At 45.0% G+C, this 70885-nt stretch overlaps 2 protein-coding genes and 2 long non-coding RNA genes across 5 annotated transcripts; 2 read left to right on the top strand and 2 right to left on the bottom strand.

Annotated features, from left to right (window-relative positions):
* Positions 1-11097: 11097 nt before the first annotated feature.
* Positions 11098-18170, bottom strand: LOC117084363. The gene is made up of 2 exons (XR_004437413.1): positions 17607-18170; positions 11098-11222 (listed from the first exon to the last, which is right to left on the bottom strand). It is a non-coding gene; the product is annotated as an uncharacterized LOC117084363 (long non-coding RNA).
* Positions 17983-41917, top strand: BCL6 (BCL6 transcription repressor). 2 transcript variants are annotated; one of them, XM_033213030.1, is made up of 10 exons: positions 17983-18295; positions 28790-28828; positions 29994-30164; positions 31753-31974; positions 33665-34636; positions 35161-35345; positions 36813-36980; positions 38073-38203; positions 38317-38454; positions 40696-41917. In XM_033213030.1, the coding sequence occupies exons 3-10, from the start codon at positions 30004-30006 to the stop codon at positions 40837-40839; spliced, it is 2121 nt and encodes a 706-aa protein (XP_033068921.1). In that variant the 5' UTR covers positions 17983-18295; positions 28790-28828; positions 29994-30003; the 3' UTR covers positions 40840-41917. The 2 variants fall into 2 exon arrangements, with proteins under 2 accessions (XP_033068921.1, XP_033068920.1); XM_033213029.1 differs by lacking the exon at positions 17983-18295 and adding an exon at positions 27192-27597.
* On the bottom strand, positions 31266-61026 carry LOC117084364. The gene is made up of 3 exons (XR_004437414.1): positions 60854-61026; positions 47393-47511; positions 31266-31310 (listed from the first exon to the last, which is right to left on the bottom strand). It is a non-coding gene; the product is annotated as an uncharacterized LOC117084364 (long non-coding RNA).
* RTP2 (receptor transporter protein 2) lies at positions 60836-65167 on the top strand. The gene is made up of 2 exons (XM_033213031.1): positions 60836-61429; positions 64412-65167. The coding sequence occupies exons 1-2, from the start codon at positions 61266-61268 to the stop codon at positions 64926-64928; spliced, it is 681 nt and encodes a 226-aa protein (XP_033068922.1). The 5' UTR covers positions 60836-61265; the 3' UTR covers positions 64929-65167.
* The last annotated feature ends 5718 nt before the right edge of the window (positions 65168-70885 follow it).

Genomic DNA, 70885 nt, shown 5'->3' with positions numbered 1-70885 from the left:
TATATACATGAATAAACCTAAATATATTATGTAACAGCTAATAACACTCTCTACATAATAACTACATTTTCAAGACCGAACAAAATTATAACCTTTTGCACTCTCCCTGACACATAGTATGTGCCAACTAAATGTATTTACTTGAACTTATGGGAAGATCAGTAAAGGTGCGTAAACTCCAATAAAAGTCTCAGTCTATTGGGTCCCCTTCCTTCAAAACATGTATGAGATGGGTAAGCTGCTTATCTTAGGCATGAGGCGAGGATTAAGATATCAAGGAGAAGAAACAAATAGCTACTGGCATCCAGGCACTCACATTCAAGAGGAGAGACAGTGCAAATACTAAATAGTCACAAGAGGTCATAGGTACTAAGCTAAGTAGGATGAAACAGCACAGGGATGTGTGTTCAGCAGCTCAGTCATCTCTCTAAGATTTGGACCTTCTCGACATTAAATTGCCCAGGTATGTTCATTTGGGATGATTGTACCTTCTTTTTCAATAAGTAAGGAACCAGGGAAAAATATTCCAAGTTGACTAAAGGCAGAGGAGAACAAGTCAGTTATAAGAGTGTGGTAGCTCACAATACAGCAGGTGAGAATATAAAATGAGGAGGTAAGACCATAAGCCACGTCTCTAGAACATATCTCATAGAAAGTGCTTCTCAGTCTCAATGATTTTGATGACAAGTGTGGAGAAAATATTGTGAAACAACAAAAACTATCCTGGCTTAGGAGAAGGGAGACCTAGCTTTTTACCAATCCCATTTCCACCAGTGACTTTCCTCCCTAAAGCCCCAATTTCACTATCAATCGAGAAATGAGTTTGAACTTGAGTATTTCTAAGGACCATTCCACTTTCACTGCTTTTTGGTTCTATTTTTTAACACCTGGCCTGATAGGAAAGCCAACTGTTTCTTCTGGCTTCAAATACTACCTCTATTTTGATGAATCGCAAATGCATATCTCAAAGCCAGACATCTCTTTTGAATCCGGGTCTTGAATATCACCTTGCCTATTTTGACATCTACCTCAGTTGTTTAAAACAGAGTTTCCAACAATTTCTCCACCTCCAAAAGATTTTCATTTTACAGTGTTTTTGTTTTTGTTTTTGTTTTTTTTAAAGTCAGTAAGTGGAAACACATTTGCCCAGATGCCCAATTCACAAACTTGGGATTCATTCTTGATATCTCTTTTTCTTTCACCACACACTCTGGCTCAATCTGACTGATTGTTAAATTTTGCCAATTCTAGCTTCAAAGTATCTCTCAAATATTTCTACACCTCATCACCTATATGTCAAAGGTGTGTAGTCCAAGCTACCTTCATCTTTCACTAGGACTCCTACAACAGTCACTTAGAAAATTGCCTTTTGTGGGAGGCTGAGGCAGGAGAATGGTGTGAACCCAGGAGGCAGAGCTTGCAGTAAGCTGAGATTGTATCACTGCACTCCAGCCCTCCAACCTGGGTCACAGAGCAAGACTCTATCTGAAAAGAAAGAAAGAAAGAAAGAAAGAAAGAAAGAAAGAAAGAAAGAAAGAGAAGAAAGAAAGAAAGAGAAAGAAAGAAGAGAGAGAAAGAAAGAATGAAAGAAAGAGAAAGAAAAAAAGAAAGAAAGAAAGAAAATTGCCTCTTGTCCATTTCTAATTCATGTTCTACACAATAGCTGGGATGGTTTTCTTTCTTTCTTTCTTTCTTTCTTTCTTCTTTCTTTCTTTCTTTCTTTTTTAGAGAGGGAGTTTCACTCTTGTTGCCTAGGCTGGAGTGCAATGGTGTGATCTCAGCTCACCACAACCTCTGCCTCCCGGGTTCAAGCAATTCTCCTGCCTCAGCCTCCCAAGTACCTGGGATTACAGGCATGCACCACCATGCCCAGCTAATTTTGTATTTTTAGTAGAGACAGGAGTTTCTCCATGTTGGTCAGGCTGGTCTCAAACTCCTGACCTCAGGTGATCTGCCTGCCATAGCCTCCCAAAGTGCTGGGATTACAGGCGTGAGTCACCTCACCCAGACTGATCCTTTTCTTAAAATGTAGAACAGATCATGTCAATCATGTCACCATCCTGTATAAAACCCTTAAATGACTTCTTGATGCACTTAAACTATAAACTCCTGCCCATGGTCTATGAAGGCCTAAATGATCCTGATTCTCCCTACAACTTCATCTTTCACCATGCTGGCCTCTTTCAGGTCTCTGAACATGTCACAGTTTTACCCACTTTAGTGTTGTCTGGTCTCTATTTCCTCCGCCTGGTACACTTTCCCCTCACTCTTGGCCTGACTAACCCATCTTCCTTTTTCAAATCCCAGTTTAAAGTTTACTAGAGAGGTCTGTACATGTAGGTAAATTATCTCCTTCCCCTGTCTTTTGTTTTGTTTTGTTTTTTGAGACACAATTTCGCTCTATCACCCAGGCTGGAGTGCAGTGGCGTGATCCCGGCTCACTGCAACCTCCGCCTCCCGGGTTCAAACAATGCTCCTGCCTCAGCCTCCCGAGTAGCCAAGATTTCAGGTGTGCACCACCAGACCCAACTAATTTTTGTATTTTTAGTAGAGACGAGCTTTCACCATGTTGGCCAGGATGGTCTCAATCTCCTGACCTCAGGTGATCCGCCTGCCTCAACCTCCCAAAGTGCTGGAATTTTGGGTGTGAGACACTATACCCAGCCCTTCCCCCATCTTATAGCACCCGATTTCTTGTATCTCAGTTACCATACTTCATAATAAAATACTCAACTGTGGATTTGCGTATGCAATGCTTGTCTACTCAACTAGAATCTGAGCTCCCCTAGGAATGGGTCTCCATTGTTCTTTGCATCTGCAAAGTCTAGCCCAGTGCTTAGCATAGAGTAGGTGCTCAATTCATGATCGGTGGTTAAGTTTATAACCTTTTTGCCTGCATATTAGTAAGATCTAATGATATGAATATATATTTATTCCGTGCTGAAAAAGTGCAACCAGGTGGGCGATGAATGAGGAAATATAGTTGACTATGTCCCATTTCTCTAACTTTTTCAGTTCTTAGCTTCTAGTATCTTGTAGCAGTCCTCCATTCTCTTACTGAACCTTCCCAGTTTTCAGGGTTGAGTAGGGAAATTTGGTATGATGTCCCTTGTGCTTTGCTCCCCTCAGCTATATTTAGCTTTGTGAAGGAATGTGGCTTCCACAGGTATGTTTGGGTGAGAGGTATTGGGAACAGAATGGGTGGAAAAAGGAAAAAAAAAAAGAAAGGAGGAAAGAAAGGAAGGAAGGAAGGAAGGAAGGAAGGAAGGAAGGAAGGAAGAAAGAAAGAAAGAAAGAAAGAAAGAAAGAAAGAAAGAAAGAAAGAAGCCATGTTGGGGAGGTACCTAGCCTCGCTCAGCATGAACGTTGCCCAGGATTCCTGATTTTGTCCCAGCTCATCCACTTCGGAATTTTTATGTTTATTTAAATATTTTTTCATTAATTTATTTTAATCTTTAAGATTGCAGTTTTTATGCCATATACATCAGCATTGGATTCCTACCTCTAGGAATCCAAAAATAAATAAGCACGGCCTTGGTGCTGGCAAAACTGGCAAGTATGAGCAGACAGTTCCTGATTCCAGGAGTTTTCCTGTGCTACTGCCACCCACCATGCCTGGTCTCTTTGGAAGTTGTCATGCACCTATTCCTGTTGAGTCTACTGGACTTCTTTTTTTTTTTTTTTTTTTTTTTTTTTTTGAGACGGAGTCTTGCTCTGTCGCCCGGGCTGGAGTGCAGTGGCAGGATCTCAGCTCACTGCAAGCTCCGCCTCCCAGGTTCACGCCATTCTCCTGCCTCAGCCTCCCGAGTAGCTGGGACTACAGGCTCCCGCCACCTCGCCCGGCTAGTTTTTTGCATTTTTAGTAGAGATGGGGTTTCACCGTGTTAGCCAGAATGGTCTCAATCTCCTGACCTCGTGATCCGCCCGTCTCGGCCTCCCAAAGTGCTGGGATTACAGGCTTGAGCCACCGCGCCCAGCCGAGTCTGCTGGACTTCTTATTCCACTTAGTTACCTACTGTTATAGACTACACGAAGTAGGAAATGGGTTTTTGAGTAGTTTTTCTTATTTTTTTTTTCTTAAAACACTAATAAATGTCTGTTGCTTCATCTGCCTGTTGGTTGCCTGATTCAGTTACTGGAATGAAAAGCCCTTACTACTTCTCTTCAGTCCCTATACTCATCATTTTGGGTTTCCTGTCATTGTTTGAAGACAGGGTTTCATTCTGTCATTCAGGCTGAAGTGCAGTGGCATGATCATAGCTCATGGCAGCCTTGAACTTCAGGTCTCAAGAGGCTTCCCATCTCAGTCTCCCGAGTCACTAGAACTACAGGCATGAGCCACCATTGTCCAGCTGGTGCTCATATTTTATTTCATTCCTATCAAAACCAGCTTGCTCCTAATCCCTTCTTATATTCACCTTGACATTTATGGGATCCACTCTGCATTTGTTGCAGAGGTTGGAAGGATTGATTTAGGAATTCTCTTAGCAGGACCAGGGCATTTCCTGTCATTTAGGCTTCTGATAAGAAATTATCTAACTCTTTGTTTTGATAGCTCACTCATCAACTCAATTGCTTAAACAATTTATAAATAACCACCTTGTTGATCTTAGAAAACAGCCCTAATAAATTTGACTTTTGCTTATACCTTTATCTAAGACTGAAGTTAGCTCATAACAACTGATTTTTTTCCATTTGGGTACAGGAGAGGGATGGGGAGGAACTAAGGTAAAAAGAGGGGGAAGAAAGAGGAAGAAGGTACCAAAAAGGAGGATCTAATACTGGATTTCAGTTCCCACTACTGGGAAATGGTTCATTTCCAATTCTGCATTTCAAGAACAAGAAGGCTTTCTGGTGGTTTTTTTTTTTTTTTTTAATTCTCTTTGGATCAGTATGAATCCTTAGTAGCAATATATGCCTTCCTATACTTAAAGGGTTAAAAGATTTGGGAAGTGAAATAATTGTATTTGAGGATGGTTACAAAGTCAAGACAGGACAGTTTAAATACATTGTTCTGCGGATACAATCCAAGCCTCAGAATCTGTTACTTAATAACCTGATGGCTTCACTTAACTACAATCGTTCACTCATTAGTCCAGTCATCAGTCACTTAGAACTGTGCATTATGATTTTCAAAGTACTTTCTCCTCCCTTGTGCTTGATTCCCATGAAAATCCTACAATGTACTCCCTTTAGAGAAATTGCCATTTTAGAGAACAAGAAACTGAGATCCATAGGAGTTAGTCAGTTGTGAAGATTAAACTGAAACCCAGATTTTCAGATCCCACATTGAATTCTATTTCAGTTTTACCTACTTTAATCGAATCAACATTTTCTAAGTGAGCACCATGTACTGAACACAATTCTATGAAAACAAAAACAAAGTACCTCTGTCCCTGAGGAGCTTATAGCTTCGCAAAGAAAGGCAGAGAGCAAGGCTTGGGTGTGGAGGGAGGAAAGTGCATGGATCCTTGGAAAAGGCTGAGGAATCTGGTGTAGAAAATTGTGGGGGTAGGAGATAAGACTGGAAAGAAGCCAGAAGACCTGAAGGGCTTGATTGATTGATTCATCACCAAATCATCAAGTCTTCTTCATATGCCTTCCCAAATTGTGGCCTTCATTAGCATCATTACTAATATTTTTTCTGTCCCATTTTCTACTGAGCAATTTGCTGGCATTTTAGTGCCAGTGCCCCCAAAGGGCAAGGTTGGTCTGAACAACTTGATGTTTAGACATTGAAAGCTGCTGGACTTCAGCTAAATTGTAACATTGCTAAAATCTTGTCTGGTGGCATTATGCATGTGCCATTATGTCGTCTTGCCCTTGCCTGGCCACAGAAAATAAGTGGTTACAACTTCTGGCCGACAGACCCAACCCTGAGGCAGGATGGGCCATGGAAACTAGGATGCTGTGGAAATTGGGCTGGGTGCAGAGCTGGCACCTGGAGATATCACCTGTTGTCACTCTATCACCCAAAGGTCTGGAATGCCCAGAGGGCTGAGGTGAACTTGGTCTTAGTTGAGTAGGCATCAGGTCAAGTCCCTGCTACGGATGGTGTTTGTTTCTGGAGTCCAGACTGTGGACATTAATTGAGGTTGGCTTTGGAATAGCATAATGCTGGGTGATCTGTCTGTTCATGGTAGAACGTGATGGGTACCAAACGCAAAAAGCTATCAAAATCAGGATCCAGGCTCTTCAACGAGAGGGCTGACAAAAGTTAAGCAGGAGTACAGGCCTGTAGTCCAATATAGGGCTCTAGTCTCAGTGGGGGAATGATCATTCTTGTAGTAAGGCTCTGGCCTGAAGGCTGAGACAACATGGTGATGATGGTGTAGAGAAAGCTAAGGTTCTGTTGTGTCCCAGGCTTTTGCAGATCTTCCTGCATTAGGTGCTGGTTGTCATTCAATGGTATGTTGACGTGGCTGGGTTATCCATCATTCCAATAAATACTAGATGAACCACTCCAAGTGGCTGAACCCGCACGGGGAAGGACTCAATGCCTCACCCTGACGGGGGATTGGGGTCAGGGAACAGCCTCTGAGAAGAGGCTATAGAGATTTACTGGGAGCAGAATCCGGACATTTGGAGGCCAGTCCTGGCTGAAGGACTATCTTTTGCATAACCTAAAGCAAGTTTCAGAACCTTTCTGGGCTGTTGTTTCATCAGTAGACTATGTGCCCTGTGGAGTCAGGGCCCCGTATTTTATTCATATTTGTTTCACTAGCATCTAGCACAGTGTCTACCTCACAAGGAACAGTCAGTGAAATGCATGTTGTTTGAAGGAATGAATGCGAGAGTGAAGAGAATGAACTGAGCATGGAGAATCCCATCAGCAGTTGAAGGGAGAAGGGCCTTATCAAGCCCATATGCTTCTTACTCTCGCCCTTAGATTCTTTTGCCCTCTCCTCTCCTCTCCTCTCCTCTCCTCTCTTCCCCTCTCCTCCCCTCTCCTCTCTTCCCCTCCCCTCTTCTTTTCTTTTCCTTTCTTTTCTTTCTTTTTCTTTTTTTTGCTCATGCTTTTCTTTTACCATAGCCTTTAGATTCTGATGCCTACCCTCATGCCCTTCTTTAAGACCAGAGACACAATGAATGGGTCTTCTTATCAGCTCTGTGATTCTCTGATGAACAAAACATTGAGATAGTTCACTTGAAATTTTTTCCTCAGCATTCACTGACCAAACATTACAAAAATGTTAAAAAGTCACCTATAGCCCCCCAAAAAGTCCTATCTATAAGGAGAGCTCATGAGTGGCCTCATATAATAACCTGGAAAACCTTTAACATTTGCAAATGCCATGAAACACCAACAAACAAGATAATCACAGTATGATCAAGGGTACGAGACCTACAGAGCCTACTGCATCTCATTATGGTCAATGTGTTCAGAAAGGGTGACATTTTGTTGGCATGGAGACAAATGTCTCCTAAAGTGAAAGGCCTTCTCCAAGAGTGTGTGGATACTTTTCACTTTTGCTGTGGTCCCTAAAGATGTAGGTGGTTTCAACTTTAAGTCAGATATTCAAACCTGTGAATAAGGGGACTAACTGTTTGCATTTAAAATACTTCAATTAGGACTTTTTATTTCTTGAGTGTGTGTTTGTGGGATGGATAGATAGATAGATAGATAGATAGATAGATAGATAGATAGATAATAGATGATAGATAATAGATGATAGATAGATAGATAGATAGACAGATAATAGATATTAAGCGTTGTGGAAGATAAAGAAAAGAGTAAAGATGAGAAAAGCGTTCATAATCCTGCTACTCTAAGAGAGCTACTGAAAATATTTTTGTCAATTGTGTACTATTATTTACATCCAGTCTATTTTCTACTAAGAGTATATTTTTAAAAATTGCTGTGAATACACTGTATACAAATATTATATAGATATATAATCTGCATATATCTCTATATACATATTCTACTTCTTTCCACTTTACATATTACTGTAAGTATTTTTCAATTCTAATTTTTTGAAATTAGTTGTATTGTAATTTACTTAATCATTCTTCACCCAACACTCTTTCTTCCAGCCTAGTCATGATATGACATGTAGGTTGTTCAAATGTTTTGCTTTTTGTTCAGATTTTTTGTTCTTAGATACAGCGCTAGGATGCATATACTCATTCATTGATTTTTCCTGTATGTTGAATTATGCATTAAAGATAGATTCCTAGAAGTGGAATCTCTGGGTCAAAGGGTCTGACTATATTTATGATTGGTATATGTAGCCAATGTATCTGAGAGTCATACTAATCAACACAGTAGGACCTAGTCTCACTGCACTTCACCAAGAGTTATTTAAATGTTGGCTTTCACAGTGAATATAAGTGTTAGTTCAAAGATCTTATAACTACTTGGCAGAGAGGCCAATAGATGTCAGAAAACATGAAGGGAAGAAGAGAAGAGACACTTAAAACTCAAGCGCAGCATTAGAAGTAAAAGCCATTGATAACTGACAATTGGTTAGAGATTTAAAAAGCATTTTCGAAGTCATAATGTACATTAATACAATAACAGGCTTCAGTTTACCAAAGTGGATACTGCAACAAAATAAATGATTCGGGGTGAACTGGTGATGGGAATCAACTCCACCACTTATTTGTTAAGTGGTCTTTGCAAATTGTTTTCCTCTCTGGACCTTTCTCAACTGTAGAACTGGTAAGCTGAAAGGTGAAGATAGATGCTTTCAGAATTTAGAGTATTGGGTTGTACTCAGATAATGCAGACAAACTCATAGGGTTAAGGGGTCTGATAGGTGCTTCTCCTCTGTAGACACCCAGACTCACAACTCTGATGAGATCCACAGTTCTATTGGAATTGTGCAATGAAATAGCAGACACTCTTGGGGTCTCCTGGGGCTCCCCCAACTTCATGAATGAATCTCTAAGTTCTATATGCCCCATATAAATTGATGACAAGATCTTTGAGAACACTGTTTCCTTAGCGGGTTTCCACAGAGAAATTTTGAATATGGGGGTCCCATATTCAAATATGAATATGAAGTAGCTTGAGCCATCTACCCAAACAACAACATTTGGCCTTTGGTGCCTCCCTAGTGTTCTCCTGATGGTTATCCAGATGGTGGCATACAGAAATTGAGTAAATTAGTAAACTAAAAGAATAAATGAGGTGCTCCATTTCTCTGACTCTATTCTAGGAAAATGAGTGAGAAGCAGGATCTCCCAGATTTCAGGAGAGATCTGGGTCACTTTTTGGAGGTTTCTGGTATTGAATATATATTTATATATATATACACACACACATATATCTCCTCCAGTGTGTATATATCTCTATATGATATATGTATCTATATATCTATATGATATCCAGATATGATATATAGATATAGATATCTCCTCATGATAATAGACTTAATTTTTAAGAACATGTTTCATTTAACAGAAAAATTGAGCAGATAGTGCAGAGAATAACCCTGTGCCCAGTTTCCCCTATGATTAACATAATACATTATATGGTACACGTGTAACAGTGAAACAATATTGGTACATTATTATTAACTAAAATTCATCATTGATTCAGATTTGTTTAGGTTTATCTTATGTCTTAACGTCTTTTTGTGGCCAATGATTCCATCTAAGACTTGACATTACATTAAGTTGTCATGTCTCCTTATGCTAATCCTTGTCTGTGACAATTTCTCAGACTTTCCTTGTTTCTGATGACCTTGATGGGTTTGAGGATTACTGGTTTTTTGTAGGCCACCCCTCTACTAGAATTTGTCTGATGTTTTTCTTATGATCAGACTAGTATTATGAGAGCAGGACCACCAAGAGAAAGAATCATTTTCATCACGACATATCAAGAGTATACACTATCAAGATGATTTACCATTGTTGATGTTAGTCTTGATCCCCTGGCTGAGTGTTTGTCAGGTTTCTCCTATTTTTTTCCTCTGACTACCTTTCCATATGGAATGTACTCCCCGGAAGGAAGTTACTATCTACAGCCTACAATTAAAGAGTAGGGGTTTATGCTTCTCCTTAAGGCCAGCACATGTCCATAAATTATTTGGAATCCCTGTGCACATCTATATAAATACATTTGGAATTAAGGGATGTTTGTCTTTTCTCTCTGGTTTATTAATTTACTTAATACTTTATTTATATTAGTATGGACTCATTACATTTTTTTCTTTTTTTTTTCTTTTTGTCTTTTTTTTTTGAGACAGAGCCTCACTCTGTTGCCCAGGTTGGCGGAGTGCAGTGGTGCAATCTCGGCTCACTGAACCTCCACTTCCTGGGTTCAAGGGATTCTCCTGTCTCAGCCTCCCGAGTAGCTGGGATTACAGGCACACAACACCATGCCTAGCTAATTTTTGTGTTTTTAGTAGAGACAGGGTTTCACCATGTTGGCCAGACTGGTCTCAGACTCCTGACATCAAGTGATCTGCCCACCTTGGCCTCCCAAAGTGCTGGGATTACAGGTGTGAGCCACTGCACCCAGCCCTGGACTCATTAATATTTATTTTAGACTTTGGGTTATAATGCAAAATACTATTCTATTTTGTTGCTCAAATTATTTCATCTTTGGCTACTGGGAGCTCTTCAAGTGGCTCCTGTGTCTTTTTGAAATATCTCTCACCAATATAGTTTTGTTTTTGAATAATTTCTTACTTTAAGGTGCTATAAGAACTTCCATTCTCATTTGTGTATTTCTTGCCGCAGTTTTAGACTCAACCATTTCTCCAAGAAGACTTGGTTCCAGCTGCTGAGAAATGGCATTAAAACTGAGACCAGCCTGGCCAACATGACAAAACCCCGTCTCTACTGAAAATATAAAAACTAGCCGGGTGTGGTGGCGCATGGCTGTAATCCCAGCTACTCAGGAGGCTGAGGCAGGAGAATCACTTGAACCTGGGAGGCGGAGGTTACAGTGGGTCGCGATTGTGCCACTGCACTCCAGCTTGGGCAACAGAGTGAGACTCTGTGTCAAAAACAAAAACAAACACAAAAATGAAGCAAAACTGAGATCTGAGCACCAGGTGTGCTTGTTGCTTGTCACTGCTTCTAGGACAAATATATTTTAAATCTTATATTTTTAACACCAGCACACACACAACTACAATACAATTGCACTATGCATAAAACAATCATATATTTATTAACAGCATTCAATCATGGTGTCATAGGAGCCTGTGGTCCTACACTGGAATCCACACACAAAACTTGCATATGATGGTCATCTTCTTTCAGTCCTGTTAGGATTGAAAGAGACAGGTATAGTCTCAGTGGAGATAATATCAAAAGTCTAATTTTATTTATTTATTTATTTAGAGACAGGATCTTACTCTGTGGCCCAGGCTAGAGTGGTGCCATCATAGCTCACTGCAGCCTCAAACTCCTGGGTTTAAGCAATCCTCCTGCCTCAGCCTCCCAAGTGGCTAGCACTACAAGTGTGTGCCATCATGCCTGGCTATTTTTTTTTCCCATTTTTTTAGAGACAGGGTCTCATATGTTGCCCAAGCTGGTCTTGAACCCCTGGTCTGGAGTGATCTTCCCACCTCAGCCTCACAAAGTATTGGGATTACAGTTGTGTCATTGTGTCTGGCCTAGAAGTCCAAATTTGAGGCCTTCTTTGAATGTGCAGCCACAACAAATTGCTTTTGCAAGGCTGCCAACCCCATACCCTCTTTCCATAACATGCCATAAGAAAAGCATACTGGATTTAGAACTAGGGCCTGAAAGTTCCGAATCCAGCTGTGTTAGTATTATAGCATATACAGCAAGTGGATTCTGTCTGGGCCTAAATTTCCAATGATATAAAATCAGGAACATCAGACTGGATAATGGCTAAAGACCCTCCCAGTTCTAGCACACTGTAATTTTCAATAGTCTTATGCTGGGGGAATACAATTGGCTCCCCTAGTCTTTGTATACAGGCCTAATATTCCAGCAAGTCTAAACCAGTGGAGGAATGGGGGTGGGGAGGTCGCTGCTGATAAATCAGAGTCATTTTATTATTTTTTGGGAATGCCAAAGCCTGTTAAAGGCTTTAGATTGTCTAGACAATTGGGCCTGAGAAAATTTAGACCTTTCTTTTTAAAGAATGAAGATCAAAAAAGGGTAAGAAATACTGATGGAAAGTATCTCATTGATTTCTGATATATCAAGACTTCTTCCTCTTTTTTTTTTTTTTTTTTCCTTTAGTAAGGGAAAACTCCTCATCTGTTATTTCCTCTGACTTCAAATAATTACCTTTAATGCAGTGATGGCTGAGCCACCTCTATGTTTCTTACCAGGAATCTCTCTCTAGGTTTTTTTCTTTCTTTTTCTCTTCCTTCCTTCTCTCCTCCCTCCTTCCCTCCCTCTCTTACTCTCTCTCTCCCTCTCTTCCTTCCTTCTCTCCTCCCTCCTTCCCTCCCTCTCTTACTCTCTCTCTCCCTCTCTTCCTTCCCTTGAATGTTATGATGTGTTTTTTACATCCACATACTACCCAGTGTACAAATGTCATCTCCTTCCTATCATTGATGGGGACAGTTTCCAAAAACAAATAGAAGGAAAATAAAAAAGGAAATATAGGGCAGAAAAGACACTTGGGAACTGTCACATTTCATTATGAATGCTGGAGGTCAAAGGTGCAAGTTCTTAGAACCTGCTTCCTCCACCTCTTAACGTTTAAAATCTTCAGTTGGCTTCTGAACCACTCAGCAAAATCCCAGACTTTGGTCTACAATTGGTTAAAAATTGATAGAGTGAGGATTCTGGGACTGCCTTCTTTACTTAGAAGTTTACATTTTAACTCCTTCCCTAGCCCCAGGTACACATATACACACAGCTCCTTTCCACTCCTCTTGCACAGTTCTGTAAATATGTATTGAAATGTAAAGGTAGAGAACTAAGCACAGCCATCCCGCAAATCATCAGGGCTATTCCTTCACACAGCTGAGGAAACGGAGTCCTCACAAGTGGCTTTGCTCAATGTCCCATAAAGAGTTTCAGGCAGAGCTGTAATTAGAAACCAAGGGTGTGTGTGTGTGTGTGTGTGTGTGTGTGCGTCTGTGTGTGTGTGTTTGCAACAAATACAGTGTTTTGTTTTGTTTTGTTTCCTTCTCCCTACACTGTGCCTCTGTGGAGTTACATTTGTGTGTGTGTGCCTCTGTATGTACATAAGTTACACAGACACTGACATGTAGGAAACGTGCACCAAAGTGTCTGTCGTCTGACCTCAGGTAACAGTATAATGACTCGAATTTAAGGCAGCTGAAAGATTTCTGCCGGTGGAGGTTGAAATAAACAAGAAAAGCCACTGTGGAGATGTGAATGGAAAAGTACCGAGCCCTCCCTCCCTCCGCACATTCTTCCGCTCTCCAGCGCTCCCTGCCATCGAGCTGGCTTCAGATAGGCTTCTGCATGGTCAGGTGTACAAGAGGGCGGTGTGGAGAAGAAAAAAAAATGCAGGCACAACACGCAAATCAAGTTTTTCCACTTCTTGCCTTAGGTAGTAGAGACAGCTAAGTACAGCAGCCAGCAGCCCGGCAACGGCAGCGGGTGGACCAGCCACCCTGAGTTTACAAACACTGAAGTGAAGTGCTTTCCTTCCCTCATCCCTCTCAGAGTCCAGCTGCTGCTTTCCTTCATGCTAAGGTTTCACAGGAAGTGAAAACTCTGCTATTCAAAACAGCGAATGCAATAAACAAATCATTACACACTCCTTAACCCCCATCACTTCTCTATTTTAAGCTCCTGATATTTATTTCCATTTTAAGTAAGTGAGAAAAGTGTGGAAAATTAGTGTTTGGGGGTAAACTCTGAGACAGGCTGAAAAGATTTCTAAAGGAGAAAAAAAAATCTCAGAACAATAAAGGCTAAAAGTGGGCAGCATATGGATGAAAATTAAACATTGATACTTCCTTTTCAGAAGGTAGTAGCTGGAAATTATATATATTTTTTAATGTCTCAAAACTTTCTGCTCCTCTTGCTATGTTAAAAACGCCTTTCTTTCTCCAAAGATACTACAAGGAGCTTGTTTACAACAGCTTTAAATGAAGGATCTGAAATAAAATGAACAGGTAAAATTTAACAAGTCTGATAGATAATATCTCCCAAATCTATCAAAAATAGTGCCAAGTACTTCAGTGTAGCTGAGAGGCATAAATAAACCCAAATGACCATCAAAACTCATCATGACTTGGAGTTAGCTCTGAGTTTTACAGTTTACAAAGAGACCATAGCAGCCTTGCTTTCCTCAGTTCTAAAAGGAAACAAGATACCCACCTACAGACTCAAGTTGTCAGGTTACCCTGATCCTCTAAAATGACAGAGGGCCAGCAAATCATGCAGACCCATTTTCAGTTGTGTTCCTCGGGTCACACATCCTCCTAGTGAAGACCCAGCCTGTAATCCTGAAAGAAGAAAGCCTAGAGGAGGTGATTGATTTGAAAACTTCTTTCCAGCTTTAAAATCTATAGTCCTGTGAAGTGATATCTTAAAGACCTACCAAGGTGCCAGAGGTTCTTGATAGGTGAAAACAACTTCCTCTTGTGACCCCCCTTAGAAAGAGGACAGAACCATGTTTGTTTCAAGGATAGGTTCTTTTTCGGCTATGACTGAATTGTGGGGAAGGTTTTGCAAGGGGCAATTGGATGTGAAGTCTGTTCTTTCCCTTAAATAGATGTAGTATTAGGACCAGGGTATTTTATTTTGTAATAAGGCTTATATTTACCCAGCGGCAATGATCAGGGACCTATTCTTATGCCCAGTCCATGAGGCAAAGAGGTTGGCCTGGTCCTCTATTCTGAGTATTAACAGCCAGTAACCATTAAATCATGGGACTAGGTGATTTGTAGTACCCCCAAGTCTGCAGGAATTATCCATACGACCCCAGACATGGAATCACTCTTTAGAGCTTCTTAAGGATGATTTAAAAGAATCAGAATACATTCAAGTCAGCCCTTTCTTTAATCCTGTAACACGGCACTGCAGGAGTGAGGAAGGCCCACATAGTGATGCCAACTGGTTACTGAGGAGAGGTCAAGAACGAAAGAAGAAATGACATTCTGGAAGAAATTCAACTGGTATAATATTTGACAAAGTTACTTTCCTAGGAATTGAAAAGAGATTGAGAGGCGGGTGCACAATTTTCCTCACCATGCATTCAGTTGAAAGTAAAAGAGACTCACCGAAAAGTAAGTGTCTATCTTTAGAACAATTTCAATAATCATTTTCTCTTTCTTTCTAACTGGTCTTCTGTTCTGGTCAATTTCTTTCAGTGTAAACACATTGATTTGGCAAAAAGCAGTAGGAAAATGTGGCACTCTGGCACTTGGTCCCAGAAATAATGTGCTGGGAAGATCTGAGGTCCCTGGTGATGAGGTTAATTATATATAAACCAGGCCTGGTGGGTTCTCCCTCTAGGGGCTCACTGCAGAGAATTAAAGAGGGCTGAGGTATGAGAAGGGTGAATTCCTTCCCAGCCCCCACTCTGACTGGTTCTACTACTGCCTTAGGGAGCAGATTTCCCTTTGCTCTGCAGCGCCCCCATGGGGCTAAGAGTGGAGTGGCAAAGGGAACACAGGAGGGACAAGCTGTGTGTGTTTCAGGTTTGGGGGGGGCGGTGGATGAGGCTGAATGGCAGTTTTGACCAAAAAAAAAAAAGTGACCAAAAATCAGAAAAGTAATCTTTTGAAGGACCAATAATAGGGCAGAGCCATACAATTCACATTCCAAACCATATAGATACATCTCAGAAATCCCAAAGTGCTAATTGCTCATAAAAGAAAAAATTATCACACATATAAACACACAAGGACAATCCCTTCCGCAAAGTCGGGGTGTCATTTTGCATCCAGTGGGATTCATTTTAATCTCTTTGAAAATGAGAAGGAAGGGGACTCAAATGAAAAAGCAGATAGTCTGCCTTCTGGCAGAATAAATATGAACTTGACAATATCATGTGTCTTTGGGGGTAAAACGCACATTTCAACAACAGTGACAGGATTAGGCCTATATATATTTTTCAAAAACCCTTCACAAGACAGGCTTTTCTGCAGAGGCTGCAGTAATCCATCTGTCAATAAGTATTAAAATATTCAAATTTCCCAGGGACAGACACTCAACGCATGTTTCCTAAGCTCCAGCCCTTGTGGAAAATAATCAACCTTTTTGCACCTTTCTGGGTTTTAAAACCTAAAATACAGCCTTTAAAAATGTGTGTGTGTTGTGGGGTAGTGGAGTGCATTGCCAACAACATTTTCAGTGATAGATGGAACTTCTTACGGGACTGTCAATGAAAGAGATTTTCCAAATATCCCAGCAAACAGCAATCTTTCACAGCTCTGATCTCTCCTCCATTATAAACCCAAATTTTGGGTTGGGATAGGTAGATTATTTTAGGACATATCTTTATTAGAAATTAACAAGTGACGAGATTTTGTGGAACCTTTAAGAACTCATTTGTAATTTAATAAGTCGCTTGAAGGACTCTTATAGCCAAGACTCAGAACAGCCTGACCTTTGAAAGCTGCTTCTGGTCCAAACATTTTGGGCTAATTCTTGAGGAATCTGAAATATTATTTTCCCCTCACACCCTTCTTTTAAGAGAGAGACATAAAAGAAACAAGAGTCTCCCTTATTCAGGGATGAGTAGGAGGGGAAAAAACCCCAACCAACATTTAAATAAGGAAACTAGCAGCTCTGAACAAACAAACTAGGACCCACAATGAAATGATTCTGCACTGCAATTGCCTTTAAAAAGAAAGTAATAGAGAAAAAGAGAAGGAAAGATTTTCCCCTTCTTCTCTTCCCCCCCCACCCCCAACTCAGCTTCAAAGCTAAGAAGACTGTGCTGCGTGTAGTGCGTTGTAGTTGTAGCAGTCTGCTCTAAATACAGGCAGTATCTGTGATACTGGCACGGCAGGCCTTTAGAATTCCCTCCGGCTGATCTCTTCAACACAGACTGAAGAGATTTTTTTACAACGACCTTGAAACGAGCCCCGAAAAAAAATATCAAGACCTTAAGAGAAAACAAAACACAAACAGGTATGTGGCTCACAGAATTCTGTAGAAAACACACACACGTACCCCCCACCCCCTACACACACACACACACACACACACACACACACACACACACACGTTTCTTGCAACAAGAAATTTCCTAAGAGTCAACAATAACAGATTAAACCCACCACTTGCTGTCCTGGAAAGAAACAAACCAAACCAAAACAAATCCTTTGAACATTTCTCTCAAGTGCAGGAGAGACACACTTCAGCAAAAGTCCAAGGGGAAAAAGAAAATTGCACCAAAGGAAAAAAAAAAAAAGTGGGGGCTGGGATTGTTACATATGGCCAAAAATTTAAGCTTCTTTCAACAGTGTTAGTATTGAAATAACACATCTTTAAAACGCTTGAGGGATTAGATAGGAAAAGAAAAGGCACGCACAAAAAAAATCCAACCGATGCCGATCCTATGATTTACGTAACACCACAAACTTGCAAAAGGCAAAAAATCAGAAGCAAAAATCCATAAACCATCAAAATACAGCAACCAAAAATCCCAAGCCACCACACCAGAAAGAAAAAACCCCCAGAACGACAGCAAAAACCCCTGTCCTAAATAAAAATAAAGCAAATGAACCCACCGAAAACTGCTTGGCAAATATTTTTCTCGTGGTGCCTAATATTCTAGCTGGAAAGAGCTGTGGTGTTTATTTTTTTTTTTCTCTCTCTCTCTCTCTCTCTCTCTTACTTGCCTCTCTAACCCTACTATATATAACATACTTTTTCCAGTGGTTCAAACCTCTCGCTCCCTTTTGTGCATTTAGCTCGATCTGCTGAGTTTATGGGTAAGAGAGGAGGAATTAGCCCCAGACCCAGGGAAAGCAAAGCGCACTCCCCCTCTTATGTCACCGAATAGCAAATTAGTTCTCAGAATTCCAGAGGCCGAGCTTTGCTACAGCGAAGGCGCCGACGTCACAGAGGAGGAGCCCACGTGACGGTGGCGGAGCAGGCCATACCATCGTCATGGGCCCGGGGAGGGAGAGCCATATTCAGGCCCCTCGAACCTCGAACCGGAACCTCCAAATCCGAGACACTCTGCTCATGCGGACCTCGAAATATGCCGGATAGTGAAAAAATCTTGTGGCTTTGAGGGCTTTTGATCGGCCAGGGGAGGTAAAAATCTCAGCGAGCTGACACCAAGTCTTCCCCTGCCACGTAGCAGTGGTAAAGTCCGAAGCTCAAATTCCGAGAATTGAGCTCTGTTGATTCTTAGAACTGGGGTTCTTAGAAGTGGTGATGCAAGAAGTTTCTAGGAAAGGCCGGACACCAGGTGATTATTGCTGTTGCTGCCGCCGCCGCTGCTGCTGCTACTGCCGCCGCCGCCGCTGTTGCCGCTGGTGCCGCTGCCGCCGCCGCTGCTCATGATCATTATTTTACCTTTTAATTCTTTTTTTTTCCGCTCTTGCCAAATGCTTTGGCTCCAAGTTTTCTATGTGTATCTATTGATATAAATGTATATATTTATTTATTCTAGCTGTCAGGTGTTAAAATAAATGCCGAAGATTAGTCCCACGTCTCTCCCATTCTAGGATATAGATTTTTATGTATTTATTATTATTGTTGTCTTTGAGTGAATCGGCCGGTTTGGGGAGGCTTTTGCCACCCTCCCTTGTGTTGTTTTGGTTTTTGGAAAGGAGGTGGAGGCGAGGAAGGAGGGGAATTAGGGGGCGGCCGGAGCAGAGAGGACGAGACAGTGCTTGGGGGTGATTCGGACAAGTCTGGGGGCTGTCTGGCCCCAGACCGCGGAGAGGACGCGCGCTCGCGCTCTCGCTCTTTCTGCTGCTGCTTGCGTACGGCTTGTGATCTCTCTGGATTCGTGCGGCTGTGTTTTTTCCCTCTTTTCTCGCTTGCAAACTGCTTTCCTTGCTCCCTCGCTCCTGACCTCCCCTTCCCTCCCTCCTCTTTTTCCTCGCCTCTTCTTCCTTCCCTTCCCCTGTCCTTCTGGGTAACTCGGGGAGGCAAAAAGGGAGGCTGCCCGCTCGCTCGCCCCGCTGGCTCTCTTCCATCGGCCTCGGTCTTTTAGATTCCCTGCCTTCGAGCCGAACCGAGATTTGGAAGGAAAAAATGCAAGCGAACTCCTCGGGTTTTTGTTTTTGTTTTTGTTTATTTTTGGTCATAAATCCAGATAAGATGAAGTATCGTGTCTACTATTTCCTTTCAGAGCCGTGATCTTCCTAACGAGAGCCGAGTGTTTTGGTGTCCCCTGCCCCTGTGTTTTGGGGAGCTTGGGGGCGGGGATGTTGAACACTTTGAAAATTATTCTTTCTTGGTTGTAGTCGAGGGTGTCGGGAACCTCCGCGCGCTCTCCCTGCTCATCCCGAGGAGACAGACTGATGGCGGGACAGGGTTTCTGGGGTGGGTGGGAAAGGGGTGCGCATTGCACCTGCGATGCCTTTCAGTGTGCTGGGGGACTCAGGGAACCTCGACAGGACAGCCCGGGAGAAAGAGAAAGGTGGCGGGATTTCTGGCCGCCGCGGTGTTTGTATTTTGGGTGCTGCGTGACTCTGTGTTGGCTCCCAATGGCTGTTCCCTCCCTTTCCTAAATTTTATTTTATTTTTTTCCCATGGTACAAGCTCTGTAAAAAGGGAACTGCGGGCCTGAGCGTAGCGGACGCCAGGCTTCAGATTCCCGAGGTCCTTACCTTGGGCGAGGAGAAAGACAAACAGAGCCCCAGCCCGCGTTCCTTATGTGCAAGACTCAGGAGGAGAGAAGGGCACTTTGTGGCTGTGGCTGGGGGGACCCGGCGCGGGAGGAGCGGGCGCGGGCGCGAAAGGGAGATCTTTGTGAGTGATTTTGCAAAAATAGATTGTGAGGTTGGTTGGATTTGCAACCTGTGGCTCTCCTCGAGGGAGTAAGAATGGGGGAAGGCGGCGGCGGCGGCGGCCCGGGGAGGGAGTGGGTAGAGTTGGAGCCTCAGAAATCGGCTGAGCTCCGGGGGCGGGCGAGGAGAAGGGGGGGGGCGGGCAGCAGGAGCTAGGGGCCACCCCGCTGCCGGATGTAGTGACCGTGGTAAATGTCTTGAGAACTGTGGGTTGCGTTGCCTTTATGATGCCGTGTTATTGGAACCCTGGCGAAAAATGGAACTAGTGTTGCAATAATGAGTTTTAAAGCTCCCCCATGGAAAACAAAAACACAACCAAACCAATTTTTTAAAAAATGAAAAAGACCCTTTGTGTTGTGTTCCCTTCTACGATGGTTGAGTTGGTGGCTGGGGTTTGGGGGTGGGGGGTCCTGACAGTTGAGCAGATAAATGACCCCAAACCAGGTGCTGAAAGTCCCAAGCTGTTACAGGGCCCCTGACCACCTCAAAGAGCCAATCTCCACTCCACCGCCCCCCTGCCCACGCCACCCCACAACCCGCCAGGATTTAATCTTTTATGGATTTTTTTTTTCAATCAGTTTATAGTTTCCAGGAGGAAAGTCTTGTAACGCTTTACTTTTTCTCTTCTTTTTTTAAAGTAAAGTAAGTGTCAGTAGATGTGTTTTTTACAGTCTGGATTAAAAAAAAGTGGGGCAGGAGAGAGGGAACCAGGGAAAGGGCTGTTTAGAAATACAGTTTGTGGCTCTGAGCGATGCCACCGGCTTCCTCTACAGAGACTGCCAGTTTCCCTTTTTCTTTGCAAGGTGTGTGTGGTTTTAATAAATAACTTTAAAAAAAAGAGGGGGTGGCAAGATCCATCAGGAGACAGGTATCTATTTTGCTCACTATTTACTACCAAGAGCCTTTGGCACTAGAACAGAACCTCGTAAATCTGCAGCCCAAGTTGAAGTTCATCTGGCCCTAGTCCACACGCTATTCCTGGAGGTAGCAAACATGAGCTCAAAGGAGAGAGATGAAATCACATTCTTGCTTTAAAATACATACTTTTTAAAAAAAAGACGAAAAGGTATTTGTCTCTGGGGGAGGAGGAAATGGCGAACTAGTACCAGGAGATGGGCATTCCCTTACTCTAATGACTGCAGTTGAGTCTTCAGGCCAAAATAGAAACCTGTAGATGGGAGCTCTCTTTCCACTCCCCCCCCGCACCGCCACCCCAAGTTTATAAATAGAAGTGTCCAGTATCCTCAGTATCCTATTTGGAAGACTTTCCAATACTAGAGGCTGAAGCATTGGCTAGTTTTAAGGGTCTGTTGATAGGGACAGTAAGGCTAGATGTTGTTCATGAAAACTAGGGACTTGAAGGAGACAGCCAGACAAAGTGGGAATTCTCCAATTGTCCCTTTCCTCTTCTTTTCAGTTTTGAAAGGTTTTATTCCAATGCTTTCTTGAAAAGACTAACTTATTCTGGGTTTGGTGGATAGCAATGGGACTCTAAATTCTTAAGTTGTCATTTGCTGAGCCCTTGCAGAGTTCCAGTTATTGGTTGAGTAAATGGTAGCCATGGCTAGATGTCAAAACCCTTCCTTCCCTCTATCCCCTACAGGGTAATGACACTCACAACCCACTTTGTTGTGAAAAACTTAGAGATTTAGAGGAGGCGGTGCAGCAGCGCCACCCCTCGGTAGGTGAAACTATTGGCAAAAGTCAATTTTTGAAAAATATTGGGAAGTGAACTTATGAAACATTTTTCCCCCAGAGATTTAAAAAAAAAGGGGGAGAGATAAAACTAACGGATAAAAAGGACTTTGCAATTTATCAAGTAGGGAAGAAAAATGTTGCTTTCCAACTAGGATGGTGTTATAATAGGCAACGTGGTTCATATATATATATATATATATGTATGTATGTATGTATATATTTGGTGGGGGGAGGGTCCCTGGTTGACTTTAAGTAGAGGAGTTCTGCAGGCGGAGGTAGCCCGACCTTCCCCTTGGACTGACTTCTCAGGGCATCTTAATTCTGCTGCCTGTCGGATACCGAGATAGTGAGGGATGTTTAGGTGTAAAACACCATAGTGGCTGGAAATGCTGTAGTTTTGCCGGCGGTGGCAGGACGTATGTGTAGGGGGTGTGTTGAGGAGGTTTGTGGATGGCGTGGAGCAATGGTAGGCTGGTCTGTAGCCCTCTGTGAGTCAACATCGAATGGCGCGTGCCGGTTTCCAGCACTGCGCAACAAGTGGGACAGCCGCTGCCGCCGCGAGCACAGCGAGGGTGCAGCGTAGTGGCAAAACTGGCTGGTTTCTCTTTGCCCCAGTGGAAGCCAGGAACGGCCCCTCCCAACCCTCCCGAGACCCACAACTTCACCAAAAGACCATACCCGACTCCCCACTCCCCCGCTTTGCCAGACGCGGTGAGCCTGAGTGGGATCCAGCTCTCGGCCCCCAGTGCCCCTTTCCTCCGAGAAGATCAGGAGTTTATTCCCGACTTTCTGTGCTGGACGACCAGTGTTTGGCAAGAATATCTGCCAATGCCGTCGAGTGCCATTCTGCTTTTTGAAGACAAGTGCACCTTCTTTCCCCTCCCAGTACATAAAGCTTTTCGGGGGGTGGGGGGAAAATCAACTTATGATACATGAAACCAGCCCCCAGATACCACGCTGTGGTTGCTAGAGGCGGGAGCATCGGGAAGAACTGAATGACATCCACTAAATTAAATGTTTTCTAGCTTTGCTTTTAGAGGCAATCACACCCCCAACCCTCGCCCCCACCAGACAGAAAATAAAGAGGAGCGGGTAGGGATCGGTGTGGAAGCTGAGGCCGCGCGGCGGTTCTCGGACGAGCTGGCCTGCCACCTAGCGGTGGGCTGAGATCGAGTTCGCGGTCATGGGCGGTGGGCTCGCCATTCCACCTCCCGGGCGGCGGTACCCTGACCAGATGCTAGCACTGACAGAAGGAGGGCACCCTCCAATGGGGATGGCATGCAACCTCCAAAGTTTTGACAAGAGGGATGAAAATCAGAAAGGCCTCGCTGCTCGCCCATCACTCAGCGATGAGCATCTATTTCCACTAAGAGAAACCACAAATAACCCGCTTCGAACACACCATCTTCCTGTCCCTGCGGCCCTTCTTAGGGGAAGTCGGTAGTGGAAGGATGCCATCTAGGAGCTCAGGGGCTTTGGGACGTACAACTCTGTTTTACAGTTGAGGAAACAGGCCCGACAAGGAGGCTTGTTAGTGGTGAGTTAGTGTCTTAACCAGGACAGATTTTAAGCTTCTGAATTTCATGTCAGTGACTGAAAGTCAAAGGCGGGTTTATCTCAGCTTCTTTGAAGTATTTATGAGAATGGATCGGCTGCCAGAACCATGAGTTTAACCTCTTAGGCCACCTTTGTTGCCAGTGCTCATTGGAAACCGCTACGCAGCAGTCTTGGAGGATTTTTTTTTTTTTAAGAAAATATGGCCTAAGATTTTCGGTAATAGACAAGAAAAGCCTAGAGATGGTGCTGGGGGGTGTGGGTCTCGGAGCTCGGGGGTTTGCGTGTTCAGAGTGGGATTAAGGCCTGGGCCAAAGACTTGCTGGGCGAGCCTCGATCCTGAAATCGCTCCCTTCCCCTTCCTAACATCCTTTGCATAGTAGCCTGGCGAGAAACCGGGTGTGTGTGTGTGTGTGTCTATGTGTGTGTGTGAGGGGGTGGGGGTCATATGGATAGGCCAGAATTTGTGCCGCAACAGCTCCTCCGTAAAGTTTTCTTCCTCCGAGCTCGTGACTTAAGATGGCAAACGCGCGTCCGCATGCTGGCGGCCCCTAGCGGCAGCCGGCGCGCTCTGCAGCGGGAGACAGCGCCGTCTCCCCCGCCCAGGTCCGCGGGGATCGAATTCAGCCTCTCCCACTGCGGGAGCCGTCCGAGGCCGCGTCGGAGAAACGCGCCTCTGTTCGGGCTGGAAACGAATCTGGGAACGTGTTTGAAGTGCGGTCAAGTTTGACTCATCGCTTTCCAAGGACAGTTAGTGCCTTCCATCTTCATTAACGTGAATAAGGACCTTGGCTGACTTCTTTCCAGATCGGATTTTTAAAGGCATTGTTTGCTTGAGGAGATCATGCTTCTCCCCTCCCCCGCCAGCCCTTTTGCAAAGGCTGAGCCCAGTCCAGCCAGGACGGCCGAGGGATCTCTGCTCCGGGACGCGATTTGCTGGCATTGTCTTCGGGCCGTTCTGGAAGGCTGTCTCGCGCTGAGCGTATGGGGAACGTCCCTTTTGCAACTCCTCTTCAGATCTTGATGATAAAACACATCCCTCTGTTTTATTGCATTTCCTAGAAGCTTGCAGGCTTGCAAGAGCACTTTGGCAGGAAACGTGATAGAAATGAAAGTCAGGACATAATGTCCCCGAACACTTCGGTTATCCAAAGCGGCTGCCGAGGCCATCGCGTTATCAAATTCGCTTTTATCCACTGTCGTCTCCTGCACCCTCCCGTCCCCCAGCCAAGAGGGCGAAGAGTGTCTTCCCCCAAGAATAAAAGCAACTCCGCCGTTTGACCTCACCCCCTGCCGCCGGACCACGGTGGTGTCTGCAGCCGTGCAGCTAGTTGGCTGAGACACGGCTGAGACCGGGAGCCCCATGGCAGGGCCCCTGATGCGGGGTTCACTACGGCAGTTCCAGCCTTATTAAAATTCCTTGTCCTTGTCCCTAAACAGTGCTTTACACTTTCAAATTTCCTTTTGGATTTTTCAGCGGGTTATTGGAGTTATTATATTAGATTACCAATAATCCAACAGCCGGCCTGGCTAGAGAGGAGGGGGAAGGGCGGAAGGCATTCTCCAAATCGGGAGGCCCTGGCCAAACTAGGTCAATGGGAAGGAGGGGAGGGGCGAGAAAGGGGTTGACGGTTTCAAACCTTGATGGAGGGCTCTCTCTAGTGTTAGGCAGCGGTAAAAACACCATTAGGTTTGAGCTCCCGGAACCACGGGACTCCTAATTTCCAATAAAAGCACTTACTTAATTTTAACTTCCCAGATTCTCATCTCTACCCCATATTAAATCCCAACCGTCTCTTTCACTTTTATCCTATCGGGCGAAGGAGTGAGAAAGCCTCAATGTAGGATTTTGAGACCAAAGAGACTCCGTCTTTGCAGACCGACTCTGACCCTTCCGCTGCCGCAGAAGGGATGAGCGGCGCAGTGTGACGCCACTGGCTAGTTTTAGGATCAGACTGCGGCCTTTGTGGCTGAGTCTTTCACTGTCCCCTGACCCCCGAAAGCGCACCCCGGAGCCTGCTACCGAGGCCAATTAGGACATGGCACTCGGGAGGGCCACAGGAAGGCGAGGCAACTTTTGAGAGTGCCAGTGCGTGCGCAGGGGTCGGGGCCCCGGCCTCTGCCGAGTCCAAGCAGTGTCTCTACGGTTTCCGGGAAATCGGTTTCGGAAATCCTTACGGCTTGGCAGCTCCTATTCTAAAGACTTTGGGCGGAAACCAAGGGGAGCTGGGTTCCCGTTCTTGCCAACGTAGGCGGAAGGGTTTTCGATTTAGTTTTTCTCCAACCTTGCCAGGGGCGCCTATGATGGAGATACTCAGCCCCTAGGGACTCCATCTTTTTGACCTTGAAGTCTCGCCCAAACATTCCCCTAAAAGAAAGGGGGTGAGGGAGAATGGAAGGCAAAAAGAGGGAAAAAAACAAATAAACTTCGGAATCGGACAACTTAAAGTCTCGATATGAGCCTCGGATTGTATTCGAACTCCCGGGTTCTAGACCCAGCTCTGCTACTAACTTGTCTGACCTTCCCCATTTATAAATGGTTGTGGGTGAGAGGTTGGACTAGGTGAACTCTGAGAGCCCTGCACTCGGCGCGGACGAGGGATTTAGGGGAAAGTGTGCTGTATTCCCCGCGAGCCTTCCCCGGCGGCCCCGCCTCCCCGGGTGAATCCCCGGCGGCCGGCACAGCGCAGGCAGCGATCCTGGCGGCTGCCCGGGCCCGGCAGCTTCCTGGAAAGTTACTTCTTGTTGGAGCCGGCGATAGGCAAAGTGTGTTCTGTGAAATCCGCAGAGCCGAGATTGACTACGTTCCGGGAATGAGAGGGCTGTGCCATTCCCCTCATTGCCCGCTGCCTTGACGGCGTAACAGGGAAAAAAAAAAAAGGCATACACACAATGTTAGCTACCGAGGTGCACGAAAGGTTTTATTTGAATGTAACTAAATTAAGGGCCGCCACGGTCATACCACAAAGCCTCCATCGCGCCTTGAGGGGGGCTTCGAGGTGGATCGCCCAGGGGCGGGCAGTCCCTGGAAGACAGGTACGGAGTCGTTGGGGTGGGGTAGCGAGGTCTGCCTAGGCTTGCCCCGGCGCGCAAGGCTGGTGTTTGTGCTCTTATGTGTGAGCGAGAAAATGGGGCTTCCTGGTGCCAGCCCAGGGGAGGAGGAAGGAAAAGGATGGGGTCTTTTGTATTGACTCGCTCTCTGGCTCTTAACCTCGCCTCTCGCTCTTATTTTCTCTCTCTCTCTCTCTCTCTCTCTCTCTCGTTTCTGCTGTCTTCTCTCTCTCTCTCTTTGGTTTTTTTTTTTTTTTTGGTTCCTGTTTTCTTCTTCAATGGAAAGTTCTTTTAAAGGATCTGCCTTCTCAAGGAGTCTAGTTGGCTATGCACAAGGAAAGCGCCAAAGGAGCTAAAGGGAGGAAGGGAGGAGAAAACATGTAACTCTACCGTGGTGGTTACTGACCCAGCGCGGGTGCAGGTTGATTGGGGTGGGAAGTCCAGGTCTGGGGGCAGCGAGCAAGTGGCAGTTTCTCATTGACAGCCCTGCTCCTTGGAGATTGTTTCTGTGGGTAGTCTTGTGTGTGGCATTGGTGGAATGGCTGAATCTAGGAGATGAGTCATGTCCAGAACTTGCTGGAAATTGGCTTTGAGATTTGGAGCAAGGCTTCTCACCTGGGGCCTCAGTTCCCTCCCTAATAAAGCAGTGCTGTTATAAGGATAAGATGCAATCCTGAGGGGTGGGAAAGGACTAAGGGCTCGGTAAAAGTACAAACCAAATACTGGTGGTGCTTCCACACCTGCGGCATCTGGGGTGGGGGTGGTGACAACATTGCCCACACTCAACCCACACACTCAGGAGTCGGGGGTGGGGCTCTTAAGAAGAGTTGGCTTACAAAGGAGTGAAACTGCGCCTCGTGTGTGTACATTTGTTTTTGGCCAGGCAGAGGCTTAGGGTGAAAAGCCCAAGGCCTAGCTGACAGTGGACACAGGAGAATTTGTTTGTTTCAGTCCGTGTCTGGAGTGAGTCATTGCCCCTTGTCATGGTGAAATGGCAAATCTGGGCTTCCTGTGGTTCCAGAAGCCTGCGACTGGAAATCCACAAGCAAGCTGGTGGTTGAAGCTGGTTAAAGAACAGCCTAGGTATTCCAGAAGTGTTTGAGGATCCCTTCCATGAGGGAAGAGAAGAAAGTTTACAAGTAAACCTCCCATGTGTCTTCAGCTTTCTTTTGCAAAGGAGAAAATCCTTGAAGTTTGGTAAAGACCAAGTTAGTCTATCTCTCTTTGCCTATCTCGAGTTGGGCTGGGGAGAAGAGGAGATAGGTTCTTTTGTCTTTTTCTGTCCTCTCCCTTCCCCACTTCCTTCCCTCCAGTCCTCACTCGCTCACATGCACACACTAACCTTGGAGCCGATGGGATTGAGTGACTGGCACTTGGGACCACAGAGAAATGTCAGAGTGTTTGGTTACAGACTCAAGGAAACCTCTCATTTTAGAGTGCTCATTTGGTAAGACTCAGCAGCCTGGAATGGGGCAAAGTGTTTGTGTGGGGGAAGGAACTTAAAAATGAGATTCACCCACATCAGGGTGCTGTCTTGCATGTTCTACAGCACGTAGGCTGATTTGGAAAGGGGACAGGAATTTGAGCCAGAAGACCTAGGGCCAGGTCACCAACCATCTACATGGCCCAACATGACCTTGCTGGCCTCAGGCCCGTTTACCCGGAAAATAGCTCTAAAAGGTTCTGCTTTTTCTTTTTCCTTTTTACAGGAGGAAAGACAGTTCAAATATTGTTTTGTTTTGCAGCCCACATTTGATCATAAATGAGGGTCTTACACCTATGCTTTTAATGATGTTGTTTTAGAGAAGCCAGTTTGGAAGAAGGTACATATTTCATTAAATCTCTTTAAGGTTTAGTGCTCCCTGGCCAGTTCTCAGCTAAATCACATACTTAAGTCTTCTACCAGCAGGGAGAAGCACAAACTTGGAAGCAATAGCATTCTGTCTGGTCTTAGACCCAGTAGGGAAGGGAGAGAAAACTTTGAAAAACAAGACAAAGGTTTTCAAGGAATACGTAGACATGACGTCTCAGGCTGTGTTCTGCAGAGTCTATATTCAGTCTTAATATTTCAGATAGGCAGGAAATACTGCCTAGCTGTTTGCCTTGAGCAAGCCACTGGAACCCCTAAATCTCAGTTTCATTGCCAGTGAAATAAGGATAAAGATATTGGCCCTATCGTCCTTGTGGAATCATTCTAAGACTTGAAAGATAATATTTTAGCAGGTTTTGAATGATGTCCAGTATATTTAGGCCACGGATGGATCATTATTGTTAATGTTGACAGAACCATTTTTCTTGTTTTTTATTTCCCATAAACTCAAGTGGCCTTTGGATGGTATAATTTTTTTCTTTGAAGAAGGAAATGTATGTATGTATGTGTGTATGTATAACTAATTAATGTATGCAACTGTACTCCCAGTACTCAGGATAAAAACATTATTATCTCATAGCTTCGGGTGCCTGTTGTTTTCGTAAGAGCAGAGCTGGAAAATGTTTGTTAGCTTGTGGTAAAACCACACCAGCTGGCAAGCTGCAACTATCAAAGCAAAACTAAATGTGTATGTCCTAAAATAAGACTATAGTGGACAATCTTACATTCGTTAAATCAATTTCTGTTTGCTTTCTTCTCTTCTCTGCAGGTTTTGAGCAAAATTTTGGACTCTGAAGCAAGGCATTGGGTAAGTAAATAAAATTATATGCTTTAAAATGTTGGGACAAACTGTTTCTTTTGAATTTGCCAATACATGTGTTTCTGTGAATTTTGCTACTGTTCATTATGTGAGACAAGGATAACCAGTTCCCTCTACATCCCTCCTAGTCCTCACCCTTCACCTCTGTATTAGGCTGTCTTAACACTTGCATGGTCAATCAGTCTGTTACTCTTTCTTTGTACAAACTAATTTAGCCAGCTACTGTGCACCAACAATATGCTAGCTCCTCAAGGTGCAAAAGTCAGGCAACTCTAAAGCCTAACAGTAGAGAGAGACCGATGGTGACTGAGATGATGACATAAGATACTTATGAGAATAGCTGTGAGTTTTGAGAACCTCCTATAAACGAGGAATGTATTTCTAACTTTTATAACCACATAGGTATTACTACTTCCATTTGGGGAAACCAGAGCCCCAAACCAGTAAACAACCTGCTTAAAGTCCCACAGCTAGCAAAAGGCAAGTCTAGCCTGATAATCTTAAAACACAGTGTCTCGACCGGGCGCGGCGGCTCATGCCTGTAATCCCAGCACTTTGGGAGGCTGAGTTGGGTGGATCACAAGGTCAAGAGTTTGAGACCAACCTGGCTAACATAGTGAAACACCATCTGTACTAAAAATACAAAAAAATTAGCTGGGCGTGGTGGCAGGCACCTGTAATCCCAGCTACTCAGGAGACTGAGGCAGGAGAATCGCTTGAACCTGGGAAGGCGGAGGTTGCAGTGAGCTGAGATTGCGCTGTTGCACTTCAGCCTGGGTGACAGTGTGAGACTTCGTCTCAAAAAGAAAAAAAAAGCAAAAAACACAGTGTCTCTCCATTGCCACATACTCACTGCCTCTCAGTGCTTGGCAGAGTATTTGGTATGTGGGAAAAACACTCAACAAACATTCATTCCCTTTGCTTTTCCCCTAAAGGACTTTCTATCCCAGCTTGCTGGATAAAAGTTATTTTCCCCATTTTAAAACTGTGAAGAATAATAGCCAGAGTTGGGCTATGAGTTGTTCAAAGATCAAACACAAGGGACCTGAGTTGCATTCCGTACCTTAGCAGGCTGAGCCACCTGCTCTGATGCCCATGGCAAGCAGGAAACAGGTTCTGGACGACTAACAGGATTTTGGCTTCTTTTTTCAAGTGAAGACAAAATGGCCTCGCCGGCTGACAGCTGCATCCAGTTCACCCGCCATGCCAGTGATGTTCTTCTCAACCTTAATCGTCTCCGGAGTCGAGACATCTTGACTGATGTTGTCATTGTTGTGAGCCGTGAGCAGTTTAGAGCCCATAAAACGGTCCTCATGGCCTGCAGGTGAGGGGTCTGAAAGGAAAGGGTGGGTGAGTCAAAGTGGGGTGATGGTGCTGGCGGCCAAGCAAGGTGGAACATGGAGGCCTTTTACTGGAGACAACGTCTCGCTTTGTCTCCAGATCTCAGCACCATGACCTGGCAGAGTAGGCTCCCAAGTGAATGAATGAATGAACGAATGCACTTTTAGAAAAGAAAGAGTCATGTTCTGTGGGCAGAGAGGGAGAAAAATTATTTACTGCCCCAAGAAAGGATGTGTTTGGGGCAGACATGGAGAACAACTTCAGTTGACCAGTGAAAAAATGACAGAAGATTTCAAATGAACTTTCTTTAAGTAGCTTAAGCAAGTTAATTTGAAATATTTTGCTCTTTTATGCTATAAATGTATTTATTTTATGCTACAACTGAATCTCCATGGGTGTTCAGAGTATATGTAAGAGTTAATGAGAGTGAACTAGCTGATTCTTCATGTTCATCAAGTATTTGAGTTTTCAAAGCAATTTAATATTACATGATATCATCTCCCTGGATCTTTTTAGTAGCCTTCAGTGTTATGCATTGCACTATTGTCTTCATTTTATCGATGGCAAAAGGAAAGCACGGGGAGGTTAAATGTTGTAGAATCAGGGATCTCTATTGCTATTAGATAACTCATCCAACATCTACTCTGAGCACCTGATTTTTAATAGTGGGAATAACAGAGGCTTATAGAGATATAAAAATAATAGATAATGTTTGGTGAATGCTTACTATATGCCAGGCATCATTCTATATCCTTTACATTTTCATTCTTGCCACAACACTGTAAGGTAGACATGATTGTTCCTCCTACTTGAAAGATGAGTAAAGCAAGATGCAGAGAAGCTAAATATCTTACCCAAAGTTGCATAGCTACTTGGTGGAAGTCTGGCTCACTTCTGGCAACCCACTCAGAAAAAGTAGCATCAAGAATCAAGACGATAGCCCAGAATTCTTGTTTACAATTGAGTACTCTTTCCACCACCAGACAGCATGGCACCTGGAGGCATTACTTGGGGTTTGACTTGGGTCTTCTAGGAATAACAGACCCTCTTTTAATCTATGGACTTTGATAAAAGGAGTAGAGTATAGATGTAGGCATATTTTTATTTAGTTGTCATTCATACCCAAATTCTAAAAAAAGATAGAATTTTTAAAATAAGTATAAATGCAATGGAACAAGAGGGAATGCTTATGCCAAAGATAGACTAAGAATAGTTACTGCAAATGGGGGCTAAATTAACTCTGGTAATCCGTGCAGTTAAGACTAAAAGGGAAATAGGCCCTGTGACTTGAAGAATATTCAGTTAGCCCCTCTGATCTTAGTTCCCCTCTTTGTAAAGGCAGAGAATGATAGTACCTACCTTGCAGGGCTGTAAGGAGCAAAGGATAATGCATGTAAGGTGCTTAATGACTCTCTGACATTTGGTAAGCTCTCCATGAATAGCAGCTATTATTAATTACCATAGAAGTTCTGGAGGTCGGCCCAGGGGAAAGGGGCTGAGTATCAGTGCTGACTGGAATGGATCACAGATTCTAGGCGTCTACTAGAGTGGGCTATTTGTTTGTTTTACAGTGGCCTGTTCTATAGCATCTTCACAGACCAGTTGAAATGCAACCTTAGTGTGATCAATCTAGATCCTGAGATCAACCCTGAGGGCTTCTGCATCCTCCTGGACTTTATGTACACATCTCGGCTCAATTTGCGGGAGGGCAACATCATGGCCGTGATGGCCACAGCTATGTACTTGCAGATGGAGCATGTTGTGGACACCTGCCGGAAGTTTATCAAGGCCAGGTGAGTTGCTGCCCGGTGGAAGCCTCGGAGATGGAAGAGATAGTCCCCGATCAGAAACCTTTGATAATTCATGCATACGGAAAAAATACTCCTCTACGATATGCTGCAACCCACATCTCCACTCTTTTTGCACACTTCTGCTCTTCTTAACTCTTGTGCCCCAGGCAGACTTAACTCCTGTGGCTGTGCAGATATGTCCTATGCGTTACCACATCTTGCTTTCTTCCGTTCACTTAATACACCCTCTCCTCGACCCATCCTGCATGGCCAATCTTGGATGCCAGCTCTTCTGAGGAAGTTTTTCTGATGACCACTTTTCCTCCCTCAGCTCTTCCTCTGTGTTGTGAAGCATTTTGCCTGTGCTTTAAACTTTCCTTCTATTTTAATATTTGCATATGTATTTTAGTTCTCCTTTAGACTTCTATTACAACTATTTACATATGTGCCTTAGTTCCCTACCAGACTGTGGGCTGCTCAAGGTGACAGGGGCTATCTTACTCACCTGTTGTGTCACACTGCTCCTACTAGGCAGGACATTTATTGAATTGAATTGAGTTCACTGAGTTTAACCTCCTACCTGAGGGGTGATAAGACATTGGCCTTCATTTAAAGGTGAGGAACTTGAGATCCAAAGAAGGGAAGAGCTTCACTACATGGAACAGAGACTCAGAGCTTAACTTCTGTAGAACCATTCGATCCAGCCATGCTAGGGTGATTGCATCCTCGCTCAAACAGAAGGGGTTTCCAGGCTGTGTTTGAAAACCTCCAGGAGCCAGCAACTCAGTGTTCCCAGAACCACACGGCATACCTTGGACAGTTAGAAAGCTTCTCTTTTTGGCTTCTCTTTAACCTTCTCCCTGGTTCTAGCTCCGTTAACTGTCATCATGGTGAGCTTGCCTATCTCTTTCACCCACATGATGTTCCCTCAGGTATAGACAGCTAGAGTTCTTTGTCTCCTGTGGGTGCTAATGGTGGCAAGATCATCATTACTATTATTTACAAGTACTTTCAGTGGATCAGGCCTTGTGCTTAGAATGGCTGAGTAACTTGCTCCATGTCACCTAGCTGCTAAGTGGCACAGCTGGGTTTGCAAACCCGATCTGGCTGCTCTAGACCAGGGATTCTTGTATTGGCATTTGCTGCCTGTTCTCTATATAAGCTTTCATCAGCATCTGGGACAAGTTCTTTCTTCAGTAGGTTACTCATTTGTGTATGATCCTCCAAATATGTCATACCAACATTGTATAAATTCTTCTTTTCCTGTTTCCCTATGTGTAAAATGGAGATAATAATAACCATCTTTCCTTCCTTTCAGGATTTTGCATGGGTGAAATGAGATAAGGGCTTTGAAAGTTTTATGTGAGCTATAAAATTTTATAACATCAGAAGAGCTATAGATTCACACATATGCATAGATATGTGCCTTAAACATACACGATTATGTCTAATCAGGCACAGATCATGCCGGTAACTCACTTCCCTTCTCTGGGCCTCAGTCTTCCCAATTGTAGGCTAGATTTCCAGGCTTCTAGTGTAAATGCCTTGTAATTGTATTTCCCTGCTCCAGAGCCATGTCACCTACGTCTAGCTAATTCAAACCCAGATGTGGTTACGTAAGTGCCACTGGACGGTCATCTGTTTAACAGTTCTGATTTCAGGCTGGTGTCTTTCCTCTTTTTTTCTCTCACAGTGAAGCAGAGATGGTTCCTGCCATCAAGCCCCGCCATGAAGAGTTCCTCAACAGCCGCATGCTGATGCCTCAAGACATCATGGCCTATCGGGGTCGTGAGGTGGTGGAGAACAACCTGCCACTGAGGAACGCCCCTGGGTGTGAGAGCAGAGCCTTTGCCCCCAACCTGTACAGTGGCCTGTCCACACCGCCAGCCTCTTACTCCATGTACAGCCACCTCCCTGTCAGCAGCCTCCTCTTCTCCGATGAGGAGTTTCGGGATGTCCGGATGCCTGTGGCCAACCCCTTCCCCAAGGAGCGGGCCCTCCCGTGCGATAGTACCAGGCCAGTCCCCGGTGAGTACAGCCGGCCGGCCTTGGAGGTGTCCCCCAGTGTGTGCCACAGCAATATCTATTCACCCAAGGAAACAGTCCCAGAAGAGGCACGAAGCGATATGCACTACAGTGTGGCTGAGGGCCTCAAGCCTGCTGCCCCCTCAGCCCGAAATGCCCCCTACTTCCCCTGTGACAAGGTCAGCAAAGAAGAAGAGAGACCCTCCTCAGAAGATGAGATTGCCCTGCATTTCGAGCCCCCCAATGCACCCCTGAACCGGAAGGGTCTGGTTAGTCCACAGAGCCCCCAGAAATCTGACTGCCAGCCCAACTCGCCCACAGAGTCCTGCAGCAGTAAGAATGCCTGCATCCTCCAGGCCTCTGGCTCCCCTCCAGCCAAGAGCCCCACTGACCCCAAAGCCTGCAACTGGAAGAAATACAAGTTCATCGTACTCAACAGCCTCAACCAGAATGCCAAACCAGAGGGGCCAGAGCAGGCTGAGCTGGGCCGCCTTTCCCCACGAGCCTACACTGCCCCACCTGCCTGCCAGCCACCCATGGAGCCTGAGAACCTTGACCTCCAGTCCCCAACCAAGCTCAGTGCCAGCGGGGAGGACTCCACCATCCCGCAAGCCAGCCGTCTCAATAACATCGTTAACAGGTGATTTCAGAGACAGTCTGGGTCTGAGGTTAGGGATTACCTGGGCAGGGTTCCACATCATTTCTTCTGATGGATACAAAGGTTTCTTCTTTCTTGCCTGAATTGCTGAGCCTATTAGAGGTGTGGAATCAGTGCATATTGATTGAGTTAGTCTAAGTAAGGAAGTATATTACACTGAAGTAGTATATATGTTTTCACAGCAAGAGAAAAATCCCTTCTGGGGCAGAATAGCGTTCTGTAAATCCCACAGGCACTTCCTGTGGTCTTGATGTGGCAGGGGACCATCCTGCTACCCTTGGACTGAGAGAGATTGTGTGCTACGGAGAAGCTCTGGCTCAGTTTGACCCTGGTCAGTGATCTTTCCGCAGATACTGTTTGGAGATAAACTTGAGGACAACTCTGGGGTCTCAGAGCCTGAGTGGGCAGTCCAGCTCTGGCCTCTGGGCTTGCCAACACACAGGGAGGAGAGGGTGGTCTTGAGGCCCTGCCCCAGGTGCTGAGGCTGTCTTCACTCCTGCCCACAGGGCCCTGACAGGCTCTCCCCGCAGCAGCAGTGAGAGCCACTCACCACTCTACATGCACCCCCCGAAGTGCACGTCCTGTGGCTCTCAGTCCCCGCAGCATGCAGAGATGTGCCTCCACACCGCCGGCCCCACGTTCCCTGAGGAGATGGGAGAGACCCAGTCTGAGTACTCAGATTCCAGCTGTGGTGAGTCCCTTTCCCTCCCTCCCCTTGTCAGGGAGAAGGAAGACCCCTCTGCTCCATGGGTTTTATGCTCCATTTTACTTATGCGGTTGTCTCTGATTGGAACAGTCCTCAAATGGAAGTCCACTGGCACTCCAAGTCAGCAGCCGTTCATCCCACGCTTCGCTTCTTAGGGAACCGAGCTAACCAAAGCGAGGGATGGGGTATTAGAGTTGATCTGGGGTAATCAGGACTTACCACACAGTCTTTTTAGCTTCATTCCAGCACAAGTAGCTTGTGGGACTGGCTGCAACTCCCAGAGCTTTCTCCATTCCTCAATACCAAAACGACTGGGACTGACCTGTGTGCATGTTATTCTCTGCCAGACTGTATGTACATTCTGCAAGGAGAAGCATCTGACCTTATTCATTCTTGCATCCCTCATAGGTAGTAGTAAGTCCCTAGCATGGAGTAGGAACTTAGTAATATTAGTCGAGTTAAAATAGTTGAAGAGAATTATTAAATTGGAGTTTCTGGATAGTCAGTGGTTGGCATTCCCAGTTTTTACCAGACAAAAAAGTCTAATTCTTCACCCAGCTCTGGCTACAGTAATAGAGCCCAGTAGTACCTAATCAGGGTTAAATCACCGTGACTTGTCATTTTCAAATTGTTACAACAAATGGAAAAAAAAAAAAAATCAGCTGCTTCCACCAAGAGATTTGGCACAGGGTCATGGACCCATAGATGAGAGAGCGAGAACTGTCCCCTCCTGCCCCCTGGCTAGTTTTGCCTTTGCTCTGAACTCCAGTTCTTTTTCTCTGGGCCTCTGTTCCCACTTCCACCATCAGCTTTGGTCTCCCAATCTCACAGGAGGATTTGGAGACATGAGATCCAGATAGGTGCAAGGGTGACCACAGTGTTCATCATTAATTCCTCCTTCAGTGACCTCAAAGTAGAATTGAATTGACCTATATCTTACATTCCTGGAATGCTTTGTGTTTTATTTTGTGTAATATAATATCCTCCTGTGAGGTGGGCAGGACAGGGATTTATTATCTGACTTTGAAGACAGAGATACAGAGAGAGGCTCAGAGGTAAAGGGTCTTGCCTGAGGGCTTCTGTGTATCAGTGTAAATAAAACCATAAACTTATTTTTAAAAATCAATTCTCAGAGCTCTTGGGGAAAGAAAATCTCTGTTGAGCTTTCCTCACACTGGCGCAGGCCCTCTGAACACCTATTTGTTTGACCTTCCCTTCTGTACCTTAATTCATTCCCTCTCCTTTCTCCCTTCTCTATGGCTAAGACTCTAAATGCTAAGAAAAATAAAGTCCCCACAGATCCTTTGCTCTGAGCTCCCATCAATGTCGGGTGGGTGAGTGAGGGACTGAGAGTTCAGTTTGGCACAGGGGTAGCTACAGAGGAGAGTGGCCTTAGAGCCCTACCTCCCTTCCTCGTGCTGACGCTGGTGTCCCCCTGCCACCCTCCAACAGAGAACGGGGCCTTCTTCTGCAATGAGTGTGACTGCCGCTTCTCTGAGGAGGCCTCACTCAAGAGGCACACGCTGCAGACCCACAGTGACAAACCCTACAAGTGTGATCGCTGCCAGGCCTCCTTCCGCTACAAGGGCAACCTCGCCAGCCACAAGACCGTCCATACCGGTATGGCCCTGCCGCACATGACCCGAAGTCTCCACAACTATTGGGGCAGGACAGGGAAAGGATCCTAGAGAAAGCTGCGTGGGGCCTGAAGACCTGGTGGGGCAAGGCAGGCGGCAGGCCCCATCCTGGCCTGAACGAGGGGTCTAACGCTGTCTTGTCTTTGCTTGGTGACTTGACTCATCCACTCCCTGTGTCCTTTCTCTTTCCTCTGACATGCTCTATCCTGCTTTTCTGCCTTTGCTGGGGTCAGAAGTGTTAATCCCATGTACAGGTGAAGAGACTTAAGTCTGGGGAAGACAAATAGATTCGATTTTTGTAAAGCCGGAAAAAAAAAAAGTTCTCTTAATTTCTTTCAATAACTTGTTCCTTATCAACTCACATTCCTTTACCAGGTAGCTTCTCATGACCTGATTGTTGTTTAAAATCTCTCTTAGTACTGTAAATGGCCCTATTATCCCAGAAACTTTCAGGAAGGAAGGTTCAGCCATTCTATTGGTTTCCTCTGCCTGAGCATCTACTCAGACCCAAGCCCCACCCCTCTTGCAAATGGAATCCAGCTGTAGTTGCCACAAGTGGAAAAATATGTTCTAAAAGAGGGGAACTAGAGCAGCCTGATTATGTCTCCCTGGTGAATGAGTTGATGAGTGAAACTGTCTTATCCAAGGGAAAAGCTAGAAGAGTCTTCCCAGGTAATCTGAAGTAGCCCCTCAGGTTCCAGAAAGGGAAACTGAGGCCCAGAGAAGGAGAGTGACTTGTCCAGGTTTCACAGGCAGATCATCCTAATGACAAAGCTGCTTCTAAAGCCCAGGCTTCCTGGAACCTCCCCTCTCCTATTCCACACCTGGCATTGTTGCTACTCCATGCCACCACTTGTTTCTTGGCCCTGGTCCCCTGCAAGGTATGCAGGTGTGTGTGAGAGGGCTGGCAGGCATGCGGCAGGCCCCTGGATTCTCTCTCCGACATTCCCTAAGGGAAAGGAAAACACAAGTGGCCTCAGGGAGGAGCAGGCTGCTTAGGAATCCAGGAGCCAGAGACTGCAGAGACCTTCCTTATTGAATATGGCTTTTCTTTTTCCCCTTTCTTCGGTAATAGGTGAGAAACCCTATCGCTGCAACATCTGTGGGGCCCAGTTCAACCGACCAGCCAACCTGAAAACCCACACTCGAATTCACTCTGGAGAGAAGCCCTACAAATGCGAAACCTGTGGAGCCAGATTTGTACAGGTGAGCAGCGTGGCCTGGAGAAAGGCCCGGTCAGTCCCTGTGTGCTGATGAGGGGCTGCTCAGAGGCCTGCAACCCACCCCAGATGACCTCTCATGCTTTCTCCTTCATTCAGGTGGCCCACCTCCGTGCCCACGTGCTCATCCACACTGGTGAGAAGCCCTATCCCTGTGAAATCTGTGGCACCCGTTTCCGGCACCTTCAGACTCTGAAGAGCCATCTGCGAATCCACACAGGAGAGAAACCTTACCATGTACGTAAGCCTCTTGAGGCCGTTCTCTGGCCTGCGGGGATGTGGAGGGCAGGGAAGGAGGTGGAGCAGGGAGACAGGAGAACTGTTTGCTACCATCTCAAGCACACAGTGGGGCAACCACTATGCTAATGGTTGGAAGACCTAGATCTGGATCTGATGGCCAGGCACCCTGCTTGACCTTGGCCCAAGCCTTAGGGCACTCGTCTTTAAAATGGGGGTATCGGACTAGGTGATCTGGGCCTTAGAGAAGAGTCTAGACTGTGGATACATATATTTGATTCTCTCCACCTGGATTCATTCATTTCACAAATACTTATTGAGTGCCTACTAGACAGCACATACTGGGCTAGATGCACATTTAAGAGGAGCTAAGGTGCTTGAGAAGGAACAGTCTTGGGAGGAGGAGAACAAAAAGAATGTTATAAGAATTAATGATGTTACAAGAAAAAAGTATTTAAAAAAAGCATAGAGAAGAGTCATTTTAAGAAAGAGGAGGCGGCCAGCTGTGCAGCACGACACTGTGGGTGGGTCCCTGGGATTGTAGTGTTCTAGGGCTGGGTCTCAGCAGTTACAGCCTGTGTGCCAATGTCTGAACATTCCATGAACTAGGAATGGTTTTTACAATTAAAAAGCAAAAGAATATTTTGTGCCGTGTGCAAAGTATATGAAATTTAAATTTCATTGTCCCTAAGTAAAAGGTTATTGGAACACAGCCACGCTCATTTGTGTACATTTTGCCTATGGTTGCTTTGAGGATTTGATGACATCCTTCTAGGTGGTGATGGGAACAAGAAGTAATCAATGAATGGTTAACCTACCTATCAGAGGTTAACCTGCAAAACATGGTTATTTTTGTTCACTTGTTTATCAAGCTGTGAGTGAATATCTTCTTACTTGCTGTTTGTTCTTGGGCAAATTAGTTATCCTCTTAGCACCTTAATTTCTAATCTGTAAAGTGAGTTTGATAATAGTGTCTACTTCGTGAAGTTGTAGTATTAACTAATTATTAAAGTGTCGAGTGTAGCACAGGCACATAGTAATAGTAAAATAAATATCTACTATGATAATGATTTGCTAGAATTTTAGATGCGTAGGATGTCAGAGTTGAGAATGACTTTCAGCCTGTATTGACCCAGCTATTCAGAAGGGAGATCCAAGGCCCGGAGAGAGAAATGACATGGCTGGGTTTATTTGTCTTAATCTATTTCCATTTTCACTTTAAAACATATACTCTATCTGAACATATTTTATTACCCTTTTTGTCTTAGAATAGTTTTAGATTTATAGAAAAATTGCAAAGATTGTACCGAGGGCTCCAAGCTGTACCCATTTTATCCTATTGTTAACATCTTACGTTAGTTCCATAGATTTGTCACAACTAATGAACTAATACTGATATATAATTATAAGCTAAAGTTCATATTTACTTATATTTTCTGTTTTTATCTAGGAATGTCCTTTCTCATTCAATATCTCCTCTAGATTACCCCTTTACATTTCGTCATCCATGTTACTTTTAAGTAACTTTTATCTAAACTAAAGTGCTTATTACCCATTCGTTGAATTCAATCAAGAAATGGCTCCACTTGCTAATGTTTAGTCAGCTTATCTAAGATACATACCCTACGAAAGAATATCACTGCATTTAAAAACATTTACCCTAGACTCCAGAATATCCATGAATTCAGACTGATCTAGTCCATTTGTCCAGGTGTGTTTAGATTAATTGCATAATTGGAATAAGAGGTACATTCTGTTAGGTACTAGGAAGATTATAAAGTTCAGAGAAAAATAGCCATTGCCCTCAAAGTGTTACCCACTTGAGAAGGATCCATGCACACGGAGGGCTGTGTGGTAAAGGTAGAACTCTTACAGAGGCTCAAAGGAAAACAGGGATTATTTTCATCCTTGAGAGATTCAGAAATGACTTAATAATTAGAGGAGTTTGCATCTAACTGCATTTTTGGATAAGACTTGAACTTGTGGAGTTAAGGCAGGGAAGGACATCTCTAGCAAGGGAGAAGCAGAAGCAACACTTGGGAAAGCAGGGAATGGACATTTGCACGATGCTAGCTTACCTGTTGGCAGAAGCCTGGATGCATATGGGTTCTTCACCTGGCCTTGGAGAGGCAAGAGCCGCCCCTGTGCCTTGTAGGGAGAATCTTCCTCTCTGGGTCTTTGAGCAATGACACCTTTCTTGGGTTGATGACAGCTAACAGTTTGCCTCTGATATCCCTGCAGTGTGAGAAGTGTAACCTGCATTTCCGTCACAAAAGCCAGCTGCGACTTCACTTGCGCCAGAAGCATGGTGCCATCACCAACACCAAGGTGCAATACCGCGTGTCAGCCACTGACCTGCCTCCGGAGCTCCCCAAAGCCTGCTGAAGCATGGAGTGTTGATGCTTTCGTCTCCAGCCCCTTCTCAGAATCTACCCAAAGGATACTGTAACACTTTACAATGTTCATCCCATGATGTAGTGCCTCTTTCATCCACTAGTGCAAATCATAGCTGGGGGTGGGGGGTGGTGGGGGTCGGGGCCTGGGGGACGGGGAGCTGCAGCAGCTCCCCGTCCCCCACTGCCATAAAACATTAAGAAAATCATATTGCTTCTTCTCCTATGTGTAAGGTGAACCATGTCAGCAAAAAGCAAAATCATTTTATATGTCAAAGCAGGGGAGTATGCAAAAGTTCTGACTTGACTTTAGTCTGCAAAATGAGGAATGTATATGTTTTGTGGGAACAGATGTTTCTTTTGTATGTAAATGTGCATTCTTTTAAAAGACAAGACTTCAGTATGTTATCAAAGAGAGGGCTTTAATTTTTTTAACCAAAGGTGAAGGAATATATGGCAGAGTTGTAAATATATAAATATATATATATATAAAATAAATATATATAAACCTAAAAAAGATATATTAAAAATATAAAACTGCGTCAAAGGCTCGATTTTGTATCTGCAGGCAGACACGGATCTGAGAATCTTTATTGAGAAAGAGCACTTAAGAGAATATTTTAAGTATTGCATCTGTATAAGTAAGAAAATATTTTGTCTAAAATGCCTCAGTGTATTTGTATTTTTTTGCAAGTGAAGGTTTACAATTTACAAAGTGTGTATTAAAAAAAAAACAAAAAGAACAAAAAAATCTGCAGAAGGAAAAATGTGTAATTTTGTTCTAGTTTTCAGTTTGTATATACCCGTACAACGTGTCCTCACGGTGCCTTTTCTCACGGAAGTTTTCAATGATGGGCGAGCGTGTGCCATCCCTTTTTGAAGTGTAGGCAGACACAGGGACTTGAAGTTGTTACTAACTAAACTCTCTTTGGGAATGTTTGTCTCATCCCATTCTGCGTCATGCTTGTGTTGTAACTACTCCGGAGACAGGGTTTGGCTGTGTCTAAACTGCATTACCGCATTGTAAAATATAGCTGTACAAATATAAGAATAAAATGTTGAAAAGTCAAGCAGGCTTGGTCTGGAGGGCTTTTCTTGCATTGGAATGGGGCCTGGCCTGGGTCTTGCTCCCTCAGCTCCTAACCTAGTGGAAAATGCTCTTGGAGGGGAGGGCTGCTGGCTGCTGCATTCTCACAAAGGAGCATCATTTGAGATGACGCTAGGTTCCTGGTACCTTGGCATGAACGCACATTTGGATCCCAGCACCAGGAGAGACTGTGGACTCCAGGCCCTTTCTGAAGAGCTCAGGTGGGAGATTTTGGAAGGATCTCCCACTCAGCTCTAGGCTAAGCATTTATTTTGTTTGTTTGTTTGTTTGTTTGAGACAGAGTCTTGCTTTGTCTTCTAGTCTGGAGTGCAGTGGTGCGATCTCAGCTCACTGCAACCTCCGCCTCCTGGGTTCCAGTGATTCTCCTGCCTCAGCCTTCCAAGTAGCCGGGATTACAGGTACGCACCACCACGCCCAGCTAATTTTTTGTATTTTTAATAGAGATGGCGTTTTGCCATGTTGGCCAGGCTGGTCTCGAACTCCTGACCTCAGGTGATCTGCCCACCTCAGCCTCCCAAAGTGCTGGGATTACAGGCGTGAGCCACCATGCCCGGCCTAGGCTAAGTATTTAATGACTTCCCTGCTAGCTCTGCTGACATAGGCATCTCTTCTTCCTCTGGTCCTCCGTTTGCCCAGTCTTGGAAGTGAGAAGGCCCATCTTGCTTCCTGGCTTCACAAACAATTTCTCTCCACTCAGCTCATGGGGCAGTATGAAGGCATGTGGCTCCAGACATGTATTTCTCAGCCTGAGTGCATGTGGGCTTTTTGGTGTCTGCTGGGTGATTGGCAGACATCTGCAGACTCAGAAGCTTTATGAATGGTTAGTAGCCGAGCAAACCTCTATCCCTGCAGAAGTGCCCTGTCCCAAGAGTCCTGTGGTAGAACTCAGCCACCTCCTCCAGTGTGACTTGGGACAAGTACTTTCCCTCTGGGTCCCCCTTCCAACCTTTCATGAGAGTGAACTACACCATTTAGATTCCCTGATTCAGATGCAAGTTCACCTAGCTTGCTTTGGCACCTAGTTTTATTTTACCTCAAAAAACCCCAAGGATCAAGTTTGACCTGAGAATAGTGAGGAAAAGTGTGGTTCTGGTCACTGGCCCAGAGGAGAAGCCTGCACACCCCCCTTCCTGTTCCTGGGTGGCAGTGGGGAGGGCATGTGGAGTTGAGCCTGTCCCCAGGGCCGTGGGCCCACTTGTTGGGCAGTCGTGTCCCTTGGCAGTGCCTTTGCAGCAGGCTCCGAGCACGTGCTGGGAAGCTATGGGAGCTGACCACGCAGCGCCCCACAGAGAGCCTCAGAAAGGCACAGCACCCTCTGCCAGCTGCATGGCCTTTCAGCTCAGGTTTCCTTTGAAAATGACTTTAAAGGACTTGCCAGCTCGAGGCCTCAACTCACCCTGCTCTTTGAAAAGGGAGAAAATGATCCCTCTGCTCCCATAGAAACTTGGCAGAAGAACTTACAAAACAGACAGCTTCAGGAATGACAATTCACAGGCCTAAGGGAAGCTGGCCCCAGGGTCCCTTTGCTCCCAGAGTACCTCCAAGTTTGTTTGCATTTCATTACTGTTTAATAGAGAGATGGAGGGGCGAGGGCAGATAGCGTGGGTGGCCATTTAAACAAAAGGGAAGATCAAAGAGTGAGTGACTGGAGCCAATTGACAATCAATAATTACTAAAAAGAAAAGTCTCTAATTAGATAAGCCAGGGCAAAAGGAATATAAAATGTTTACTAAAAAGCATGATGTAAATGCAACTTTTCACCAATACGTGGAATATGCGTGATGTTCTACATTGTGGGATTTTTAGACAATAGGTTTCTGAGGACCAGGGTGATGAGGATGTGTAAGGGGTGATCCCAGAGAAGCAGGGTGGTTAGAACTATGCAGAGCTACTTAGGAGTTGGAAGGGATGGGATGGCACTATCATCTAGCTCAGATCTTGCATCTGACCCATGAAAAGATTGAGGCAGGAGGGGTGAAGGCATTTTCCTACTGCCACCCAGAGCCTGGGGTGGGGAGTGGAGAACAGGCTCCTGCTCCTTACACAACCCTAAGGGAAGGACAACCAGAGGCAAACGTTCCATTTTACTTTTTAATATTTATTTATTTATTTATTTATTATTTTATTTTTCTTAGAGATGGAGTCTTGCTCTGTCACTCAGGCTGGGGGGCAATGACATGATCATAGCTCACTTGAACTCCTGAGCTCAAGCAATCCTCCTGCCTCAGCCTCCAGAGTAGCTGGGACTACAGGGGCACACCACCATGCCTGGTTACACAGGTTCTGTTTTAAATATGGGGAAATGGAGGCAGGAACTAGTCCGAGGTCGTGCAGCTGAAAGTGTCCAGGTATGCTGAGTTCACATGATGGTTGTCAGTAGAACTTTAATCAGCTCAATTCAATCGTTAGGCCTCAGGCTTCTTGCAGAAATGAGCTATTCTCTTTGGAATGTGGGTTTCCATTTTCTCTCTCTGTCTCACTCATCGTAATAATTAATAATAAGGTTGGTCACAGTGGCTTACCCCTGTAATCCCAGCACTTTGGAAGGCCGAGGCAGGCGGATCACTTGAGGTCGGAAGTTCGAGACCAGCATGGCCAACATGGTGAAACTCCGTCTCTACTAAGAATACAACAATTAGCCAGGCGTGGTAGTGCAAGCCTGTAATCCCAGCTACTAGGGAGGCTGAGGCAGGAGAATAGCTTGAACCCAGGGGGTGGAGTTTGCAATGAGCCAAGATCGTGCCACTGCACTCCAGTCTGGGTGACAGAGTGAGACGCTGTCTCAAAAAAATTTAATAATAATAAAAAACTGTCTTGTGTTTACCAGAGACATGCATTGGTAAGCACTAGGAGAATTAGAATGAGGAAGAGAAGCAGAGAAAAGCTGAACCCTGAAGAGTGCTTGGGGCCTCATTAATGGCAGAGTTCCAGAACTAGGATGACCATTCAGAATCTAGTTTTGTGACGCTTATAATTGTGTGGGGGTTTCTAGTCTTAGATTTCTAGGATAATCCATCCCTCTTATAACCACTTAATAGTGGGGTCACTGCCTCCATTTCTACACCACTGCCATTACTTGGACTGGCCTGTATGAGTCTATTTCCTGGACCCAAAAGAGCATAATTTATACACAGATAGCCATGCTTCTGGGGTGTTTGTCATTAGAAGGACCCTAACACTTCTTTGACTAGGCCCAAGCTTCTCTATAGTGGAGGCCAAGGCATGCTGTAATCCCTCCAAGGTAAGAAACAAGATGTCATTTACCCAAAATACTGTACCCAATTGGAAAGGCAATGCTCCTCCCACCCCCAGAGCAGAGATAGGAGGCTTCCAAATGGTACACAGAAGCCCAGCCCTACCGTGGACATGCTCCCCATTACACGAAATACAGCATCCAGGGCCTGTCTCCAAAGAAGAGAAAGCTTCAGCATTCACTAAGAAAGTGGCCTTCTCTCATTCTCTATGACTCATGGGAGAAAAAAAGAAAAAAATAATAACTAAAACAGTGGCCTTCTAGAAAGACAGATGCCCAGGCAGGAGGACTTTGGAGTCTAGGAAAGGGGCCTAGTGGGGTTTACAGCTCCTGAGTACCATATTGTTCCCAAACCTTTGGGGTCTAGCCCCTTATTAAATGAGGCTGACTCATGTAACCCCAGATGACAGCTGCTCAACATATCTAAAAGATGAGTTTCCTGGGTCTTTCTTTCCCTTTAGGACCCCGAGAAGGCAGGTTGGGTATGTAAATACATATGGAGTTGGGATCACAGAATATTGTAACTGGAGAGAGCTTAGCGATGATAATTTCTTCCATAGGCAAGGAAACCAGGCCTGAAAGGAAAGGTGACATGCTTAAGGTCACACCAAGAATTCTTATCAAACATCACCTGACTCCCAGTGAGGTTTGTAATGTGGTTCCAGCCCTTAAAGGGTTTGTAGTCAAAATCACAAAACAAACCATGGACATATATGGAAGGAAAATTACAAGGAAACACAAAAATATATAAAACTATGGCTAATAAATGATGTTTCTCAATGAGAACATATGGACACAGGGAGGGGAACATCAAACACTGGGGCCTGTCGGGGAGTTGGGGTCTAGGGGAGGGATAGCATTAGGAGAAATACCTAATGTAGATGACGGGTTGCTGGGTGCAGCAAACCACCATGGCACAAGTATACCCGTATGACAAACCTGCACATTCTGCATATGTATCCCAGAACTCAAAGTATAATTTAAAAAAATGATGTTCCTATGGATTCAGCATACCTTGAGAAGGGGCATGTTCAGAATGGCAAATTGTTCTTTCAGGGCAGTACAAGGTGGACAGCCTTGTTGAGCTGATGGCCCATGGAGAGGCACTCTCAGGGTTTTCACGTGCCTCCCACTGGTTCTGTGGAACTTCAGTGCCTCCTTCCATCTGGACAGAGCTGTCGTTTGATGTCACCAGTAGGAGTCACCTCTAGAGATGTATTAGTTTGCCAAGGCTGCTGAAACAAAGCACCGCAAACTGAAATGGCTTAAACAATAGAATGTTATTCCCTCATGGTTCTGAAGGTTGGAAGTCCGAGATCAAGGTGTTGGCACTGTTGGTTTCTTTTGAGGCCTGTAAGGAAGAATCTGTTCGACTTCTCTCCTAGCTTCTGGTCATTTCCTGGCAATCTGGCACTCTTGGCTGGTAGAAGTATCACCTCAATCTTTTCATCTTCACATGGTGTTTCTGTGTTTGTGTCTTGCTATCCAAAGTTCTTCCCTTTTTATGAGGTCTTCACTTGAGTTAGATTAAGGCCCACTCTAATGACCTCAACTTAACCAATTACATGTGCAATGACCCTATTTCCAAATAAGGTCACATGCTAAGGTAGGACTTCAATATATGAATTTTGTGGGGACATGACACAACTCAATAGAGGCTGTTTATGGGAAGAAAGATGAGGAAAAAGGCTCTCAGAAAAGGTGCCACCCCAGCTTCTTGTTTGTACTTTCTTCTAGCTGTCAAAGACTCAGAGAATTGAGATTTGGAGAGCCTTCTCATTGCCAGTAGGCTTTACACTCATGGTCTCAATTACCCTCATGACAACTCACTGAAGTGGGTTTCTCTTATCTCTTACAGATGAGGTGAATGGGGAACAAGAAGGTCATGGCACTTGGCTAAGATCAGGCAATACGTCTCTTCTTTCTTTAGTTTTGTCTTTTATGTCACTGGTGGGTCTCTGTCCAAAAGAGCAGGACAGAACAAAATAATTGTGCTCCGTGAACAACCACACTTTGATCATGCAGATGGGAGAAAACGCTAGATCCAGGTAGGTCTTTATGAAATAGGAATCACCAAGAACTTACATACCAGACCATCATGGGCTTGATAAAAACCCCTTAACAAGAACTGAAGACTATTATCGTTAATCATGTCTTGAATAATCATGGAATATTTGAGCTTACCCCACTAATGGTCTCATCCAGCAGTTCTGGACCATAGGGAGCTTTCAGACATTCTGCTGCCTCCTCTCCAGGTGATTCTGACCTAGAACCAGGAGTGAGAATTCTGATCAAATCCAACTCTATCATAAAGGAAAGGAAGCCAAGTGACATTAAGCGAAGAAATTCTATGAGGACTAGGGCACAGCTCCCCCAAAGCCTATGCCAGTATTAGTTCCTCAGAAATCATACTACCTTGATTTCCTATTTCCACAAAACTTAGTGCTGCCACTAAATGGTTACCTTCTTCATATACATTCATATGTCTGATTACTTCTTTGGCACAACCCTGGAGAGGGGAACCTTGTATCAATGAACAGGAATTATAAACAGGAAGAACTCAGCCTGATAGAATAAAGGATTTCCTGCTGTTTAAAGGTGGAACAGGCTTTGGATGAGCATCCGAACTCATCACTGAAGGCGATTTAAGTTCAAGATGTGTGGTGAGTTGGCAGCAATCTTGGCTTGCAGGGAGGGTTGGATTAAATGACTCTAAGGCCCCTTTCAAACTTGAGACTATACAAGATCCTATCCCATTTAGAAACTGATGTTGATCATGGCGAGGGATTCAGAGTATGTGTTTCCTCCTAGGAGTCTCAGGACGGAAGGGCCATGGAAGTCTGGGGGCCATTTGCGGAGGAGTGGATGGCTCCTGTAACCTGAATTAACCTGCACTCCAGGGACCAAGTTGTGTCTGTCTTTGTTTTTTGTTGGTTTGTGTGTTATTTTTTCCCCTAATGTACAGAGGCTTACGGTTTCACACATATCATTTTCTGATAGTGAGGCTATAACCTCATATCTCATCATTTCTACCTGGTGCACCCTATTCTTCAGTCACATGGAGAAGCTCACCATTTCCCAAACCTGTAAGGCTTCAGTGTCTTTGCAAACACCAAGACCCCTGCCTAGCAAGTCTCTTTTCTCCATTTACCCTCCCTTCAGTCCCTCTCTTCTTCCAGACTGTGAATTTCTTCAGCCTGAGCAACTGTGAGCATCTGTACAAGTTTGTCGAGTGACGCAGTAAAAGAGTGAGGGCGTGATTACGGGTTCCTGTTGGTCCCTGCTTTCTCTGAGGCTATTCTACTGGTGCAGTCTAGCAAATAGCCACAAGGTGGCAGGGTAGACCAAGCGGTGAAGGCTGCAGGTGCCACTTTTTCTGGCTCCAGGGAAGTAGGAAGGTATAAATGGGACCAGCGCTATTTTTTGAGTTGGTTTCCTATGCCTTTGTACCTATTCTCTTTCTAAATCCTTTTCATCATCTCAGCAAAGCCATTCAACAGAATTGACTGGGGGGCTCTGGCCCCCAAATATTTCTTTCGGAGATCTACTTGAATGTGTGTAAAGTTCCACTCTGAATCATTCCTTTGGGGATCAGGATTTCCCAGTTCTTCTTGAAAATGTAAGGGGTTATATCTCAATTCTTGGGCAAAAGAGGTCAATTCCTAGTAGAATTGTAGAGAGAGGCAAGGGTTTATGATATGACACAAATCTAGTGTCTAGTATGACAAAACTTTACAAATCACAAAAGCTTTTCATCTCCAAGGGTTCACTTAATCCTCACCACAATCTCGCCAGTTAAGGAAGCAAGATATCCCATTTGGCAGATGACAAAACTGAGGTTCGGAGAGGAGGGCCTAAGAACATCTGGCTAGTGGGTGAGGGCTGGGAACAGACCATTTGCCTTCTGACTTGCTGTCAGACACTCAGCTAACACAGGCAGTAACTTTGTGGTCAGTGGGTGAATTAACAAAAAGGTACACCTATCTTTGTGAGGCAGGAGAACAGCGTCTGGAGACAGAGAACCTAAGGCCAATTTGCACTGGTTTCCTAGAACTGAATAAAAAGGAAAATCCTGGGCCGGGCGCGGTGGCTCAAGCCTGTAACGCCAGCACTTTGGGAGGCCGAGGCGGGCGGATCACGAGGTCAGGAGATTGAGATCATCCTGGCTAACACGGCGAAAACCCGTCTCTACTAAAAAAAAAAAAAAAAAAAATACAAAAAACTAGCCGGGCGAGGTGGCGGGCGCCTGTAGTCCCAGCTACTCGGAGGCTGAGGCAGGAGAATGGCGTGAACCCGGGAGGTGGAGTTTGCAGTGAGCTGAGATCCGGCCACTGCACTCCAGCCTGGGCGACAGAGCGAGACTCCGTCTCAAAAAAAAAAAAAAAAAAAAAAAAAAGGAACCCCCCCCCACCTCTTCACACCCAAGTAACAAAAGAATCAGAGGCTACTCCCTTCGCAAACTGCTCCCCCCACCCCTCCTGCTTTTCTGCCTTGCAGATTAAAAATGAAAGTACGTCTGATTGGTCCCCTCCTGCAACCAATCAGACTGATTGTAGCCTAGTCTTCACTTGCATAGGAGTGTAACTTTGTAACTTCACTTCAGCCTCCGATAGGTCACCTTCCATGACCAATCAGATTGATTGTGAGCCACTACTTCATTTACATAGGGTACGAACCAAGTAACCAATGGGAAGCTTCTAGAGGGGTATTTAAAGCCCAGAAAATTCTGTAACCAGCGTTCCTGAGGTGCTTGCTCAAGCCTACTGCCGATCTGTGGAGTATACTTTCGTTTCAATACATTTATGCTGTCTTTGCTTTATTCTTTCATAGCTTTGTATGTTTTGTCCAATTCTTTGTTCAAAATGCCAAGAACCTGGACACCCTCCTCTGGTAAAGTTTGTGTACCCCTGAGCACAGCTTTTTCAACTCACAACAGTGTAAGAAGAAAATTTAGGCTTTTAGGGTTGGTATTCTCTTAGGGTCAAAATTGTAAATTCTGGGCATGGACAGAGAGGAAGCCACCGGGACATGCCATGGCGCTCCCCACGTGCATCACAGTGTGGGCTGGTGTCCCTGGACGGCTGGTGCCTAGGCTGTGAGCTGGGTGCATCTCAATCCCCTCCCTGTTCCCCTTCAGTGCTGAGGGCCTGAGGAGGTGCCCCTTAAGCATTGTTCTCCTGATGACACTCAATGACTCTGGGTAGTTGTGGGTGGGAGACAGCATCAAATCTCTGCTGTCCTAGGCCCTGCCACAATGAGACCCAGAGCAAACAGCTTTCGCCTTGATTGAAAACCAGGCTCTGCTTTTGTCCAGCTACCGTCCCTGGGCCTCAGCTTCTGACTGCAAATGCGAAGACTATATGGGATAATCTTCAAAAGCCCTTTAGGAAACAGTGACAAGGACTTTTCTGGTCAAAGTAACTGAGTGATGGAGGTAGGAGACTGCTCTCACTAGGGTGTTCTGGGAATATAAACCATTCGTTGAGGCCACAGAGTTCTAACTGCTGGGGGTCAGCCCATTCTCATCTATTGTTCCCAAGTTTTCCTGCATCCACGAGACCAACACGCATGGATTCGGGACTTAGGGTTTTCTTATTCATACCTCCCGATATTTTCACAATTCAAAAGGAGCGAACAAAATGACACTAGTTATCAGAAATTCTAATTCATTTTTCAGCCCACAAAGGGCTCAAAGTTCCTCTACATGTAACAATATGGAACTTTGCTGAGATACACTTTGTCTTTTTTAAAATAGCATCTATTGTTCTGAATTTAATTTCAAAATTAATATGTGTTAAATATACATAAAAACTTGAAAAACAGCTATGACAAAACGTAGTAACATTTATTAGACATTCACCATGTGCCAGGAGCATTTAGAAGTTTTTAAAATTTTTAAATAACTATGGATTCACAAAAAGTTACAAAAAATAGTGTAGGGAGGTCCTGTGTACCCTTCTCCAAGTTTCCCTCAATGGTAAGGTCTTACCTAACGATAGCACAATATCCAAACCAGGAAGTTGACACAGTGCGAATAATCCACAGACCTTATTCAGACTTAACTCGTTTTACGTGCACTCGTGTGTATGTGTATGCGCGTATGTGTGCATGTGTGTTTCTATGCAATTTTGTTGGATTTGCAGATTCACATAGGCACCACCTCAGTCAAGATATACAACAGTACTATCATACCGTAGACAATTTGTGCTACCTTTTTATCGTCATCCTGTTTCCCTCCCTTCATCTCTAACCTCTGGCAACCTCTGATCTGTTCTCTACCTCTATAACTTTGTTTTTTTGAGAATGTTCTATAAATGGAATGTATAATGTAGGTAGAAAAATAATATTAAATAACATTCATCGAGCACTCACTATGTGCCAAGAACTGTTTTTGGTTCTGTGCAAGTAGGAGCTTATTTGCTCCTCTCCGGAATCCACTGCAATAGTCTGTTTTATTTTTCTTACTTTACAGATGTGGAGACTGAGATCATCACCCAGTTTTATGCAGCCAGTCACTGGCAGAGCTGAGAGGAAAATCTAGATCTGGCTCTAGAGTCTGAGGTTGTAATTAACATATTATCTCTCTAAATTGATTCAGCATAAACGTTTAAAAATTAACTACAGAAAATCATAATTAAGAAAGATCAACAGTTGCCTTAGAAAACTTCAATGTATTGGTGCCATACAGACCACATCCTCTAAGAACAGTGCCGTTAAGTTAGAAATCAACAATAAAAAGGGAACTGGAAAAATTCCACTTGTTTATACATTTTTTTAAAAATTCCCTCAAAACAACTCATGGGTCAAACAAGGAAAGCTGAGAGATTCCTTCTAACGGAAGAGCAGTGGGTTCCCTAAAGGCATAGTGCACAGTGCAGGTGTCGATCGCTTCAAGGCTGAAAAAAAAATAAAGGTAATACTATCTCTGCCCCAGACTGAATCCATGAGGGCAGGGACCATGTTTCAGTCATGCCAGTAGCCTCAGAGCCTCACCTAACAAGGTGTTAATAGATGCTTACCGAATGCATTTAAAAATAGACTCCCTTGGATGCTGCCTATATTCCTTGGATCTTAAAGTGCAGGCCAAGCTGGAAGACTCTTTGAGCCATTGGAAGCAAAAGCACACCAAAACCAGGATAGAGATGCACAGAAACAGCAAAAGGGGTGGCTACACGCATTAGGAGCAGTGAGCACACTTTGCTTCACATGGTGCCTTTAGACATCCAAAATCGCAGCAGAGAATGGGGTTTTAGAGGTCAGCACCTTTGAAATTCCTAATTCGGCATCTAGAAAATTGATGCTCAGGGTACTCAACTGATTTGTCTAGGGTTATTACAAGTTTGAGATAAGAACCTGGGTCTCCTGACTCCCCATAGAGAGCTTTGTGCCAACAGAGTGGACCCTTGACATTGCCAGAGAATTTTTTCCTACACTTTCAGGAATCCTCCAGTCGAAAACCTAGAAATGTTTGCAAAGGTTTTCGGGCTTTTACTGAAATCCCATTTAGAGAGAATCATGGTGTATTAGTCAGCATTGTCCAGATAAACAGAATTGATAGGATCTATATGTGGGGTGTGTATCTGTGTGTGTGTGTATGTGTATTTGCATGGGTCTCCATATATTTAGGTAATATATACACATATGTATATGTATATTGTATACACGCACGTGTGTGTGTGTGTGTGTATATATATAAACCTAAATATATGGAGAACCATACATATCATATGGTTCCCAGTTTCTTCAGAGAAACAGAACCAATAAGATAGATATTTATGTGTGTGTGCTTGTATAGAATATACACATATACATACATATAATATATGTATTATATATATGTGTGTGTGTGTGGATATTTAGGAAGATATTTATTATGAGGAATTGGCTCATGTGATTATGGAGGCTGAAAATCCCACAGTCTTGCCAGCTGCAAGCTGAAGACCCAGGAAAGCCACTGGCATAGTTTGAAGGCCTGACAGCCAGAGAGCTAATCTTGTAGATTCTAGCCTGAGTCTCAAGGCCTGAGAACCAGGAGTTGAGGGTAGGAGGAGATCAATGTCTCAGCTCAAAAGTCAGGCAGAGAGTGAATTCAACCTTCCTGCATTGCCTTTCCGTTCTGTTGAGGCCCTTAATGGATTGGATGATGCCCATCCACACGGAGAGGGCCATCTGCTTTCCTCAATTCACCAATTCAAATGGCTGATCTCTTCCAAAAACACCCTCACAGACACATCCAGAAATCATGTCCGAGCAGATATTTGAGCACCCCTTGGCCAAGTGAAGTTGACATAAAATTATTCATCACACACATGTTGCCAGTGCATGTCCTCACATCATGTTAACATTTTTTCAACTTTTAATGATGGTTCCTCCCTCTTTAGATAAACACTTTCACACAGAGACAGTATGTATGTATGTATGTATGTATGTATTTTGAGACAGAGTCTCATACTGTCACCTAGGCTGGAGTGCAATGGTGTGATCTTGGCTCACTGCAACCTCCGCCTCCCGGGTTCACACAATTCTTCTGCCTCAGCCTCCTGAGTAACTGGGGTTACAAGTGCGCACCACCATGCCTGGCTGATTTTTTGTATTTTTAGTAGAGATGGGATTTCACTATATTGGCCAAACTGGTCTTGAACTCCTGACTTCGTAATCTGCCCACCTCGGCCTCCCAAAGTGCTGGCATTACAGGCGTGCCCACCAGGGATAGTATTTTAATAAATTCCCAAGATACTGCCTGTGCAGTGGAACATGCAAGCCACGGTGAGGTACTGATGCTGGTTTCAGATAGTGCTCAGCTAACAGAGGCTCACAAACAAGCTTCGAGTCTGTGTCTTACAAGCCATTGTGCATCAAACTTGGAAGATGTCAATGCCATGTAACTTTTTTAAACATTAGAGATCCTATAAAACACTGCAATGTTTTAAAAATCAAATGCATTTTTTAATCAAATAAATTCTAAATGTTTAACAATAGTAACTTGGAAAAAGTAGTTTAACAATAGTAACTTGGAAAAAAATAGTAACTTGGAAAAAACGAAGGGCAGCGAGAGGTGGGGTGAAGAGGATATGGAACTTTCATTTAATTGTTAATATATTTTTGTATCATTTGACATTTTACAGTGAGTTTATTACTTTAAAAACTGTGCCTAGGTTCTACTCCTGGGAAGACAGGAAAAAAAAAAACAAAAAACTGGGCCTAGAGAATAGCTTAGTGGATAAATACGCATAGTCAGTAAGCCAGATTGTGAGTCCAAATCCCGGAACTGTCACTTATTAACTATATGACCACTAGTAAATCAGTCAACCTTTCTGAGTCTCAGTTTCCTCTTATCTAAATGGGGAAAATAATTACAGTATCCACCTCATAGGGTTATTGTGTGTGCTTAAATGAATTAATACATGTAAAGTACTTAGAAAAACTCATAGTGCACAGTGAGGACTTTATCACTATTACCTTTTATTATAATTAAGGTATATTAAATTAAGGTCCACTCCTGCGACTAGTATTTAAGATGAGGAACTAGTCTGCTGTTTCTTTGTCCAGCTTCTGATGCCTCAAGAATCAGCTTGAAACTTTTGCTATTTCTTGCATCATACAAATTCTCTGGATAGAATGAGTTTGGTGTTGCCCATGACCAGCTTCCATCAATGGGTCCCCTTGGACTTGAAGCCATTTTGGACTGAATCTTAAGAGTTTCTTTACCCACTCAGACTTCACTTAATTGCCTTTCAGGGCATGACACAGATTAAGTAACTGTTATGGCACTGGCACCAACAGTTGCTACTTTATCATCACAGAGTTTACTCTTCACTGTAAATTATTTTCAAACTCCTTCTTTCCCCCTGCCTACCAGCATAAATCCACATGAAGATTTTTCTGTCTTCCTATAGCATAAAAAATCTAGGTAGGAGACTTAAGGCAAATTTGGTAGATATAGCCCCTGGGTGTCTGTGTTCATTTGTCACATGCTGATGTACTACTGGAGACTTATAAGCATCAGTGTATCTATTTCTTGTTCACATGTACCTTCATTGGGGAAAATAGTCCATAGAAGCTTTATTGACAATAAAAATTCATTAAAAATTTAATATTCCAACTCATTAATTACTTTTCATTATAAAACATTGTTAACTATTTCTCCATCTTCTCATGACACTTAATCCAGTGGGTTTCAATTGGGAGTGTACAAAAGCGTATTCAATGCAGTGTTCTCACTAGAGAGCACTTTTGGATAACGGAGTGAAGGTCCTTTTCACACCTCCTACAGAGGGATCTAGATTTGCAAAGAGCTAAGCGGATTAGAATTCATGGCAAGTGTGTCATGGAAACAGCATTTTTAGACACCAGCCAATTTATGGGGAAAAGGGAGAGAGAGCAATGTGCTTAAATAGCACGTTGTTGATATGCAAATACGATCATGTAGCTCAGGCCTAAAACGATTTAGTAATTTCATATCCCCTCTAAGGCAAAATCTTACTTGTCCCAGGATGTTAAAAACTCCTTCATAATCCAGGTCCCACATATCTCTCAGGCCTCAACTTCCATCACTCTTCTGTGTGACCCCGATGTCCTAAATGATATGGAGTTTCAAGAATGATTCTGTATCATTTCATTTTCTAAGTGTTTGCCCATGCGTTCCCCTCCTTAGGGAAAAGCACCCCTTTAAAAAATTTTATTTAGCTGCCAATTGCTCATCCTGTAAGGGTTTGTTCACATAACACTTCTTCTGTGGAAGCCTTATTGACCTCCCTACCTGCTGTGATGACGCATGTTTTCCAAAGACCATCACAACGGTACCTCCCGACTTGCATCTTCTTCTTACAACATAGCTTTGACCTTCCTCCTCTCCAAATGTGGGGTCTATGTTCCTTTACCTTGAATCTGGGCAATGGTGAAAGTGTTGCTTTGTGACTTTTGAGGGTAGCTCATGAAAGGAGGCACAGCTTCTGCCTGATTCTCTGGGGACACCAGCCCTTGGTACTCAGCCAGCATCCTGTGAGGAAGCCCAGGCTCCATAGAAAGGCCATGTGTAGATGTTTTGTCCTATAGCCCTAGCTGTGGTCCCATCTCACAGGCAGCATCAACCTCCAGACATAGGAATGAATGAGCCTTCATATAATTTTTCCAAGAAGACCTCGTTTGCTGCTGTTGTTTTAACTGGAGAACGGTATTGGGAACCCAAATGTGCATGGTAGGTGTGTTCATTGCTACTGGGGCGGGTCATGTTTAAAGAAATACCCATTCTGGCCAGGCTCGGTGGCTCACGCCTGTAATCCCAGCACTTGGGGAGGCCAACGTGGGTGGATCACAACGTCAGGAGTTCGAGACCAGCCCGGCCAACATGGCGAAACCCCATCTTTACTAAAAACACAAAAATTAGCCAGGTGTGGTGGTGCGCATCTGTGATCCCAGCTACTCAGGAGGCTGAGGCAGGAGAATCACTTGAACTCAGAAGGTGGAGGTTGCAGTGAGCTGAGATCATGCCATTGCATTCCAGCTTGCGTGACATAGTGAGACTGTCCCAAGAACAAAGAAAAAAAGAAAAGAAATGTTCAGTCTGCGTGAGATGAAGTGAGGCATGCATTGGCACTTCATATGCTCCCACTCTATACCCAAATTTAACTATAATTGTTAGATGTTCTGGCTTGTAGTTGCAGCCATTTGCTTGTTTCACTAACAATGGATCTTTCTCTTTTAAAATTATTTTTATTCTTGTCAGTGGATTTTCTTGTAGCATTCTCTCTTCCCAAGCTTTTCTTACATTCACCTTGGGACTTTGCAAGAAACGTAGCTTTCTAACTATAGCGTCTATAAGCATATATCAAGGGAGCTCAAATTTCCTGAGAAATCTAAAGATCTGCATCTCATATGCTTTGTTTTACATCTCATGTAAAACGTCTTCGTTTGACATCTTTGCTTTACATCTTGTGTAAGATCTGCAACTCATATGGTTTGTTTTACTATTAAACCTGCCTGCCTTATCCTTGGGAGTGAGAAAGCATTTTTATAGTGTGTAGATCTGCTCTTTCCAATTGCTTGACAACTGGGGAAATAAACTGAAGTGTTTCTAGAATATTTAACTTAACTCTAAGCACAGCCTGATCATTGTGGGCCTGTGACTCCTATTGACTACGTATCTTCTGATTCCAATGTCAGAGCTAAGTGGTCTGTTTAAATCTTTACTGGGGGCTTTTAACTGCCTGTTTATGTAATATCTATGTAATGTTTGTACAATTTTATGCACTTGAACACTTTCATCTTAATTTTTGGATAAGAAAAAAAGGAAAGTCAGTATCCAGCCTTAAGGGTAAATATAATACTAATGAGTGTATTAGTCCTTTCCCTCCTCACTCCCATATAAATTGAAGTACACAGTCAATTCTGCGTGTGGAAAGTCTCCAAGGAAGTTAACTGAGCTCAGTGTTGGGGCCAAACAGCCTTTCTGACTGCTCATCGAGAAATCCCCATCAGTATTTGGAAGGTGACCTGGTTCCTAAAGATAGACACTCAAGGTAAAATTGGTTCTATTGATAGTGAAAGACTTGCCTCAGGAATGGACTCAGCTTTAATGGGTCCTTTCCTTGTGTGAATTGGTGTCTCCTGGAAAGCCCTGGAACTACACACGTTCTCCTGGGTAAATGTGGGTTTAAAAGGAAAAATATGTATTTTTAAAAATCTGCCCAGGATATTGACCCCAGCACTGTTATTTTTAGAATGGATGCTTTAAAAGCTGGCATAATCTATCCCATGCTCCCTTTTCACCCTGCCTTGATGGCTGGGAGTGTCCTAGAGAGGAGTCATGGCTATTTTTGTGTGTGTTGAGCCTCAGTTCAACAGAAACTAACAGATTCTCTGAGTATAGCTAAGGAACTCTGAAGAAGGCCCTCAGCCTCTTGGACAGAAGCAGCATAGGCTGTACCCGCTGAAAGTGTCCCCAGACCCTCTATATTCTTCCTTCCCAACTCAACCCCCATCTCTTTTTTTTTTCTCCTTTGCATGGAGTACACCCTATTTCCATCTGTTTATTTATTTATTTACATCCCATAAATAGTGTGATAATTCTTCAGCAAATCTCTACGTAGGATAATAAGGCCCTGAAAAAAGGATAAGTAGATATGGCCACTCTTAATACAGACTCCAGAGCCTTTGGAGTACTGAGAAGCACAGCGCATAGAATTTGGACCCTTGGACATCAGCAGAAACAGAACGTCACCTGCCTGCAGTTGCTCCGGTTGCTGCCAATTAACAAAAGGGCAGCTTGAAGTCTTCCTGGCATGTTGTTTCTACACTATGCGCCACTATTAGAGAGCCACGGACTGCTCTGTGTGGCCTCCCCTGAGATTCAGAGGTCAGCTCCCACCCAAAGAGTGCGAGCTTGGACCATGCTCTCGCCAAGTGCTACAACCTGGGGATGGAGAGGCCTTCCTAATATCGCTTGAAAATACTCCCCAGGGGCTCTTGGATTCACCCTATAGCATTGTCTATGGTTCTTTGAATTGCAGAGAGACAGGAGAAGATAGGACACAGCTTGCATTCATCCTGGATCTATTTCCTGGGAAAGGCATATTATAAACCACTTGCTCATTTTACTCAGTCTTCTTTTTTCGTTTTTCATTTTTGGCCTCCAGTAGCCTGTGGGACAACATATCGCATCAGTAACAATGGCTGGCAATAGAAGGGATCCTTCCCAGGACTGGAGCAGGTGGAGAGCAAATTTGTCTCCTCAAGAACATGTATTGAAATCTCTGAGGCAGAGGTATATATCGTTTTCAAAACTCCCTAGATGATTTTGATGTACACACCTTTTCAACTCTTCATTACTTTGTCATTTTAGGCTCCACACTGGCATTTCTTACATTACTCTAATAAGTAAAATTTGAATAATAAATATTTTACAAAGCTCTTCATTCACTTGCACTCCAAATTGAAGGGGAGAAGTCATTCTTTTATCCATCCTCTCCCCCTTGCTGATTTGTTTGCAGAATATAGGTGCACAGTATTTTATTTTGTAAAGAAATAACAATTTCTTTATTTGAAAAAGTACAACCTAGATAAAAGATGTATAATGAAGTTGCCAGAGTGTGATGTGGCCACAGCTGTACACAATATACATTGGTAAGCTCTTAAATCATGGGATCTGGAATAACACAGTGCCGTTCGCGGAAAACTGAAGTAGTAATTGTGCCCACCGATTGTATGAAAAGTGAAAATGGTGCTGTTATACAGAAAGATGAATTATATTGATCTCTGCTTAGAGAGCTGCTATGCTAAATTAAACCTGACACTAGGCCTAAGGGGATTGCATCATTTGAGGAAAAAAAACACACACACACAACAGGTAAACCCTGACAATTCTCATCCTCTTTCTCTTTTTCCTTTATTGCCATTTGTTCTGGGAACAAGGGTATAATATTTCTCAGAAGTTCATTCCTGGCACGAGGGTCTAGGCCAGGCCATAAGCTCATCTCAGCTTCATTCAATTCCTGGCCATTCATGGATCCCTCTGTCTCACCTGATCTGGTAACTGGCTTCTGAGGGAATCCCCTGTGAGGTTTGAGCTACCCAGTCCTGAGAGCTTGGGCCAGTAATTTTCCATTTCTAGGCCTCAGTTGTCTTAATTCAATGTCAAGAAATTTTGGTTAAGAAATGAAGAGTTGAAGAAACAAATCAGATTTTTAAAAATAAAAGAGCTCTTCTAGAGCTACCAATGGTTCTAAGACAATTGTGTCCTTTCTGAGGTCTTTAGCACAAAGCCACTAGAGTAACACGTTTTCATTTCAAGAGAGAATCCAGTGACATTGCCCCTGACCTCATCCTTCCGGAAAACCACTTGGCAACTCAACACCAAGAACTTCTGGTTCTTAGCAACCTATTTCACTTCTTGATGCTGTTTACTGTTGAAACTCCGCATGTTCAGGGATCCAGATTTCCGGATTAAAGAATTATAAGATGATTACAGCTGGAAGTTGGACCAAAGCTAGAGTAAGCAGCCACATGCCTGGTGTTTTCCACACTCAAGGCTACCTCCCTTCAGGTGACCATGTCTTCACCTGGATTACCAAATTTGAAATCAAATTCCCCTCTAGTCTCTAAAGAATTTAAATTGGGCATCACAGAGCTATGGATGCTCTCTTGCTCCAGCTTAGCAGCAATGGAGGCAGCAGGAGCCTGCAGCACAGAACAAACTCACTCCTCCAGTAGCCGCCTTAGCCTGGCTTGGGACTAGGAACTGAATATGGACTCTAACAGTTCTATGGTGCTATGAATCTGAAATGTTATTACTGTGTTTTTCGTGGCATATGAAATTACATTCTAGCTCACCAACTGGTCTGAGATTGCCCTTGACAAAGAGATGTTACTGCTCACTCAATTCCCTTTTAGGAGTACAATAGTACTAAGATAAATAAACAGATGAGCTTGGTTTCAGAAGGCCTAGATCTGAATCTTGGATGAGTCACTTAGGGGTTGCATAAACTTCAGTTTCCTGATCTGATCTGCCTTGGCCAGCACACTGGTCAAGCAGTTTGTGCTAGACACACGGTAAGTGATGGTCACAGCACATCAGGGGGTGTGGAAGCAGCAGGCTCTGCCTTTCCCTGTCCCTCATTTCTCTTTGACTTCCTAGGCTGTCATAGTAACTATAGCACACGATGTGGAGAATGCTAGAAGAGCAGTTGGGTGAAGCAGGGCCACCAAATATCCTTGCCTCCTGGAGACCTCTGGAAACCTTGGTGAGTGTGGTCTGAGGTTTGGCCTCCCACCATGCTTGCTCCTCTCAGTCCTACCCAGCACTGCCTCTCAAGCCTAGCTCAGGGCCCTGAAACTCCCCCTTGGGGCTTCCCTTCTCCCCAGCCCTCCCTCTTGGTGCCCTTCCTGGCTACCATGGTAACAGGTTCCAGGGTAACAAAGGAGGGAGCTGGGTCCTGTTTCCTCCCAGTCCTGCCGATGAGGATTCTCAGGTCGTAGATACTGAATTGTCCCACACCTAATCGTGCTGTTTCTGTGTTCTCACCAGGGCTGAGCTCGAACTGCCACCTCTGCCAGCAGGACTATGTGTACCAGCTTGACCACTTGTGAGTGGAAGAAAGTCTTCTATGAGAAGATGGAGGTGGCAAAGCCCGCAGACAGTTGGGAGCTCATCATAGACCCCAACCTCAAGCCCAGTGAGCTGACCCCTGGCTGGAAGCAGTATGTGGAGCAGCATGCCTCAGGCAGGTGAGAGGCTCAGTGGGGAGGGACCTTGAAGACAGTCCATGGGTCACAGCTGTGGGGTACTTTCCAAGGAGAGATAGAGCCCCGTCCCTGGGGCAGGCTCATTCTGGTGTCAGCTCAGACGGGGGAAAAGACAAAGAATAGCCGGCTGGGTCACAGAGTTCTTGGTTTTAATCCTAGCAATACCACTAACTCCCTGGGTGATCCTGAGCAAGTTATGGTCTATCTTTTGGTCTTAGTTGTCCACATTAAATGAAGAGCTGTAATATCTTCTACGTCCCTGCAATCTCTGACATTTAAAGAGTGAGTTGGAACTAAAGGAAGGAAGCTATGAGTTTCACTGGGGAAAGCCTTAACCTAGAAGTTGGGGGGATGTGGGGGGGTGCAGCTATGCTGTGGTCCTAGATATGTTTAGTGATTAATCCAAATTGATCCAAATACAGAAATATTTATTGACCACCTGCTATGTGCTATGAACTGGCTCTATATAGCCAAGTAGCCCTGTAAACTTGGCAAGTCTGTTTCCCTTTCTGGCTCTCAGTTTTAATATTTACAAAATGAGGGGGTTGGTCTTAGAAAATCGATCCTACCCACTCTAGCTCTATTATCTATGTACCTGTGATAAAAAGATTTAACTTTGAGCAAAACCTTCTTTAGGAACTTAGAGCCCATGGTCCCACTCTTTATAGGAACTGCACATCCAACGCAGTGCAAAGAGTCCTTGAGGCCAAGGGGACAAGGCCGTCTAAAGTCCACATGCCTTTCCTCCTTTTAGATCATGATTTGGGACTGGGACTACAGAAATCCCTGCCCAAACTACCTCAAGTCTTGTGGTAGTTTGGGCAGGGATTTCTGTAGTCCCAGTCCCAAATCATGATCTAAAAGGAGGCCATCTGTAGGGTCTGTGCAGGCCTTTTCCCTGTGTCCTTTGATTCGAGAGAGGCCAATAGGTGACTGTGATTTGGAGATGTAGCCAGAACACAGGCACAAAGGCTGGGCTGTTCACATGTGTATGTGTTTGAAGCTTCTCATGGTACAGAATGGTGCTGAGGATGGGAACAGAGGAGGCAAGATGTGGGTAGGGAGCCCACATTTGTACTCTTGTCCCAAGACCTGGAATTATTGGAGTAAACCTGGCTTGTGAAAAAAGAACACAGAAAGCCAGAGGTTGGCGGATTCATGTCAGTTCCATCAATTCAAGAAGCATCTGTTGGGTACCTATTATGTGCTGGGCACTGGCTCTGCCTCTAACTAGCTGTGTGTACGTGGATGCCTCTCTTACTATCTGTGCGTCAGTCTCTTCTCAGTGAAATAAAGGGCTGACGAGATGCTTCTTAAGCTCCCCTGCCCCTAGATCTGATATTTTTGAATTTAAGATGTGAGGCCTGGTTTGATGGAGGTGAAGCAACTCTGGGTTGGCTTGATGTAAAAAGGTGTAGAAGGAGACTGAAAACATAAAGCAGTTGAACTGCCTGCTGGGAGAGATGGCAGAGGCCTGGAAACTTGAGTGCCTGGGATCCAGAGTTTAGGGGCTGAGCTCAGCAAACTTATGTCTCCTCTTGCCTCAGGGATAAGCTCCTCTTACTCCTGGCTGGTGACTTGTGGCTCCCAGCTGGCCTCAGGAAGGGCTGAAGAACTGTTGCCTATGAGCTTATTTGTGCACAGGTTCACTCTGTCTCTAAACAGTCAGATGCCCTGCAGCTCTCGCCCAGCATTGGGGGCAGGGTAACCTCTCCTGGTTCAGTACCAACTAGGTTCCTCTGACCTGTCAACCCAGACTTGGGCCATTCTGGGTACTGTTCTATGCTCATGTGATCAGGCTTTCAAGGGTCAGGGACTGGCTTGGCCTTGTCTCCATCCCACAGCCTGGGTTGAGTGGTGTTTGGCATATGGTAGGTGTTGAGTGGTGTCTGTTGGATTGAATTGAGATCCTCATCAGAAGTCCTTCAAGGCCATCATACAATGGATTCAGAAAGGGCCAGTGATGAGGGCAGGGTCAGCTCAGTGGATGGACCGCCTGTGAAGCCTCTGTAACAGAGGCCTGGAGGAGGCTCGTCTCAGGGAAGGAAAGAACTGCCCTGGAGGTAAGGAGTGCTGCATCACTGAAGTGTGCAGGCAGTGATGGGGGGGAATGAGTGGGGCTGGCCTAGATGAGCCCCAGGCTACCACCCACCACACTTCCTGAGGCTGGGACTCTAGAAAACCCAGGTTAGGCCAAGTGGCCTGTGTGCGTGTAAGAGAGAGAGACAAAGTGTGTGTGTGTGTGTCTGTGTGTGTGTGAGGAGTGGCAATGGGAATGAGTACCCACTTTTCCAGTCCCCACTGCAGGGCTAGAGTGGGATCTAGAGATGACTTGTCAAGAGACTGGGGAGCGTTCTTTGTGAAGATGTAGTAACTAAACTTGGTAGTTCCTCCCAAAGCCAGTTGATCCTACCCATCCCATCATTCTCAGTGGCATACTGAGGACCTACAGTGTGCCAGGGTCTGTGCTTGGCACAAGTAGAGGCCTCTCTTCTCCCCAGAGTAAGCAAGATGTGTGAGTTAGATGGTGTATGTCATCCTTCTTATTAGAGTTGCAGGAGTTCACAGAGGAAGGACCCTTATTGAACACCAACACACTTCATTTCACACATGAGAAATGAAGCCCAGAGAGGGGGAATGACCCTGCACAGCGCCCAGGTGCAAGACCTGGGTGCACTGGGCTCAGGGGTAGCTGAGACCGCAGGAGGCACGCTCTAGAGCACTGCTGGATGCCAGATGGCTCGGGCACTGGCTCCTGAGGATGCTGCTTGGGTCCCAGGGGTGCTCACCAGGAGGAGGCGATAGCAGGCAGGCCTTGGAGTGCTAAGGAATCCACAGGGCAGTAAACACTCTGCCTCCATCTCCAAGCACCGGCACACAGGCCTTTTTCCCCACTCAGAGCTCCTCGGGGCGGGTTGTCTCTGGGAGGCCCACCTTCTCCACCCCTCCTTCTCCTCCCGGCAGGTTCCATTGCTCCTGGTGCTGGCACACCTGGCAGTCTGCCCACGTGGTCATCCTCTTCCATATGCATCTGGACCGTGCCCGGCGGATGGGCTCGGTGCGCATGCGTGTCTTCAAGCAGCTGTGCTATGAGTGCGGCACGGCGAGGGAGGACGAGTCCAGCATGCTGGAGGAGAACATCGAGGGCCTGGTGGACAACCTCATCACCAGCCTGCGCGAGCAGTGCTACGACGAGGACGGTGGCCAGTACCGCATCCACGTGGCCAGCCGCCCCGACAGCGGGCCACATCGTACAGAGTTCTGCGAGGCCTGCCAGGAGGGCATCGTGCACTGGAAGCCCAGCGAGAAGCTGCTGGAGGAGGAGGTGACCGCCCACACCTTCTCTGAAGCCTCCAAGCCGAGGGCCCAGGCGGGATCCGGTTACAACTTCTTGTCTCTTCGCTGGTGCCTCTTCTGGGCCTCTCTCTGCCTACTCGTTGTCTACCTGCAGTTCTCCTTCCGCAGCCCTGCCTTCCTTTAGTGGAGCTGGTTAAGGGTGGGAGAGGGCACATGGGCTTGAGAGTGGGGAGGACACAGTCTGGTCTTGATCCTGCTACAGATTCAGCATATGACTGGACAGCCCGGTCACCTCTCTGGGCCTCAGTTTATGCATCTGTGGAATGAGGGGATTGCATTAGAAGATACGTAATGATTCTTTCATTGGATGTGGCAATAAAGGGGGGAAGGGGAAAAGGGTATAATAAAGGTTTTAGAGCTTGCCAAGACTGGTGCTAGTACGAAGTCAACAGGGAGGGACCTGCTTCCTTTCTCTCCTCCACCTCCATCTCTACCTCTCCTTATGCTTCATTTCCATATATCATCCCCCATTATGACCCCATTAGATTCCGTCTTAACCCTGCCTCGTCCTCAAACTCACATTCAGCTGCCTCTGCCCATCGTGGCTTGCTTCTTTTGGAGAGAGCAGTGGCCCTGTTCAATGCTTAGGGACAAGGTACCTGGTCCTCTCCTGGAGAGCCTGCTCCCATCGTTCTGAAGCTTAGTTTTTTTACTCTGGTTCTAGGGTCTGCTTGGCTGGAATTGTCTAGAGCTGCACTGTCCAATATGTTGGCCACTAGCCATATGTGGCTATTTCAATTTAAATTAATTAGAATGAAATAACATTAACAATTCAGTTCCTTAGTCACATCAGCCACATATCAAGTGCACAGTACCCGTATGTGGCCAGTGGCTAACATATTGCAATGTACAGATATAGAACATCATTACAGAAATTTCTGTTGGTGAACTCCAGTCCAGAACTTGAAATTCCCACTTAAATGTATGCAGACTTCTACCACTAAGAGGTGGGCACAGGTTTAAAGGTGCAACATGAAACCTTCTGGGGGCAGGTAAATGTGGGGTGGGGTGTGGTAAAGGTAGCTATATACTGTAAATAGATGACCTCTGTGTGTGGCTCTCTGTTGAGTAGCATCTGCAGGTCCTTGTGTTGTCTTACCTTATTTCCTGGGAGGATATGGAAAGTGGGTCTGGGCTGAGTGTGGTGGCTCACGCCTGTAATCCCAGCACTTTGGGAGGCCAAGGCGGGCAGATCACGAGGTCAGGAGTTTGAGACTAGCCTGACCAACATGGTGAAACTCCACCTTTACTAAAAATACAAAAATTAGCTGGGCCTGATGGCCAACATGGTGAAACCCTGTCTCTACTAAAAATACAAAAATTAGCTGGGTGTGGTGGCGCACACCTGTAGTCCCAGCTACTTGGGAGACTGAGGCAAGAGAATTGCTTGAACCTGGGAGGCGGAGGTTGTAGGGAGCCAAGATTGCTCCACTGCACTCCAGCCTGGGTGACAGAACAAGACTCTGTCTTGGTGGTGGGGGGTGGGGGCGGGGTGGAAGTGAGGGAGGGGCTGGGGGAAGAAAGTGGGTCTGGTCAGCTAGGTCTGCGAAAGAAAGTAGACCATAGGAGTGGGGTGCCAATTGCCAATTGCTGACAGCCCCTTTGTAAGGTTCAGAGACCATAAATGCCACAACTGTGTCTTTTTTTTTTTTTAAGACGTGGTCTCATTCTGTTGTTCAGGCTAGAGTGCAGTAGAGCCATCACAGCTCACTGCAGCTTTGAACTCTCAGGGGCTCAAGTGATCCCTCACCTCAGCCTCACAAGTAGCTGGGACCACAGGTAATTCCAACATACCTGGAATTACTGTATTTTTTGTTTTGGTATAGATGGGTTTTTTTCTATGTTGCCCACGTTGGTCTCGAACTTCTGGGCTCCAACATCTGTCCTGCTCAGCCTCCTAAAGTGCTGGGATTATAGGCATGGGCCACCACTCCTGGCCCATCACTGTGTCTTGAAGGAAATACAAGCTTGAGACAGAAAAGTGTGTCTGAGAATAGTTGTCAAGGAAATGGAAGGTTGAGACAAGTGTTGGAAACCAAGGTGGATTTCAAAGTAGGAGATGGAGAACAAGGAAAAGGGAAAACAAGATGAGGAGTATAGATTGCGTAAAGACCATGCCTTCAGCAAGGCCACCTTCCTTATGGAGTATTAGGCTGGGGCTGCGTTTCTTGAGACAGGCAAGGTCATAAAATGTTTTAATTTAGGATGCTCCTCAGGTGGGTTTCAGTGACTACTTCTCTTGGTAGTACTTTCATAGGGAGTAAGTCGTAGACTTGTGATGTCGCTAGCACTTCCTCATAAACTTTCTTGGTGTCCTGTAGAATGTTATCAAACCTGTGAAGTGTACTTGGGCTGGCAGAATGCTTCCAGAAGGCCCTGTATTAGCCATCCACCATCCTGACCTGAACATGGAAGTCCATGCTGTAGCAGGCTTGGCTGCATGATGCCTTGATATCAGAGATGAGTCCCAGTCAGGCAACACTTAGCTGTAAGGAGGCTGCAAGAATCTCAGCAGAAGCACAACTTCTGGCTTTTCTTTTTCATTGAAAGTAGCTGTGCCCCAAAAGGCAGCTGGGGGACCTGCGGAAATTCATTGCAAGATGATAGCTCAGTGTGCGTGTCTTGGTTTGGTGGGTGCTTGGAGAGGAGACGGAAAGTGGGTCTGGTCAACTGGGTCTGGGATACGAAGCAGATCACAGGGTGGATCATACACATGTTTTGTTTTGTTTTGTTTTTTTGAGATGGAGTCTCACTCTGTTGCCCATGCTGTAGTGCAGTGGCATGATCTCGACTCACTGCAACCTCCAGTTCCCGGGTTCAAGTGATTCTCCTGCCTCAGTCTCCTGAATAGCTGGGACTACAGGCATGCGCCATCATGCCCGGCTAATTTTTTTGTGTTTTTAGTAGAAACAGGGTTTCACCATGTTGGCCAGGCTAGTCTTGAACTCCTGGCCTCAAGCAATTCACCTGTCTTGGCCTCCCAAAGTACTGGGATTACAGACGTGAGCCACCAGCCCTGGCCCATACACATGTTTTAAAGCGTGTTTATACGTTCCTGTGCTCAGGAGAGATGTGGTAGGACACGGCACAACTAGCTACCTATGATGCAGGGAGATTCTTCTCTGTCATTCTGTATGAAAATACACTATGGCAAATTTGATAGCCATCCTAGTTCCTGGAGATGGTGAGAGAAGGGGCAGATGAGGCAGATCTGCAGGTGTGGATCTTCCAGGTGAGAGCAGGGCTATGTGTCTCCATGCAGGGGAGGTCATGCCCAAGGGGAGGCGTAAGTGGACGGAGACAGCACCTGTCCCCCAGCACCTTCTCCTTTGGGTAGTCCATGGGACCACCTCATCAAGGTAAATGCATTTGCTGTGCCCATTCCCTCAGGCATCGCTGTGAAGCGGGCAGTTTGACTCATGAGCTGGGGTCCGATGACACTGTGTTCATCATTGTCTGGAACTGGAAACAGAAACTCTCCTATTCACACCCTTAATTGTCCCCTGAGAGTCACATCTTTCTACAGCTCATCTTCAGAGCCCCCAAGTGGGGCCTGAGAGCTGAAGGTGAGGTGCAGGGATGGAGTGTTTGGTTAGATGTGCTCTCAGAGAGGGGCTGCTTTAAGTACTGTGCCCCACTTGCTGTCTGTCTCCGCAAGCTGGCTTTACTCTTCTCCAGCGCTGGCAATGGAATCCTGGTGGCTCGTCAGATTTCTCTGTGGACCTGCAAGAGCAAAGAACTAGGCAATCTGAAAGAACCTCTGCCTTTATTTGGTTGGGTTCAGCCAAAGGGTACAAGAAGAGCATCAGGCTGGAGTGGTTGTAAATTAGCAGGCATGTGAGGTTCTGGATTCACTTTTGTCAGCTGCAGAAGGTGCTCAGCGGGGCCAGTGCAGGGTGTATGCCCCTCGGGGCCATTGCCCGCTGCAGGTGCATGGTGGTTTCTGGGAAAATGGACATCAACGAGCCTGGGAGTCAAGTGATCTCCAGAGAACTTGGCCAACCCTGGGAATCTTAAGGAACATGAAGGGACAGGATTGGGATGAAGTGGCATCAGCAGCATCTTTTACTGAAATTGTGGTTGATGGGGGTAAGGATAAACAGCCAAGACTGTGTCAAGGGAGAGGTCATGCCTCAGAGGGTCAGCAAGGCTGGGGCATCTGTGGCGAGGACTGCAAGTTGGGTGATGATGAGCCACTGAAAATGGAAGTGAGGACAAGGGGGCTAGAACAGATGAAAAGAGATGGGATCTGGGAAAACGAAAGATAAACGTATTCTACTTCTCCTTCTCTACCAGCTCATTTTCTCAGTAAATAAATACATCTGTGTCTTTTCCATAGTTAACTAGAATGACACTGCTCTGACTCCACATTCCCCTTGGACTATTCATTAAAAAGAAAATTCTTTCAAAATCAGGTTTCTCAAAGGAGTAGATTACATTTATCTCCATCTCTTTATTTACTCCTGAATCCATGGAAATCTCATTTTCATGTTTCTGAAACTGTCACTAAACACTCCATTGCCAAACCATTAGCCATTTGTCTGTGGTCAAAGAGACTGCTGGCTGATCCCAGGCATTCTGATGATAGAGACACCTGGGCAATCCCCGAAATTCTAAAGGTAGAAGCAACAGGGCGACCTCATGCATTCTAAAAATAGAGACTCATGGCTGACCACAGGCATTCTAATGGGAGACACTCCTTGCTGACACCAGGCATTCTAATGATAGGGACACCTGGGTGACCTCAGACAATCTAATGATAGACACCTGAATGACCACAGGCATTCTAAGTTAGAGACAAACCATTGGCCACTTGTCTGTAGTCATCTTACTTGATGTGCCTGCTGCATTTTATACTCCCTCCTTGAAGATTCCACAGCAGTACTTGCTCCTCCCTCTGCTCTTTCATTTTTCTCTCCACTGTAATATTCTTTGTGGGAGTTTTTCCCTCACCCATACTGGGAGTCTCCTCTCACTCTGCTCATGTTTACTCAGTAACATACTCACTCATAATTTCCAGCATGTTCACCCCATAGGAACTCCTGGTCTTCATGGCTTCTCTAAGCATTTCCGTGGAGCTCCAGGCCCACAGACCAAATGGCCTGTTCACAGAGCATTTCCATCAAAGGCAGCGTGACTAAAGCTGGGCCTGTCACTTTGCCATCCAAACCCACTTCTCTTACTTCTCAGAAATCTGGATAGCATCCCCCGATCCTCTCTCACGGCCCTACCCCACCGCACAATAATGGGTCACCATGTCTCATGTCCTGTTGATTGTTCTTCCCAAGTCCCTCTGGGGTTGGTCTCCTTTGTTTCCTTCCCCCTACTGCTGCCCAAATCCAGTCATTTGGGATCTCTTGCTTAGTAGCCTCCTTAATAATCTTTATGCCTATAGCCTCTTTCCTTACATTCCACTCTCCACTCTGCCACCGTCCCAGGGGGATTTTCTAATGATCATGTATGATGCACACAGTCGTGTGCTTGGACTCTTCCAGAGCTCCCTCCTGCCATTGGGTAAAACTTAGTCTCATTAGCCAGGCACCCTTCATTTCCAGAAAATAATAAAAAATAACATTTGTGGAGAAGGAGATCCATAAACATTTGCTGTTACAATTATTTACTGTGCATGAAATGCTATGCTAAGCACTTTTATGTGCATTACCTCATCGAATTCTGAAAACAATCCTTTGAGGCAGGTACTATTTTATCCCTATTTTACGGCTGAGGCTTAGAGAAGGTAAGAAACTGGCTCATGGTGACCTAGTTAGTAAGTCTCGGTGCTAACGTTGAAATCCAGGGTTTCCGTAACCCCAAAACGTGAGTTCTCAACCACTGTACCATCCTGCTACTGCAATTAAGCCAGTGCCCTTCAAATTCTACTGTTCCGTCTCCCTGGAACACCTTACCCTACTCGTTTTCAAACATTTTTCCTTCAGTCTTGCTTGGTTTGAGCATTAGCTTTCCTGTGAGCCTTCCTTCACAGCCCCAGGCAGTGTTGGGATTTCACCACCTGAGGCTACCTCTGCTACTGCCCTTGGCGTGCTGTGTTGTCATTACTTGTTTGCAGGTGTATCTGCCCAT

This window comes from Trachypithecus francoisi, unplaced genomic scaffold (assembly GCF_009764315.1).
Source record: "Trachypithecus francoisi isolate TF-2019V2 unplaced genomic scaffold, Tfra_2.0 Lachesis_group0, whole genome shotgun sequence".
NCBI classification, from domain to species: Eukaryota; Metazoa; Chordata; class Mammalia; order Primates; family Cercopithecidae; genus Trachypithecus; species Trachypithecus francoisi.
Note: the sequence above shows the minus strand (reverse complement) of the source record. Positions and strands in the feature narration are given on the sequence as shown.

Coding starts and splice junctions, on each gene's coding strand:
- BCL6 (XM_033213030.1), top strand. CDS start 30,004: ATGGCCTCGCCGGCTGACAGCTGCATCCAGTTCACCCGCCATGCCAGT. Junction 30,165..31,752: donor ACGGTCCTCATGGCCTGCAG/GTGAGGGGTCTG, acceptor TTTGTTTTACAG/TGGCCTGTTCTATAGCATCT. Junction 31,975..33,664: donor CGGAAGTTTATCAAGGCCAG/GTGAGTTGCTGC, acceptor TTTCTCTCACAG/TGAAGCAGAGATGGTTCCTG.
- RTP2 (XM_033213031.1), top strand. CDS start 61,266: ATGTGTACCAGCTTGACCACTTGTGAGTGGAAGAAAGTCTTCTATGAG. Junction 61,430..64,411: donor GAGCAGCATGCCTCAGGCAG/GTGAGAGGCTCA, acceptor TCCTCCCGGCAG/GTTCCATTGCTCCTGGTGCT.